This window comes from Callithrix jacchus, chromosome 9 (assembly GCF_049354715.1).
Source record: "Callithrix jacchus isolate 240 chromosome 9, calJac240_pri, whole genome shotgun sequence".
In the NCBI taxonomy this organism is placed as follows: Eukaryota; Metazoa; Chordata; class Mammalia; order Primates; family Cebidae; genus Callithrix; species Callithrix jacchus.
This window is the reverse complement of record NC_133510.1, coordinates 86303493-86375581: the sequence shown is the minus strand read 5'-3', so window position 1 is coordinate 86375581 and position 72089 is coordinate 86303493. Positions and strand designations below refer to the sequence as shown.

At 34.8% G+C, this 72089-nt stretch overlaps 1 long non-coding RNA gene across 1 annotated transcript; it reads right to left on the bottom strand.

Moving 5' to 3' along the window:
* Window positions 1-34209: 34209 nt before the first annotated feature.
* On the bottom strand, window positions 34210-66875 carry LOC118144278 (uncharacterized). Its single transcript, XR_004728917.3, has 3 exons — window positions 66662-66875; window positions 61532-61594; window positions 34210-35032 (listed from the first exon to the last, which is right to left on the bottom strand). It is a non-coding gene; the product is annotated as an uncharacterized LOC118144278 (long non-coding RNA).
* Between the last annotated feature and the right edge of the window lie 5214 nt (window positions 66876-72089).

The following is a 72089-nucleotide window of genomic DNA, read 5'->3' as shown; positions in this document are numbered from 1 at the left end:
TCTACTATCACAGATGCCAAAAAAATGAGTATATTAAAATGATGCAGGATGAGTCATTTTAATAAAACTTTGCCAATGTAGAAGTTAAAGATATGAGCATTGAAGACAATGTTGGGAAAAAAATCAGAAAATATTTGTAGCAGTAAAAACTAATTAGTTGTCAGATTTTTTTTCTGATGTAAATACACAATTTAGTAAGACCTAGTAAAATTGACTAATTTAGGAATCAGTATCAAAGTTTTAATATGAATACACAACACATTATGAAAACACTTTTCATAACCTACACATAGAAACATATTTTGGAGAAAATAATGTGGTTGTGTTTACATTAAAAGAGAAAAAGAGTAAGAAAGAATGTCAGGTAGGGGAATGGGTAAAGTAAAGGCCCCAGATTCCCAGTTCTTGAGAAAAATTTTAAAAACCAAAATTATTTTTGTCACTTTCTATAAGTTAAATTTTCAGTGCTGCTTGTAATGCAGATTGAGCAATATTTATGAAGTGAAAAGTCATAGGAAAACCGATGACATATGTAAGTGGTTTATAAGCTTAATATTATTATAGCAATACCATTTTCTTTACAGAGGCCAATGACCTCTTTCAATATTTTAATCCTATTACTTGCTGAAGATCAGGTGTTTAACTTAGCTGAACAATGATGTGCTTAAAGAGATGAAGCATCAGAAACTCTTATCCCCTGAGTATTTTTACAAGGGGAGACATACAGATGAATAATTTTGAACCTCTCATTGTATTAAATTTGTGACTAACAATATATGCCTCTTTTCGAGAATTCCACTGAGGCCCAGTGTATAAAGGTATATTATTCAACAAATGTATTTGTTTGAGAAACATGACATTTAATTTATCTTAATTCTCTCCAGGGTCTCAGTGCAGTAGTTAAGATCCATTCTCTTAATTACTTACGGCTCTCGATAAAATTGAGCATCAGTATTTAGATTCAGGTTTAAATTAGCCTCAGTTTGTCGATGTCTGCATAGCAGAACTGTCAGACAACCACTGCAACTGAAATCATCGCTTTTTCTTATCACTGAATGGGCTGGACAACAGGTATCTTTCCTTTCACAAGATTATGTTTGAAAAAAAATTGCATATTGGATGTATCACACCACATACACAGCCTCAGGTGAATTAGTTATTATCAAAGGTTACAAGCTGATACATCCTTTAATTTGAAGGCTTGCATAAAATTTCCAGAGTGGTAAAGGCTCATATGATATCATAAACTCAAGGATAAAAGATGTGCACAAAATTAAGGAATTTAAGGCTAAAACAAAACTTCAATAAGGCATTATCAAAAGAGGTGGCCAAAATCAAATTCACACTTAAGATGAAAGTTTCATAGTGACATTTGTAGTTAAGTGGGATCAGTTAGGTGGTACATGCCACATAGCCCATAAGAAAAATGTAAAATAAAAGTAATGTTTGTGAACTGGAATGGAATTCTTTAACAAAACATGCTATTTAAGGACCAAAATTGGGTCCTGACTCAGTCTATCTTTCTTATGATGTGTTTACAGTTTTTAAAATTAAAACAAATACTACATGCCTAGTCTGAAATATGGAAATCACATCATAAGCATAAACTCTCATAAGTTACTCATTTAGAAACCAAGAATGAAATACAATATGCATTGTGGCTGGAAGTTGCATGGAATGGTAGGGGATGGCAGATTCTATCTGTAATACTAAATTCTGACTGTATTTTATAAGCAATCATTCATTATGAACTCTTGTGTACAAATCATACACATTTCAAGCCTATAAAGTGGCCCAGAAACAATTCTTTCTTATATTGTTTATGAATAAGTTACCAAGTCATATAAAAAAATGGATTACAAGTCTCTCTCAGAAGAAAGAGAAGACAAAGTTGGCATAGCATACCCTATGCCAGGATGTCTGTGGTGACTTCAGAAATGTGTAGAGGCTCATGTACAAGAAAAGGATGTTTCATATAGAAAGCCTGAAGATGGCAAGAGCAGACAGTGCCATCAGAGCAGAGGTGCTCAACCCTTGCAGAAAGGCTCAAAGAGGACCATAGTTAGTGAGCAGAAGGGCTTGTCACAAGCAGATCCTCCAACTACACCATTCACTTGCTCAGCACAATCTTTCTATCCCCATCAAGGAAAGACTGACTTATATATTTGCCTTTGCATGTTCTCACTAATTACAGGTTTCCTCTACAATCTCTCAAGGTCCGCCATCAAAGAGATGAGAAAATCAGCTAAAATGGTTATTTGAAATAATGGCAACCTGAAAAAAATAAAGATATCCAATGAACACAAGTGATTGTCTTTCTTACTGAATTATGGCAAATCAATTGGCACATAGATCTGTGGCTCTAGAAAGCTATTATTCACACTACAATCTATTCTTGTTTTTTTTTTTTTACAAAAAAAATAGGTTTATAGCAATAACCTCATGATATTCTTTTGCTTCTCTATTGATTGTCCCTTTTGATTCTAGCTCTAATAAAACATTAAAAGCATAAAACTTGTTTGTATTCTTCAAAACTGTATGCCTTGAACCTGGAAGACTATGCATAAACTTGTCACATACAACTCCTTGTTAAACAGATAAAATGAAAGATGGAATATGTGCTGTTTTGCTTCCAAAGTACATTTACTAGGATTTTACAAACTCTTAATCTGCTAAGGCCTCTACAACAGAGTACCACAGACTAAGTAGCTTAAACAACAGAATTTTATTTTCTCATGTTCCTAGAGTCTAGAAATTTTAGATCAAGGTGTGGGCAAGGTTGTTTTATCTTGAATCCACTCCTTGATTTTCAGGGGGTTTATGTATTTATATGATCTTCCTTCTGTGTGTATGTCTGTGTCTGAATATTCTAACGTCCTCCCTTTATAAAGACATAAGTTAGATAAGGTCCTATTCTAGTGACCTCATTTTAGACTTATTACCTCTTTAAAGACCGTTTCACCAAGTACAGTTACATTCTGAGTTAGTAGGGCTTAGGACTTTATATGAAATTTGTGAGGACATGACTCAGCCCTAAACAAAATATATCACTAAGTAGAATTTTGTTTGTTTTTGCAATATGTAGCTGTTCTTGTGATTGATGAGGATGCATCATTTCACTACTATTACAAGTCTATGAATATTTGTAGACTAAATTTATTGGTGATTGCTTTTGTTAATCAGTTTCATAATAAAAACCATTCTGGTTCACAGGTTCTACATAATAATATCAAACATCAATTATGCTTAAAGTAAGTGACATATTTTGGCTGTGTCCCTACCCAAATCTCATCTTGAGTTGTAGTTCATAATTCCCACATGTCATGGGATAGACCTGATAGGAAGCAATTGAATCATGGGGGCAGTTATCCCCATGCTGCTGTTCTCATGTTAATGAGTTAGTTCTCACAAGATCTGATGGTTTTATAATGGGCTTATCCTTCTTTTGTTTGGCACTTCTCCTTGCTGCCACCATGCAAAGAGGGATGTGTTTGCTTCCTCTTCTGCCATGATTCTAAGTTCCCTAAGGCCTCCCCATCCCTGTAGAACTGTGAGTCAATCAAATCTCTTCCCTTTATAAGTTACCCACTCTTGGGAATGTCTTTATTAGCAGGGTCAGAACAGACTAATACCATAAGCATGAGAAGGTTTAAGAACTGGACTTTTAAAACTATATGTACAAGTTAATTAAAAGCTTCTAGTTTGTGAGTTATATACATATGTATCATACACAAATATAATCATAAGGCACAATGCCTAGAATAAAAAAGGTATAATTTTCAAATAAACTTGTGTATCAAGTAAAAACATAAAATATTTGCGGCAATAAGATATTTGAGGCGATGCTTTACTCAGAATCATATTTTGTAATGAATTTTTTTAAATTGACATATATTAAAAACTTAATAGCCCAATTTTAGATAATGTTTGATGTTATACCAAAAACAACTTACATTGGTTTTTATACGTTTTATCTTTTTTACTTTTTATTATAATTTAAGTTCTGGGTACATGTGCAGATCCTGCAGGATTGCTATATAGATATGCACATGCTGTGGTAGTTTGCTACATCCGTCCCCCAGTCACCTACATTAGGTATTTCTTCTAATGCCATCTGTCCCCAATCCACCCAACCCTACCAACTCTCCACTACCCCTCACCTCCTGCCATCCCTCCACTACCCTCCCACCCCGCAACAGGCCCTAGTGTCTGATGTTCCCCTTCCCCTGTCCATATGTCCTCATTGTTCAACTCCCACTTATGACTGAGAACATACCATGTGTGGTTTTCTGTTCTTGTATCAGTTTGCTGAGAGTGATGATTTCCAGCTTCATCCATGTCCCTGCAAGGACATAAACTCATCATTTTTTATGGCTGCATAATATTGCATGGTGTATATGTGCCACATTTTCTTTATCCACTCTATCATTGATGGGCATTTGGGTTGGCTCCAAGTTTTTGCTATCATGAACAGTGCCAGGATAAACATAAAGTGCCACAATAAAGATACATGTGCATGTGTCTTTATAATAGAACAATTTACAATCCTTTGGGTATATACCCAGTAATGAGATTGCTAGGTCACATGGTGTTTCTATTTCTAGATCCTTGAGGAATCACCACACTGTCTTCCACAATAGTTGAACTAATATACACTCCCACCAACAGTGTAAAAGTGTTGCTATTTCTCCACATCCTCTCTAGCATCCACTGCCTCCAAATTTTTTAATAATCGCCATTCTAACTGGCATGACATGGTATTTCAGTATGGTTTTGATTTGCATTTCTCTAATGACCAGTAATGATGAACATTTTTTCATATGTTTGTTGGCTTCATAAATGTCTTCTTTTGAAAAGTGTCTGTTCATATCCTTTGCCCACTTTTTGATGAGGTTTTTTTTTTTCTTGTAAATTTAAGTTCTTTCTAGATTCTGGATATTATCCCTTTGTCAGATGGGTAGATTGAAAAATGTTTTTCCCATTCTGTTAGTTGCTGGTTAACTCTAATGATAGTTTCTATTGCTGTGCACAAGTTCTTAAGTTTAATAGATCCCATTTGTTTATTTTGGATTTTGTTGCCATTGCTTTTGGTGTTTTAGTCATAAAGTCTTTGCCTGTGCCTATGTCCTGAATAGCATTGCCTAGATTTTCTTCTAGGGTTTTTATGGTGTTAGGTCTTACATTTAAATCTTTAATCCATCTGGAGTTGATTTTTGTATAGGGTGTAAGGAGGGGATTCCAGTTTTAGCTTTCTTCACATGGCTAGCCAGTTTTCTCTACACCATTTATTAAACAGGGGATCCATTCTCCATTGCTTGTTTTTGTCAGGTTTGTGAAAGATCAGATTGTTGTAGATGTGTGGCATTACTTCTGAAGTCTCTGTTCTGTTCCATTGGTCTATAACACTGTTTTGGCACCAATACCATGCTGTTTTGATTACTGTAGCATTGTAGAATAGTTTGAAGTCAGGTAGTGTGATGCCTCTTGCTTTGTTTTTATTTTTGTTTTCTGAGAATCATCTTGGCTATGTGGGCTCTTTTTTGGTACCCTATGAAGTTTAAGGTGGTTTTTGTCCAGTTATATGAAGAAGGTCAATGGTAGCTTGATGTAGATAGCATTGAATCTATAAATTACTTTGGGCCATATGTCTATTTTCACAATATTGATTCTTCCTAACCATGAGCATGTAATGTTTTTCCATCTGTTTGTGTCCTCTTTTATTCCTTGAGCAGTGGTTTGTAGTTCTCCTTGAAGAGAACTACAAGGCCTTCTCATCCCTTGTTAGTTGTATTCCTGGGTATTTTATTCTCTTTGTAGCAATTGTGAATGGGAGTTCATTCATGATACGTCTCTCTGTTGGTCTGTTATTGGTGTATTAGGAATGCTTGTGATTTTTGCAATTGATTTTGTATACTGAGACTTTACTGAAGTTGCTTATCAGTTTCAGGAGACTGGGCTGAGATGATGAGATCTTCTAAATGTACAATCATGTAGTCTGCAAATAGAGACAATTTGATTTCCTCTTTTCCTAATAGAATACCCTTTATTTCTTTTTATTGCCTGATTTCTCTGGCCAGAACTTCCAATACTATTTTGAATAGTAATGGGGAGGTAGGGCACCCTTGTTTTGTGCCAATTTTCAAAGGGAATGCTTCCAGTTTTTGTCCATTTAGTATGATATTGGCTGTGTATTAGTCTTTTTTTTTTTTTTTGAGATGGAGTTTTGCTCTTGTTACCCAGGCTGGAGTGCAATGGTGCAATCTCAGCTCACTGCAACCTCTGCCTCCTGGGTTCAAGTAATTCTCCTGCCTCAGCCTCCTGAGTAGCTGGGATTACAGGCGTGCACCACCATGCCCAGCTATTTTTTTGTATTTTTAGTAGAGATGGGGTTTCACCATGTTGACGAGGATGGTCTCGATCTCTTGACCTCATGATCCACCTGCTTTGGCCTCCCAAAGTGCTGGGATTACAGGCTTGAGCCACCGTGCCTGGCCATTAGTCTTAAATAGCTTTTATTATTTTGAAATATGTTCCATCAATACCTAGTTTATTGAGAGTTTTTAGCATAAAGAGCTGTTGAATTTTGTGGAAGGTCTTCTCTGCATCTATTGAGATCATCATGTGGTTTTTGTCTATTTCTGTTTACTTGATGGATTAAGTTTATAGTTCTGCATTTTGAACCTGTTTTTTAATCCTCAGGATGAAGCTCACTTGATCATGATTGATAAGCTTTTTGATGTGCTGTTGGATTCCTTTTGTCAGTATTTGACTGAAGATTTTCGCATCAATTTTCATCCTGGATATTGGCCCGAAATTTTCTTTTTTAGTTGTGTCTCTGCCAGATTTTGTTATCAGGATCATGTTGGTCTCATAAAATGAATTACAGAGGATTCTCTCTTTTTCTATTGTTTGGAATAGTTTCAGAAGGAATGGAACCAGTTCTTCCTTGTATGTTTGGTAGAATTTGGCTGTGGATCCTTCTTGTCCTGGACTCTTTTTGGTTGGTAAGCTATTAATTGCTGCCTCAATTTCAGACCTTGAGATTGGTCTATTCAGGGATTCCACTTCTTCCTGGTTTAGTCTTTGAAGTGGGTAAGTGTCCAGGAATTTATCCATTTCTTCTAGATTGGTGTATGTGCAAAGAGATGTTTGTAGTAATCTCTGCTGGCATTTCTGTGGAATTGGCAGTGGCAGCATTTTTTTCTTGCATCTATTCAGTTCTTCTCTCCTTTATTTTTTGTTAATCTGGCTAGCAGTCTATATATTTTGTTGATATTTTTTAAAAAAGCTCCTGGATTTATTGCTTTTTTTAAGTGTTTTTTGTGTCTCTATCTCCTTCAGTTCTGCTCTGATCTTAGTTATTTCTTATCTTCTGCTAGCTTTTGAATTTGTTTAATTTTGCTCCTCTAGTTCTTTTAATTTTGATGTTAGGGTTTCGATTTTAGATCATTCCTTGCTTCTCATGTGGGTATTTAGTGCTATAAATTTTCCTCTAGAAACTGCTTTAAATGTATCCCAGAGATTCTGGTACATTGTATCTTCATTCTCGTTGGTTTTGAAGAACAGCTTTATTTCTGCCTTCATTTCATTGTTTATCCAGTTGACATTCAGAAGCCAGTTGTTCAGTTTCCATGAAGCTGTGCGATTCTGAGTTAGTTTCTTAATTCTGAGTTTTAATTTGATTGTCGTGTGGTCTGAGAGACTGTTTATTATGATTTCCATTATTTTTCACTTGCTGAGGAGTGATTTACCTCCAATTATGTGGTCAATTTTAGAGTAGGTGTAATGCGTTGCTGAGAAGAATGTATATTCTGTGGATTCGGGGTGGAGATTTCTGTAGATGTCTATTAGATCCGCTTGGTCCAGATCTGAGTTCAAGTCCTGGATATCCTTGTTAATTTTCTGTCTCATTGATCTAATATCGATATTGGAGTGTTAAATCCTCCCACCATTATTGTGTGGGAGTCTAAGTCTCTTGGTAGGTCATTAAGAACTTGCTTTATGTATCTGAGTGCTTCTGTATTGGGTATGTATATATTTAGAATAGTTAGCTCTTCTTGCTGCATTGATCCCCTTACACATTAAGTAATGCCCTTCTTTGTCTCTTTTGATCTTGTTGGTTTAAAAGTTGTTTTATCAGAGACTAGGATTGCAACTTAGGCTTTTTTTTTCTGCTCTCCATTTCATTGGTAAATCTTTCTCCATCCCATTGTTTTAAGCCTATTTGTATCTTTGCACATGAGAAAGGTCTCGTGAATACAGCACACCAATGGGTCTTGACTTTTTATCCAATTTGCCAGGCTGTGTCTTTTGATTGGGACATTTAGCCATTTACATTTAAGGTTAATATTGTTATGTGTGAATTTGATCCTGCCATTTTGATACTAGCAGGTGGTTTTGCCCTTAATTGAAGCAGTTTCTTCATTGTGTCAATGGTCTTTACCAGTTGGTATGTTTTTGCAGTGGCTAGTACTGGTTGTTCCTTTCCATGTTTAGTGCTTCCTTCAGGAGCTGTTGTAAGGCAGGCCTGGTGGTGATGATATCTCTCAGCACTGCTTGTCCTTAAGGGATTTTATTTCTCCCTCACTTATGAAACATAGTTTGGCTAGATATGAAATTCTGGGTTGACAGTTCTTTTCTTTAAGGATGTTGAATATTGTTTTTGAGACAAAGTCTAGCTCCAGAGCCAGGCTGGAGTACAGTGGCACAATCTGGGCTCACTCCATTTCTGCCTTACTGGTTCAAGCAATTCTCCTGCCTCAATCTCTCAAGCAGCTGGAATTATAAGCATCTGACACCACACCCAGCTAATTTTTGTATTTTTAGTAGAGACAGGGTTTCACCATGTTGGCCAGGATGGTCTCAAACTCCTGACTTCATGATCCCCCCACCTTAGCCTCCCAAAATGCTGGGATTACAGGTGTGTGTCACCACACCTGACCTCTTGGGATTAGTTTTCTAAGACAGCAACAACAGCAACAATAAAACACCAGAAAAATAAAAAAGAAATCTGTATCAATTTTTTTAAGCCTCAAATTTTTAAGATGTTTGGACATTAAAAAATGTTATCTTTCTTCAAAATATATGCTTTTATTGTTGGAATAATGTAATTTGGGGAATGATGTCACCAACATTAAGAAATTCAAGGTAACCTACTCATATCCTCCCACAACAACAAGTATTTTATACACATCTACAGATTAAAGTCTCCCTGCTGGAGCCTCAGGGCTTAGGTAGGAGTTTGTAAAATGCTAGCAGGGCCCAAATATTGTATAATTGCCTTGAGAATTCAAACCAATACTCAGGTGGCTGATCCAACAAATTTGCTCTGGAGTTTAAACTCAGAAATAGCCCAGTGCCCCAAGGGGTTTGGTTACAGCCTGTTTTAGCCTTTAATCTCCAACAAAAATCATCTGTCCAGAAGAAATTGCACAAACTAGTGCCTTCGTGAACAGACTTCTCTCTATGCCAACATTGGACTTTTCACTGATCCTGAGAGTTGCCATGTTCCGGCTCCAGCCTGCCTCAGCTGAGGTGCAACTCAGAGCTGCTCATACAAGGTCACACACAGGGAGATTCACCATATTTCACAGCCCAGAAGTCTGAGCCTCCATGACAGGCTGTGCTGAGACATTCTGGGTGATGGATAGCTGTCTGGCCAATGAAATGTTCTCTTCAACCTTCATTCAAAGGAGATCCCGATGAGCCCCAGTCTGAGCTCCAGCTCCTCCTATGACAGTCAGGGAACTATATTGTCTGTGTAGGGACTTCTTGAGAGGCATGCCTATCTGGCCCACTGGGACAGTCTCCTGGACTTAAGTCCCTGGCCAATATTCCCACACAGCCCAAGTTTGCTCCTTGGATCTTCCTGAGGTTCATCTAAGTTGAAAGGCGACCTCCACCTCCTCCACCTTAAAATCCTTGAGAAATTCCCAGTATAGCTGCGCTCAGAGAATCCTCTAGTGCTAAGATGACTTCAGTGGTCACAGGTTCATGGTACTCAATAGTCTCCTTAGAAAGCCCTCTGAAAAACAGACACAAAGTCAGACTGCAAAGAATAAAATAAACACCAAATTCCTCACTGTGTTGACATCATTGCATGTTCACAAGCATCAAAAAACTTCAAGGAAATATGACTTCACCAAATAGACAAAATTATATGCTCGAGACAGACCCTAAAGTAATGGAGACGATGTGTTACCTATCAGATAGAGAATTCAAAATAGCTGTTTTAAGAAAACTCAGCGAACTTCAAGAAAACACAGAATTAATTCAGAAATGTACCAGAAAATTATAATGGCAATATTAGAAGAATAATCAACATATACCCTGGAGGTAAAAATACAATGAATGAAATTAGAAATGTAATAAAGAAAAGTTGTTCTTTAAAGATAAGCAAAATTGATTAACCTTTAGCTAGACTAAGTGAAAGAGAAAACAAAATCAAAGACTAAAAAGGAATTATTACAATTGATAACACAGAAAGACAAAGTGTCATTAGAAACTATTATGAATAGCGATACACTAACAAATTGAATAACCTAGAAGAAATTGATAAGTTCCTAAATACATACAACCCACCAGGAATGAACCATAAAGTAACAGAATATCTGAATAGACCAATAATGAGTAATGGGATCAAAGCAGTAATAAAAGGTGTGTTTTTTTCAAAAAAAAAAAAAAAAGCAAACTATTTCAAAACTTGAAGAGGAGGAAAGAATACTTCCAAACTCTTTTCAAAAAGCCAGCATTACCCTGATACCAAAACCAGACAGTCACACACAAGACAGAAAACTACAGATCAAGTTGCTGAAGAACACAGGTGCAAAATTCTCAACAAAACATTAGAAAACAAAATTCAACAACACATTAAAAAGATAATTCATCATGATTAGGTGGGATTCATCTGAGGGATGCAAAGATGGTTCAATGTATGCAAATCAAACAATATGCTATATCACATCAGGAGAATCAAGAATAAAAACTGTGATCATTTCAATAGATGCTAAAACACTTGATAAAATCTGTCATATCTTTATAATAAAAACTCTCAAGGAATTGAGTATAAAAGGAATATACCTCAACATAATAAAGGCCATATATGATAAACCCACAGCTAGTTTCATACCAAACTGACAAAATTAAAAGCTTTTCCATAAGAACCAGAATAAGACAAGGGTGCTTCCTTTTACCACATCTATTCCACATGGTAATAGAAGTCTCAGCCAGAGCAATTATGCAAGAGAAAGAAAAACAAACAGTATCCACATTAGAAAGAAAGAAGTCAAATAATCATTGTCTGAAGATGATATGATCTTACTTTTATAAAAACATGAAGATTCCACTAAATGTCTTAGAACTGACAAATTAAGTTGCTGGATACAAAATAAGCATGCAAAAATTAGTAGTGTTTATATATGCTAACAGTAATCAATCTGAAAAAAAATCAATAAAGTGACTACATTTATTATAGCTCCAGTAAAATACCCACAAAAAATGGAATCAAGGAAGTTACAGATCTATACTGGAAAATTATAACACATTGATAAAAGAAATTTATGAGTACATGTACAAAAAATAAAAAATGTGCTTATGGATTAGAAGAATTAATGTCATTAAAAGATTTGTACTATCCAAAGCAATCTACAGATCCAAAGCAATCTACAGATTAAATGCAATCTCTGTCAAAATTCCAAGGACATTCTTCATGGAAACAGAAATAATTCCCAAAATTCATGTAGAACCACAAAAGACCCAGAATAACCAAAGATATTCTGAACAAAAAGAAATAAAACAACTGGAGGCATCACACGATCTAACTTCAAATTATGCTATAAAGCTGTCCTAAACAAAACTGCATGGTACTGGAATAAAAACAGACACATAGACCCATGAAACAGATTAAAGAACCTAGGACAAAATTCAGAGAAAGGACAGTACCTTTAATAAATTGTTCTGTAAACCTGGATATTCACATGAAGAATGAAATTACATCTCTATCCTTTACCCTATATAAACATTAACTCAAAATGAATTAAAGCCTGAAATATAAGACCTGAGACTATGATACTACTAAAAGAAGTTATTAGGAAAATGCTATAAGACATTGGTCTAGACAAAGATTTTTTGGATAAAACCTCAAAAAGCACAGTAAAGACCAGCAGAAGTAAACAAATGGGATTACCTCAAGCTAAGAATCTTCTGTATAGCAAAGGATACAGTCAACAGAATGAAGAAACAACCTACAGAATGGAAAAAAATATTTACAAACTATCTGACAAGGAATTAATTATCAAAACATAAGGAACTCAACAGGTTAGTAACAAAACCACAAATAATCTTATTTAGTAATGAGCAGAAAATTTGAATCAACATTTCTCAAAGGAAAACATACAAATGGCCAACATATTTATTTAAAAATGGCTAATATTACTAACCATCAGGGAAATGCAAATCATCTCACCCCAATCAAAAAGAAAAACAACAAATCCTGGCAAGGATGTGGAGACGGGAGAACCCTCATACATTGTATGTGGGATATAAAGTAGTACAGTAATTATGGAAAATTATGGAGGCACCTCAAACTAAAAAGAACTGCCATAGGATCCAGAAATCCCACTGCTGGATTTATATTCCAAAGAAAGGAAATCAGCGTATCCAAGAATTATCTGCACTTTCATGTTTATTGCAGCACTATTAACAATAACCAAGAAATAAAATCCACCTAGATGTTCATCAACTGATGAATGAATAAAAAAAATATGGCATATACACGTAATGGATTACTATTCAGCCATAAAAAGTTTGAAATCCTGTCATTTGTAGCAACATGGATGGAATAGGGATCATTACATTAAGTGGGATAAGCCAGGCACAGAAAGACAAGTTTTGCACGTTTTCATTCAAATATGGGTGCTAAAATGTGATTTTATGGAAGTACAGAAAAAGAGCCATCTTTACCAGAGACTGGGAAGGTGGCAGGTGTAGGGGATGTGAAGAGAAGTTGCTTAAGGGGTATAAAATACAATTTGGCTGAAGGAATTTCTAGCATTTGATAGTACAGTAGGGAAAATATAGTTAATGAGTTATATTTAAAAATAGGTAGAAGAAAATTATAATATTCCCAACACACAAAAAAAAGTATTTGAGGTGAGAGCTATCCCAGTTACCCAAGATTGGATAATTAGGCATTGTATACAAATCAAAATATCACAAAAATCCCTAAAATATGTACAACTATTATATATCAATTTAAATGCTAAAATCTCTCAATAAATGAGGTATTTATGTAACATATCTCAAAATAATAAAAGCTATTACTATGACAAACCCACAGCCAATATCATACTGAATGAGCAAAAACTGGAAGCATTCTCTTTGAAAACTGCCACAAAACAAGGGTGCCCTCCCTCCCTTATTGAATATGCCCAGTTATGTCTAGAGGGAGAAAATTACAGCAATAAATGCCCACCAGATATTATTATTAAACAAGATTCCAAAATCCATAACTTGTATTGTGACTTCATACATTTTGTAGCCCTAGTAGTGAATATACCATAAAAAAACCTATAAATCCTTTAAATCACTCTGTTGATTTAATAAAATTAACAATATATAAGGTGAAAATTTCTACCTTTCTTTTGCAGAAACATCAGTACTTTATTCTAAGAGAAAAACTTAGGGTTTTTTTCTTTTTTTTTTTTGTATTCTCAATAAAATGCTTTTTTATTATCTGAATAATAAACCTAGACAAGTTACCCTCTAGGCAGAGTCCTTACTTCATTTGTAGTTAAAATTGCATTTCTCATATTGATTCATACTTGATAATATAACTCCAAGGGCTGAGTTTTCTGGGGAAAATATAGTCAAGGACAAAAAGGACTATTAATTATTAATTATGCCTCATAAATAGTTCATAGCTGATTTGGCATATTGAGAATTCCATTTTTTTCCAAGAACATGCCATTAATTATAATTAAAATTCCATCAACTGCATTTTAAAACATCACAACCATCTTTGATTTAAACTGCCTTTAACATCATGCCATTATATGTATATTTATACATATCTTTTTATCAAAATCCAGAGAAGATTTATGATTTAGCCTCTTATAACTTCAAAACCTCTCATAACCACAGAGGAGTTTTTCTCACCTGATCTAAGCACTATTTTTTCCCCTTTTGGCAAAAAAAAAAAAATCTGGGCATATTATTTTAAAAGATTCTCTTAAAAATGTGCATACCAAAAGGGGAATGCTTGTTCTTTGGTGCACATAATTAAGAGAGATGAGTTTATCAGGGGAGTGAGTAAAACTGAAACTTACAGAAGAAATGGCTGTGTGCCCATTATTATATGACTCAAAAAATCCTAAGCCTCAGTTTCTTCATCTTCAAAATGAAAGTGGCACTAAATACCTCACAAATTAATGTGATGAGGCAAGATGATCTGTGGAAGCTCTCAAGAGTGTTTAGGGCATACTCTTGAATCTAAAATATTTAGATTGAAATAGTTCACTCTTGAATCTATTTAGTGAACTATTTAGTGAAATGATTCATTCTTGAATCTAAAATAGGCAGAACAATAATGAAGCATAGCAGGTAGAAAAAAAAATGAATGCAAACCCTGATAGTATTTACAGTGCCAACTCTTAGCATTGGGAGAGCAACATAATACTTGGAGCAAAGAAGACATGTCCTGGATGACAGATGCCAAGGGAAAAAGGATGACTAGACACAGACAGGAGGTCCTCCAAAAGACATTCTCACCAAGTATAGTTTTAACTAAAAATTTTCTCTAAATAGTGTTTTAAAACTTTTCTTGATAGTCTGAAATAATATTAAAACCTATTTAGGCTGGGCGTCATAACTCACACCTATAATCCCAGCACTATGGGAGGCTGAGGGGGGTGGATCATGAGGTCAGGAGTTCAAGACCAGCCTGGCCAAGATGGTGAAACCTTGTCTCTACTAAAAACACAAAAATTATCTGGGTGTGATGGCGGCAGGTGCCTGTAATTCCAGCTACAAGGGAGGCTGAGGCAGAGAATTGCTTGAACCCGGGAGGCAGAGGTTGCAGTAAGTCAAGATTGTGCCACTGCACTCCACCAGGGGTGACAGAGCGAGACTACATCTCAAAAAAAAAAAAGCATTTAATTTTTATGACTGTTCACTGAAAGAAGGAAGAAATACACAGATCTCAGTAAGATTGTAATACACATACAGAACTCTACATTATAAACCATCTGTGTGCTTTGATTTAATGTCACCTTTTCCAGTGTTAACTGTCAAAGTGAGGAATCGAAGAGAAAAGTTCAGCTTTAACATGCATTAAATTGACAGCCAACCTCTGGAGACTGGAGACTTTATGGCTCAGATACCAAGAAAAGACATTCGGTATAGAAAACAGGAAGAAAATAATAGCTATTACTATAAGGAAGGAAGCTATAATCAAAATTGCAGCTGTAAGGGTAAAGGGGACTCACTGTTGTCATGGAAGCATAGTGTTTTTAATTTGTGTCTTTTAACAGATTAAATCAACTAATTCTCTGTAATAGCCAACATAGGAATGTAGTTGTTTACATTGTTTAATGGTTTCAATTAACATTCAGTATAAACTTTTTACAGAATAAAATACCTCAAAGCTAATAATTGATATGAGATACAAAGATGAGTTTATTTCCTGATGTTAATGTATCAATACTTTACTAAAATGCCACACTATACTGCACACATACTATGAAAATAAAAGTATTAATTAGCTAAAGTTACGCAGCAACAAACCTTACAGAAACACCCCGCCAAAAAAATTATAAAATGTGAGGCCCCATTTTTTTTTTTATTTTTATTTTTTTGGAGACGGAGATTCGCTCTTGTTACCCAGGCTGGAGTGCAATGGCACGATCTCGGCTTACCACAACCTTCGCCTCCTGGGTTCAGGCAATTCTCCTGCCTCAGCCTCCTGAGTAGCTGGGATTACAGGCACGCACCATCATGCCCAGCTAATTTTTTGTATTTTTAGTAGAGACAGGGTTTCACCATGTTGACCAGGACGGTCTCGATCTCTTGACCTTGTGATCCACCCACCTCGGCCTCCCAAAGTGCTGGGATTAAGGCTTGAGCCACTGCGCCCGGCCCCATATTTTAAGGTTAAGAAACCACATCACTTTTTCCTGAAATAGAAAGCCTAACCTATTAGACATGCTAGGGAAATCCAGATTTCTAGATACTTAAAACTGTCCCCATAAGTTCTTTGTGTAACAAATTACCTATGCTAATTATTTGTTTGGGATACATGAACATGTATATATATGACAACTGCCATACTGATTTTCCTGTTTTTAGGATTTTGGAGCTTCCAGTGTAAAATAACCTATTGTGTTTCCATTCCCTTTATGTTTCTAATACCATAAGTTTTGAAATTCCGAAACTATCTTGTAGGTCATTGGCTTACAATGCCTACTAAGTGATATTTGGCAACATCTGGAGACATTTTTGATTGTCACAACTGGGTGCTACTGGCATCTTTGAGTAAAAAGGGAAGAGATACTGCCAAATGTCCTGTAATACATAGGATCACCTCTCACAAAATAACAATTACTTGGCTCTGAATATCAATGTCAAGCTGGAGAAACTCTGCTATAGAATAAATAAGTAAATGTGAAACAAGACAGCAACAGTAACTAAAGATTTTTTCCCCCCCTGGAGAACCGAATCCACAGGTTATTTTTTAAGTTAAACAATTATGTTGCCCTAGTTTTTGAACATAACAGTGAGTCCTCTTTCTTATAATCAAGATTGAGGGATTGAAGAAGGAAATCTTCACCATCAATATGTATTAATAGAAATGAGAGACTGAGAAATAATTATGAGGATAGTATTAAATATAAAAGTACATGGCATAAAAAAAGCTTGTGATGACCTTTTTTTTCTTTGAAGAGTGCATCAAACTGTAGCGTTATTCTTCAGGTTTAGTTGGGTTCAATTTCCTACACATGTACAAGTTGAGATCTCGAGAATGCCAAAGCTGCATTAATTTAAGAAGGTTAGTTTGGCCCCATTTTTTCCCCATCTTCTGCAGACTATATAGTTACAGAATCCAGTCTTCTTTCTCAGGAGCAGTGCTTAAAACTTTTACCATATAAATACAATGTTTAGACTTGTTAGCTGCTGTAAATTATCACTTTTTTCTCAACAACTACACTGACATTTATTTAGCATTGGCTTTTAAAATTTATATAATCATGTATGCTAACCACTCACAAAGTTATAAAACCTCTTGTACAAATTTCAAAGCACGATACATTAAACATAAATATTATTTTTAGAATTATAACACTATTGCAAATATGCTGAAGTGAAAAACTGGCTGGGAATTTGCTTTCATGTATTTTGAGAATCTCAAGATACATTTTTAGAAACTATAAAAAGCAAGAGAAAAATTATTGCCAGACACATAAATAGGAAAAAAAAGAGACAAAATTTCTACTTAGAAAAGATGCCATTGATCATCATATATACAAGTTCAAAATTGGGACCTACACCTAAAAATATTGTAAGTTCAAAATATTACAAATCAAGTCTTCTCACCCTCCACCACAAGTGTGAGCATTTTCTAGCATCTGCTTTTGTGTTATTCCAGTGGTTTCATGTGCATTTAAATATGGTCACCAAAACTAAACCTTAAGTATCAGAAAGAGATATTTGACTTTATAACGTTTTAAATCTTTTGAGCAATTCACTATCTTAAAAACATGATATTCCCCCATATGTGAGTTATATAAACCGTATTAGAAATGGAGAAAAATATTTCTAACACACCAGCAAAAAATGGCCAATGCATAACACTTTTGAATGAACTTACATTAAATAAAAAGCAAAGACTAATCCGCATATATTTAAAATGCTTCCACTTTGGATAAGCAATGTACTTGGTTCTACAGAGATATGCAAAAGAAAAAAAAATTATTTATTATTTAAGAAAGCATTCAAGTGCTGCTTACATAAATCAGTATCTTCCATAGAAATAAGCTGAGGCTAAAATGGGTGGGGGTGAAATGGTTAAAGGCTATTTTTTTGCTGCCATGTGTAAATCATGGCACAAAACGTTCTTAACATGGCTTTATGCAAAGGTAATTGCAAGGATTATATTTTACTATTGATTAATGGATTGCAGTTCAGAGGCAATTTAATAGTATAAAGCAAAGAGATAAGGAAGAAATAGTTGCTAATAGGAGATAAAAAGTAATTATGATCTTAACTTTATTGTCAAAGTACTAATACTAGGGCTCTAGTAAAGTTTTCTGGAAGGTTAACATATATAATTATACACATGTAAGAAGCTTATGCCAATGCTAAATCAGCGTCAATGTTACTTTTACAATGCCAGAGGGTTTCTGTTGCAATTTCTTTTGCTGGACTCAAAAATCTGTGCAATCGTTTGACAACTTTATTGACTCAGACAGCTCTGAGAATATTGAGGTTGAACTATTACTTTTGCAGAACCAGATAGTTTTAGCTGATCTTTCATTTTTTAAGCTCAACATAAAATTGTTCACTGGAGAAACTGTCAATAGAATGTTCAACAAGGCAATGCTTCAAACTTTATCTTTCTTTCCAATTACTCAATGATATTTCTCTTGTATGTCACATGAGAGTTTCTGCTTACCTACTTCGACATTCACATCTTTTATCTCACTTTTTAGAAAATAAAAAAAGTTTTAACTGAATCAAAATGGGGCTGAGCCAACAGTCACAACTTTTAGGAAAGAAAAAAAAAATTCCTGCTGCCAGAGATTGTGTAAATGTCACAAGAATTCCACAAAACCTTTCTGTACTTCCCAGAGAAAAAGGATAGCCTTTCTTATGGTGATTGTACAGCAGAACACTGTGTATTGGTTATGAGTGCCAGAGGAGGGCTTCAACGACATGCAGGGTAGCAAAGATCATTACTGTACCAACCATCATAAGTAGAAATTCAAAAACGTCTGCCCACTGCATCTTGGTATCAGAGTTGCCAAAGAAAACACTTTATTCACAGAAAAGGCAGAGCAACATCTGCTCCAACAGTTTGTCATGATCCCTACTGGCTAGCACCCCACACTCTCATTCCTCACACCCCTCTGACCCCTGCAGCCAGGCAGCACAATTGGCTTAGGTGCACCCCTCTCCTGCCCGCAACAGAAAGATCCCGACTCTCTCCCACAGATTCTGAAATACTAAAGCTGGGAAGTGTGCATGCCTGAGGGGCATGACCATACACATTTAAGCCAAACCAAAAAACACTCACTGAGCCAGAAATAGGGAAAGATATCCCCCACACAAGGTGGTAAACCAGCACAGGCTGCATGGGCTCTATCTCTTGGCAAGGAAGTATTTTGGGCCCAAAGCCCATTTGAATGTGGCCAAGCATGGATCAAAAGACTGCTCTCATGTGAGTGCCTTTCCAATAGTGATGAATATCAGTACCTTGGAAAAATTTACTAATTGTTTTTTTCTTTTATTTATTAAGCATTAGTTGACCAGATGATCCACGCATTCAAAGTCTAGCTAAACTGTCCTAAAACCCCAGGTTTCTTGGCTCATATTAATTGGCATAGTTGCTTCCTCCAAATGTTTGATTTCTTCTGAAATGTTGATCACTTGAAATGCTCTCTAACTTCAAAGTGACTTACATCACTCAGATCATTAATGTTACTGCCCCCGTTTTGAACTGAACTTAATATGGAAGGGTGACATCCCTCACCTCATTCTATTTGGATCAGCAACATGCTTATATGTCATTTACTTTAGATTAGCTCTCTTGTTTTCTCCATTAGTTTGGCTGTACCAGATGGTATCGTGTAAGTGTGACTATTTGCTATTGGCACATTCTGCCCTCCCTTCTGATGGCCAGATGTATCTTTGGGGCTTCGGTTCTCATAGGTCTGCATGTTTTTATTCTTTTCTTCCTGTATACTGGGTAGATTAAGATATCAAAACAACAGAATTAGCAAGAGAGTTGTCCCTATTATGAAGGAAAGAGAGAGCTTCATTGAAAAACACACTTTATAGAGTAAATACTCAGATAGTTCATTTTTGTTTGTTGACATATGCCTAGATAAGTCTTCAGTACCTTATTATCATCTCCCCTATAGCATGGAAGCTGCACACTAACCTAAAACAAAAAAAAATCCTTGTCCAGGGAAAGATGTAAAATATAAAAAAAGAAAAAAAACTATATTTACCCCCAATTTAAAAATTTCAAGTAGGATTTCTAAAATAAGGACAAAATATTGAAAATGTCTCATGTTTTGATATCAATTAGTTGTATGCTCATGTTGTTTTATGATTACATTTTTAAAAGGCAAAAAGATGTCTATTTTAGAGAAAAATTGGCTTTTTCTCTTTAATAATTATTTCCATTTTGTTAAGTGTAAGTGGACCATTGTAAGTAAAAGAAATTTATCAGACATAAAGAACAGGGTCAATAGGTGACCCTGAATTGGAATGTGTCTGATACAACTTATTCCAAGTTTTTCATGCATTTTATATAAATGGGAGCAAAAAAAATGTACTGACAGAGAAGAATGTTAAATCAAGAGATGATTTATATAAGATGAAATAACAAATGGTGCACATGTTCCTGTAAATCATTGCCTAGAAAGGAAAAATTGGAAAATTCTGACGAGAGAGGGAAAATTGCTCAAAGGGTGTTCTTAAACAGGCTAGAAGGATCTGATGCATTTGTGGAGGGCATGGTCTTAGACTGAGGAACGACGAGATCATTCTGAAGGAAGAGGAGGGAAGATGAAGTGATGAGCTCCATGGAAGGAAACTGATGGACGTGGTGGTGGAAATGCAAAGAATTTCTCTTCTGATTTGCTTTTTTATTGAAAGAGAAATTTATAGTCATCATCTGGATACATGGATGGGGGGGAAATATTGGATGTTAGAAGAGAGAAACGACAGTTATTTGGAAGAATGGAAGAATGAACAAATAAGGAAATGTTACAGGACTTTTGGACAACACCCAAGGCCTGCCATGAGGTTAACAATCATGAATCTCAAATGATTAGATAATTTTCAATGGATGGCCACACTCAAAAAACAGGTGATGGGCTACAATTTAGATATAAAAACCACACAAAACTCAAATAGGCAGCTCATGCCTAGAAAGATGGCCTTTGCCTTGACTCAAAGGAGTGGCAAATCAATGCTGATGTATATGATTTAATTGAAATATTTAAACATAGCTGCATTTTCAGTACTTACTGTTTCAATTAAATTTGTCAGTCAATGATTATGTATTATTGAGAATTTCCTTGAAGAAACCTACCAGCTTCAGGAAAGTCCAAAATATAGAAGTTTAAAATGTAAAAATCAGGTGTAGCTAAGAAGGATTTTTAAATGGTTAATCAGAGATATATGTGAGTGCTCAAGAGAGGCTTCATTTACTTTAAAACTTTGTCCTGATATAACCCACTTGATACAGAGTTGTTACCAAAGATTTATGGTTATAGCATCTGAGAAATTATTATAGTGAGTAATAGCTTAAGATATTTAGACTATCCATTAGTAAGAGAAAATTATATGTAGATGCTCCTTGACTACAATGGGTTACATCTCAATAAATCTGTCATAAGTTAAAAAATTACAAAATTGGCCAGGCGTGGTGGCTCATGCCTGTAATCCCAGCACTTTGGGAGGCTGAGGCAGGTGGATCACGAGGTCAAGAGATCGAGACCATCCTGGTCAACATGGTGAAACCCCGTCTCTACTAAAAATACAAAAAAAAAAAAATAGCTGTGCATGGTGGCGCGTGCCTGTAATCCCAGCTACTCAGGAGACTGAGGCAGGAGAATTGCCTGAACCCAGGAAGCGGAGGTTGTGGTGAGCCGAGATCGCGCCATTGCATTCCAGCCTCGGTAACGAGAGTGAAACTCTGTCTCAAAAAAAAAAAATCATAAAATTTAGTTTAATATTCAATACACCTAACATACTAAACATCATAGCTTAGCCTACTCTACCTTAAATGTGCTCAGTACACTTATATTAGTCTACCATTGTGTAAAATCATCTGGCAAAGTGGTATACTCTTGGGTATTGGTTGTTCATGCTCATAACTACATGACTGGGAACTGTGGCTCACTACTGCTGTCCAGCAACCTGAGACTATAGTTCAGCATAGTGCTAGTTCAGGAAAGGCTCAGAAGTGCGGAGGGATAGCATTAGGAGAAATATCTAATGTAGATGACAGGGCGATGGATGCAGCAAACCACCACCATGGCACATATATACCTATGTAACAAACCTGCATGATCTACACATGTACCCCAGAACTTAAAGTATAATAATGAAAAAAATATGGTTTCTAATAAATATCTTCAAATTTACAAGCTTTTGCCCAAAAAAATGGAAGTTAAATCAATGTAAATCGGGGATTGTTTGTATACTTGTGGTATAGATAAAATCATAACTCTCATTTTAATTAAGCAGGCACAAGATAGCATCTACTTTTACATTTTTAAGGGACTCTTCCAAGGCTCTTTGGGGCAGTGTAATTGAGTACAGATGTCTCCTTTCAAAACTTTTACTTTACAAAACATAATTTTAACCCATATGCAAATGAAATGGCTAGCCATAAGGTCAACTGGTGGAAAAAAGGATAAATTGGTTTAGTGAACTTAAATGCATTTTTAAGTATATTAAAACCTGCCAAGGTATATATAGATGGAGTATGGATAGGTATTAGGAACCAATTATGATTCTTATATAAAAAAAAGCATGAGAACCAAAACAGAAAGAAAGTTGAACAACTTACATATATACATTAAAATTACTATAAAAATACCATAATTTTGAAGGAATATGTCATTTCAGGAAAAAAGCCAGAATAAAGAGAGCATTATTCCAATCCCTTAGAAACCCTCAAACGTTCAATTATACTATCTCCTACTAGGATGATAAAGATATAAAACAAAGAAATAATGCCTGGCCTATATAATTTACAATCAAATGTTAATAAATGTACAATGGTGAGAAAAAATTTTCAGATAAAATATGAGTACAATATAATGCCATATGGCAAATGTACTTCACTGCACAGATGGCTCATAGAAACTTAATGAAGATGGTTTGGAGATTTACTATATACACATAAGTTAGAGTCTTTAAAATTAGACAGTACAAGGGAGGAAGTTCAACGGTCAAATGAATAAATTAGGTATAGAAAAAATGTGCTATGATAAAGGAATGAGGGTAGATGTCAATCAGGAAAAGAACAATTACAATAATTAGAAATATTTTATTACAATAATTTGAAAACATCATTTTGTTCTTAAATAATGAAAACCCATATTACTATGACTTAAGGTTGAAAATATTGAGGATATTATAGTAGACAAAAGCAAATAAAAATGAGAGTAATCAATTCAGATTATTAAATCCATTACTACCCATGAGATGATCACTAAGAATGGCTTGAGGGTGATACGGATTTATTTTAATGATATTGGCTATATTGACACAGATATGTGGTAGAAGTTTTGTTGTCTTAAAGACATTTGTCTTTTAATAATTAACTGCCTTGAGAAATAAAGAAACGTGTTCTACTTAAGATGATAAAGCAATACAAAAAAGTCCATAATGAGGATCACAGATAATTTCTTAGTGATTAATGAGGCAGCTGGACCAGAGGTATCCTATTTCAGGTCCTCTGACAAAAAGTATCTTTACAATTTTTTAATTCATTAAAAATGATATGGTACACATCATTTGCATCATTTATGTCATCAACTTCAAATCATATTATATATTTAGGCATTTGTATTTTAATAGTTATTTGGCTAATAAATACAGGTTTTGTTGTTTATATACAAACCAAAATTTATTTCAAACTTATTTTGTAGTTAATGTACATAAAACCAGATATATAAAGAATTTAACTGGGTTGGAAAGGCCAATATAAAAGGTTAACATTTCATTAGCTTAAAATTGATAAATAAATTTAATGTAAATATATACTCATACAAAATTAGAAGAGTGAATAAGTGCATTAAAGGAAAAGCAATATTCACTTTCCTGATATACTCCAGTCACCCACCTAACCATTTCCATAATCAATTTTCCATAGGTAACACTGTTAACTATATTTTATGTATATTTTAAGAGTTTTTTTATTCACAGAAAAGAATTGCGTGTGTATGTGCATGCACGTGTTTTGGGGTATATACATATATACACTTTGAATAAATATATAAAATTTTTAATTGCTGTATTTTACACTACTGTTACAATTGGTTTAACCATTCTTATAAATAGGAATCTTTTTATATAACCATTTTTATAGACTGGCCCAGTTTTGTACTATTATAAGTAATGCTCTAATAGACTAGGTGTGGTGGCTCACACCTGTAATCCCAACACTTTGGGAGGCCGAGGGGGATGGATCAACTGAGGTTGGGAGTTTGAGACCAGCCTGACCAACATGGAGAAACCCCATCTCTACTAAAATACTAAGTTAGCTGGGCATGGTGGCGCATGCATCCTGGCTACTCAGGAGGCTGAGGCAGGAGAATCGCTTGCACCTGGGAGGTGGAGGTCGCAGTGAGCCAAGATTGAGCCATTGCAGTCCAACCTGGGGCAACAAGAGTGAAACTCAAAAAAAAAAATTATGTAATAAGCATCTTGGTATTAGTATCTTTTGATTCTTGTGTGGTAACATGCTTTAGATGGTATTTGTTAAATATTATGTACTTATATACAATGCTAAACTGGCTTCTAAGATGACTGTACCAATGTACATTCCAATCATTTTTCCATATCCTTACACTTCTCTCTTGTCCGCTCTCCAGTCAGTTTTCCATGAAACACAGTGATCACTTTAAAATGTAAGCCTCTTACTACTCTGCATAAAATCTTCCAGGTTTTTCTGCCACATTAATCTGCTCAGGCTGCCATACCAGAATACCACAGACTGGGTGATTTAAACAACATAAATTTATTTTCTCACATTTCTGGGGCTGAAAGTCCAAGTCCAAGGTGCTGGCAGGAATGGTTTCTGGTGAGCCCTCTCCCCTTGGCTTATAGATGAACTTTTCTCTGTGCAAGGACTGAGAGACGGTGAGAGGGAGTCAGGGACAGAATGGAAGAGATGGAAAAAGACTAGTTCTTTCTCTTATAGGGAGACCAATTCTATAGACTAGAACCCTACCCTTATGACCTCATTTAACTGTAATTACCACCTTAAAGGTGCTATCTCCAAATATAGTCACATTCAGAATTAGGAATTTAATAGAGCAACTTTGTGGGGACAAAATTCAGTCTATAAAACCTGCTGACATTCAAGTAAGATACACACTTCTTACCATGTCAGATCTGTATAATTCAGACTGAATGAACTAGCCCTTATTACCTCCCCTAACTTATGCCTTCTCTTCTTCCTCACACTTCTGAAACATTGGACTTAAGCTAGCAGAACTTCTGTACTCTCTACATGCTAGTCTTTTTATTTAATAAGGCCTTCACAAATGCTGTTCCATTACCTGGAATACCTACCTACTGGACCACCCCCACCTGCAACACACATGCCTTTCTCTGTGGTTACCTTGAGTTCATGCTTCAAGCCTCACTTTAAAAGTAGTTCCTCAGAGTAAATTTGCCTAGCCATTCTAAGCAGGTACTTCTCTTCTAAGCTCATTGTCTTTGCTTTAAAGTATTTCAGATATTTTTATTGTATAATTCTATTTAATATTTCAACCCTGCATATGCACAGGTTTTTTATTTGTGCTATAACAGATTTATACAAACTTGCAGGTAAACACAAATTTATTTTACACTTTGTCAGGTTGTGAGTCCAAAGTGTGTCTTATGGGACTAAATTTAAGGCATCTGCAGTGGAGGCTCCAGGAGAGAATATTTCATTGTTTGCAGCTTCAAGAGGCCACTGCATTCATTGGCTTGTGGCTTCTTTCATCTTCAAAGCTCATCTCTCCAACTTCTGACTCCCTCTTACAAAGGACCCTTATGATTATATTGGGTCCACTCAGATTTTCTAACATAATACCCCCATCTCTAGATCATTAACTTATTCACATCTGCAAAGTCTCTTCTATCATAGAAAGTAGACTATTCACAGGTTCCAGGGATTGGGACATGGATATTTTAGGGGGTCCATTATTCAGCTTATAACACCACTCTAGACTTAAAGTTTCATGATATAGTCTGTTAACAGCTGTATTTCTTGTGCTATTTTGTTGAATACCTGATTGACTAAGTTAATGCTTGGCAATTCTGGATCATATTTTTAATTAGTTTTTTGCCAATGTAAAGAATGATAAAAAGAGGTGTCTAATTTTTTATTTGCATTTGTGTCATTATTAAGAAAAACATATTTTTACTCTTTACTGGAAGAGACTGTAATTTGTATTTCTTCAAGCTGCTTATTCATAGTCTTTGCTTTCATATCCTTGGACTCCTTGCCATTTTTAATTATGTTAACAGCTTTTGTATATTAAGAAACTTGTCCTTGTTCAAAATGGGACAAATATTTTTTGCTAGCTTATTCTTGTCTTTTTTCTTCTTTAAGGTTATGATTTGGCCAGAAACATTGTGTACTTATAACCAAATTCCCGTTTTCTGAAAGTTATGACCTTATATTTTGGATGTTAAGGTTACCATAAATCCCTCACCTTTTTAAATCATTTTTACTTTTTATTTATTTAGTTATTTTATTTTCTATTTTCTATTTTTTTGAGATGGAGTCTCGCTCTGTCCCAGGCTGGAGTGCAGTGGGACAATCTTCACTCACTGCAACCTCCGCCTCCTGAGTTCAAGCAATTCTCCTGCCTCAGCCTCCCAACTGGCTTGGATTACAGGTGCATACCACCGTGCCTGGTTAATTTTTTTGTATTTTTAGTAGAAACGGGGTTTCACCATGTTGGTCAGGCTGGTCTCGATCTCCTGACCTCGGGTGATCCACCCTTCTTGGCCTCACAAAGTGCTGGAATTGCAGGCGCGAGCCACCGTTCGTGGCCCATTTTTACTTTTGTTTGCTGAATCAGGAGGACTTTTTTTTTTTTAAGAATGAGATAAAATTGTAAATACAATTTTTCCAAAGTCATAGTCAGTAGTCCCAACACTATTTTTTAAATCTATTTTTCCCTTTAGTTGTAAATTTTATCTTTTTATTGCAGTAATACCAATAAATACCTAAATATTGTCGAGTTTTCTATTATGTCTCACTGATCTATCTCTGAGTTAAGATTATGCATTTAATGTCTGTAAATTTATAATTTGTTTTAGTCAATGTTTGGAAGAGTCACTTCTCTAAACTCATCATTTCCAGAGACTCCTTGGTCATCAAACAAAAAATCCAGCACGCTGTTAGTCTGTTGACATTCAGTTTATAGATTTGTTTTAGGATAATTGAAATATTTAAAGTATTCCTATTCAAGAACAAGAGACATGTTTTCATTTATTAAATTCTTTAATATTATTAACATGCTAAGGTTTAATTCATATAGACCTACCCTTTTCATTTTTTTACTGGTGATTTTGTGTTTCAATGATATTTTTAATTGAGTCTATAAATGGAAGCTTATTTTCTGTTTTATATGGTTATTACTGTGTGTTTTAGAGATCTATGAATTAGATTTTCTGGAACAAAAATTATATAAGAAATAAGAAAATGTAATTTCTGTTATGTATAAATCCTGTCTCATTCTTGTTCATTTATTACCAGTGCATCTACTACTAGTACCTTCATAATGGCCTAAAATTATTAGTAATGTATTACTCCTTCTTGACTTTAATGAAAACCTTTCAGAGCTTGAATCATTAATCAAAGTCATGGAATTTTGAGACAAACACATATGCGTAGCTATATCAAGAAATATTAATCTAATACTATGTTAGGAATAATTTATTATCAAAAAGCTAATATGTTACAAATGTCCTCAGGATAGATTTCATTGTATTTCTTCCTTGACATGCATATATAGATTTTTGAAAATATAATTATCTGATTTTGGTTCCAGTGTAATGCTAGTTTCTTAGGAAGAATTCCAAAGGTTTCTTCTTAATTTCTTCTCAGAAGTGAGCCTACCACAATCCAAGTATGGTGAAGAGTATAAAACTTCTTCAGTATCTTACATGCTATTTTGCCAACTGATACATTCTTTTTCATACCAATTCAATTATGTGTTCTGTTTTCAACTAGAAAATCATCGACTTTAATGAAGTTATGCAATGTATTATTACAGGGTAATTCAAAGTTTTCTGCTATAATATATGACTTTCCTAAGTATCTGTAGTCATTTCAAAAATTATAGTTCATGTTGCTGGCCATCCCTTTTGTTGATTTAGACTGCTTAGAGAAGTACATACTCATAGTATGCTAGTTTGGGGGTCCTCTAACCCTAATGAAGAAACTTTGGGATTTCTTATAAATTTAATTTTTTTAATTTATTAATATATACTTTCTTCCAGTTTTTCTTTTCTAATATTTGCAAATTAAATGTATATGTATTCTTGATATTAATGTCTATGACTTTTACTCAGTACATATTTTTAGCTAAATCTCCCAGATTTTAGGACATAAATATTTCATCACATTGGAGATGTCGTTTGCTTGTAAATACATACATGTATTAAATCGGAGATGAGAAAGGTTCTATACATAGTCATATGTTATATAAATAAGCCATAGACTCTCTATATATAGTAACTCAGTATCTTGATATACTTTTTCCTTTAAGGACCATGTAGAACAATTTTTATCTGACCTTTTTTTTTACACCCTCAAAATGTATTCAGAGTCTTGAAGAACTTTGGTGTATATGGGTTATCTGTATAAGTATTTACTCAAAATTAAGATAAAGTATTTTCAAATATATATTTAACAAGTAATTTTAAAAGACCTGTTACATGTTAGTATAAATAACATTTTTATGAAAATCCATATTTTTCAAAACAGTGACTGATATTGTTTACATTCTTGTGAATATATTTAATGTCTAGCTTAATAGAATATGAGTCAACTCTCATATCTGCTTCCTCAATCTCTTGAAATACCACAAATCATATATTCTCTAGAAAACTTCCATAGAAAATGAAAGATTGAAGGGTAAATTATATTTTAGTGTAATGGGTTTTCACCTTGTGAACTAAGTAAAATTTGTGAAGATCCCTCAGAAACCCAGGTCAAACTTTTAAAACGCTTTTTGTGATAGATATTTTAAATTGTTTCCTGACAGTTTATTGCTTGAGGAGAGGGCTGTGGCCACAATATTTCTTTTTCTTTCTCTTCTTATTTTATCTAATTAAATGTTAGTAAGATTCTTTCCATATCCTTGAATTTTGGTAACTTCACCCGGATATGCTTTGCTGTTTTTTTGTTCTTTATCAGTTCATTATTGATGAAGCTTTGCCCTTCTAGGTTACAACTGAAAATTTTATTTCATTCAAAGGAACTATTTTATCTTTAAATATCATTCATGTCTCATTTGTACTTTTCTATTTAATAATGTAATTATGTATATATTGGTCCTTCTTCATCATAGTTATTCTTATTTAATCTAGTTTCTCTTGATTTTTAAAATTTTTTGTGTGACACTTTTCCCTCAAATCTGTCATCATAGTTGATTTTATAGGTAATCAAATTCTCCTTGCTTCTAATGTGTATTTCATTTCAGCAATGATCTTGTAATCTATAATTTCTGTGAGCATTGCTGTATACAATTATTTTATGTCATTCTTTTATCTTTTCTGTGAATATATTTTTAATTTTAATGATTTGGTATTTTTTCCCTGAGATTTCTTTTTTATGGAGCAATTTCCCTATATTTTTCCCCAGGGGACTTTGACTTTTATTTCCTCTTTTTTGTTACACATGGGAATAGATACATTAAATTCTTTATGATTGTTACTCACATACAAATGGGAGCAGTTTTATTCATCCCCATTTTTAAGACATAAGCTGAGTCAGCTTCAATTTAAAAATGTAGTTTAGAAAATATTCCCCTCTGATCTTATCCACCCTAGGGAGGATTTACTACTCAGTTTTTAATGTTCACATTTTCTAATGATTCATTTTCTATGTAGGAGGTCATTTTGCCTATGGTAAGCTTATAAGGAATTCCCAACCCTGATCCCTAAAACCAGTGAATGTTTCAGAAAAACGACTTTGCAGATGAAATAAAGGATGTTTAGATTAGGACACCTTACTTGACTATGAAGGCACTTAGGTGGGTATGAAGTGCCTTCCTACAGCCTGATAAAGGGAATGCCAAGGGAAATTTTACATACACACACATGAAGGTGTATGACAATCAAAGCAGAGACTGGTGTTGTGCAGCTACATGCCAAGGAATGCTTGCAGCACCTGAAGCTGAAAGAGGAAAGGAGTAGATTTTCTCCTAAAACCTCTAGAGGGAGTACGATTTTGTTAATACTTGGATTTCAGGGTTCTGGACTTCAGAACTGTGAGAAAACTTTTGTTGTCTTAAGTTACACATTTTGTGGCAACTTATTGTACCACCCACAAGAAACTAACACAATTCTCTACCTAGAAATTACTTCTTTTGGTGACTTAATGCTCATATTTCTCTGATCAGCTGACTTGGAAGGCTGATGGCAAGTGTCTTTCTCTTCTGCCCCTCTTACCTTTAGCTTTCTTCTTGTGGATAATAGATAAAAGATAGTGTATGTGTAGAAGTCCCATTTCTTGACTTTGGCTACGGTGATTTTACCTGCTTCACCTATAATTAACTTTCTTTGTGGCTCTTAAAAAAATAGAATGTTCATAACTCAATTACTTTTATGAAAACTTCTAGTTTGCTAGAGATCAAGGTAAACTAATTTAAAAATCTTTTTTTATACTTTAAGTTCTGGGGTACATGTGCAGATCTTTCGGGAAAAATTTTTTATACTGGTAAAATTTAGTAAATTATATGCATATTGTTTACACCAAAAAAAAGGTCTCACAATGCCCTGTTTGTCTTGGAGGCAGAAATTATGAATATAGATATTTGAAATCTATAACTACTGCAAGTATTGTAGCTGCATTCCCTAATATCTCCTATCTAAACTGCCATTGAAAAAAACTAGCTATCTACAACAGGGGTTGGAAGACTGCAGCTGGTGGGCCAAATTTGGACCACTGCCTGCTTTGGCAAATGTTTGATTGGAACACAGCTCCACTCAGTAATTTACATACTGTCTATGGCTGCTTTTCTTCAACAGCAGAAGTGAGTAACTGTGAAAGAGACCCTCTACCCTATGAAGCCTGTAGTATTCATTATCTGATCCTTTACAAAAAAAAGTTTGCTGACCCCTGATCTACAAAAAGAAAACAAAAGGAAATGTGATAGAAAGTGTACAAAGATTCTTTTCTTGGTCCTTTGAGCTCCCATATTTTTGTCCAGGTTTGCAGAAAGTTTATTATTTATTAATTTTTAATGGAATATTACAGACAGTTTCTAAATATCTTGGATGGAAATATATTTGTATTGAATTAAATTATGAGAAAAAATGAGTGTAGCTGAAATGTGCAAATGTATCTGGGATCCTAATGAATAAATTCTGAAATATCAGTCACAAAATATTTCTCTACCAAAAATATAAATGACTCAAATACAAGCATGTATCTGAGACTTTCTTTACGTGACTGTCTTTTTAACAAAAAAAGAAAAAAGTCCTATTTCAGTTGGAAGATATTACTTTCCTAAAATAAATTATAGAATTGTTTATAAAAATATCAATGGGATGACAAAATTAATTTGTTGTTTTAGGAAGCAGTGCATTCATTTTTTACTCTTAATAAATTTGTAATTTATTTTTCGGCATGCAAAAAAAAAAAAAAAAGCAAAATCCATATATTACTAGAGAGCCATGAATCACATGCAAAGTTTATGAGAGCAAAACAAAACACCAAAACAATCCCAAAACATAGGTATCAGATTTATGTCTCTAGCACTGAAATAAAAGGCAACTTCAGGTTGCGTGGATGGATTTCTATGTCAATCTCGTATCAAAACTCAGAAATGCCTAGGTTGCTAATATATACTTGGATATATTTAACATAGCTGAAGATGTTATCACAAATTACAATTAGAGAAAAATATAAGAATTGAGTGTTTAAAATATGTGTAATGTCTGATAAATGAGACTATTTACCTATGTGTTAGTAAGAATACATCATTCTTTGAAAAGTTGCAAAAGTCCAACTCAAACTGCTTTATCAATAACAATAAAAGGAATTTACTGATGTGTACTAACTATAAAATACTAGAATTTAGATGATGTTATCAGAATTTGGATTTCCTCCAAACCTGTCTTGTCTTTTCTCTGTGTTAGCTTCATTATGCCCAGTTAGGGTCCTTGGTCACTGTGGCCTCCTAGCTCCACAGTATAAGAAAGTTTATCTTCCCCAGTACTTCCAAAAAAGGTTGCCAGATAACTATAATTCTATCTAATTCCCAAATTAAAACAATTAAAATGCTTAGTATGGTTAAAGCCCAATAAATTGTATTGCTCATAGAGTATAAAATAATAAAACTATATAAGAGGGCAATTTGTTGATATTTAGAGGCAGGCATTAACTATGAGAGACATGAATAAACAATTTGAGGTCAAATAGTACATTTAAATTTAAGAATCTGTGGCCAAAATACTTATTTCTGGAATATAACAGAAGGAAATAATGAGAATAGGAACATTTTATCAAGAAGTTAAAACCTTATTTATAATTTCAAAACCTGGAAACCAGTAAAACATTCAGCAATATTAACACTTAAAACTGGGTGTACTGGTGCGTGCCTGTAGTCCCAGCTACGCAGGAGGCAGAAGGATTGCTTGAGCCCAGGATTCTGAGGCCAGGCTGGGCAACATAGCAAGACACTGCCTCTACTGAACAATAAATACCACTCAAAGGTGTGGCATATGCTTTGAAAATTAGTATGTCATTAAATAATTTAGCTAATTCTTATTTTACCATGACACATATATCCTTACTTTTTTACCAAGTTCTCTGGCATCTTTCATCATTCCCCCTTCCTTGCTTATAATTACTGTATTAAGTTGATCAAATAGTTTTTTGGAGATTGTTTTGTATTTAATAGTAGAGTATGTTAAAAGAGACTTTCCCCTTTAAGTTTATGAAGTGCTTTTCCAACATCTTTCCCCTTGCCCAGAGCACTTTTCACCGGTGAGCTCTGTGATGTTTGTATTGCTTTTTCTCTTCACTGATCATCAGTTAAGAAAACAACTGTCTAGAAGCAGTGTTTGCCAGCAGAAGTAGCCCATAAATTTTTCTTGATCTCAATCTCACTTCATTTGTATGGTGTTCTTTTTGTAGATAAAATACCAATTAAATTCCCTCATCCAAATCTTCATCTTTAACTAGATTTCATCAGTTTTGTCCCTACTCAGGTGGCATTTTACTTCTGTCATGATTTTCTTCTGTTATAGACAGATACAGTATGCAAGAGACTACAATTCCTAGCACACTCTGCTCTCAAAGTCTTCATGGGGCAGCACTTATCTAAAGAAAGTCATGTGTTGCTGGTGTCTACGTTTCTTAGATTTTCCTGAACTACACACCAGGTCCTCTCACCAATTCAAACTTCTGAGTAATTCTGTTTTTGTTTTAATCTGAAGTCTCTGCCTGCAGCATTTCTTTCAGGGAAGGCTGAGAAAAAAATAGTGTAAAGAACATACCATCTTTTTCACCAAATAGCTATTGAGAGCTAAGAAGAAATACTTAGTGTCCCTAAATCAGAATTTGCTTCCCAGTCTTGCACACTATTTCTAGGTCATCTCTGTGAATTATTCTGTTTTTACTGTGAAATAAGCCCCTCAATATATCAGTGACTTAGAGCAGTATCATTCATTTTTCTTCCTCCTTGAGCTGTTGGTCATCTGGAGAGAATTTGCTTCCGTGTCCTCCATGTGTCTCCTCCCCTTTGTAGACATGCCACCCTTGGGTAGAGCGGTATGAGTGAAAAAGGAGAAACTGTAAACACTGTATGTGCTGTAGTTTGAATGTTCATCCCCTCAAACATTATGCTGAAATTTGATTCCTAGTGTTGGAGGTGAGGCCTAATGGGAGGTGTTTGAGTCATGGGGGCAGATCCTTCATGAATGGCTTGGCGTTGTACTCACAATAATGAGTTCTCACTATATTGTTTCCATGAGATCTGTTTTTTTAGAAAAAGTTTGGCACCTCCCCTCTCACTGTTTTGCTTCCTCTTTCCCCATGTAATCTCTCCCATTTGGGCTTTGCTTCACCTTTCACCATGAGTAGAAGCCCTCACCAGAAGCAGATATAGTCCCATGATTCTTGTACAGCCAAATAAACTTCTTATTCTTTATTGATTACTCAGCTTTAGGAATTCCTTTAGAGCAACACAAATGGATGAAGACAATGTGCTTCTTAAAATCTTGGTTTGGAAGTACTACAGTGTCCCATCTGTTCATATTCCTTTGGCCAAAGCAAGTTACATTGCCAAGTTTGAGTTAAATCGGGCAAGAAAACATATTTGTTCACTCTCATAAGAACTACCTACTGCAAAGTCAAACAAGACAGTGTCTCACTTAACTTTATTATAGAAAAGTAGTTAAGAATTGGCTTTAAAAATGGTAACATCTACACATTCATGAGGCAAACTCAAGGTTCATCTTTTGTTGAAATATAAACAGATTTTAGTAACAAGTTTGATCTGCTTTATAATTCATGTCAATTCCTTCTATACTCTCATTATGTCAATCTGCACTTTTTGTGCTGTAAGTTTTGATTTTCTTTGTGTCTTCAATAACATGTTACTGAAAAATTGAATGAGATTGTGTTGGAGCTTGTTAAACAGTCATCAGCTTGAACCAATAACCTGTATGCTGCTTTGTTTTTTAAACTAGAACTGATATAGACCTCTGTATAAGAAGATAAAAATGATTTTCAAGTTAGGTGTTAAAATCCATAATGTCTAACCCTACTGACAGTACAAATAAATTGTGTGAACTGAGATAAGCTTGAATCTTCTTTCAGCTTCAGTAGTCTTATCTGTAAAGAGAAAGAATTGCAGTTATTGTATTCAAACAACATAGACTGGCATATTCCTCAATAGTGTAGTTCACAAAATACTTTTATATTCTCCAATTATTTTAATCACACAAAAAACATTTTCTTCTTTCCAGACTACAGCTTGAAAAAAAATTTCATTGGTCACTTTAGTAATTAAAATGTAGTTCAGTACATTTTAAAATTCTAATCTCTAATCTGATTTAATATCATCCTCTCTGACTAGGAGAGGCAGAATGGAATTTTCTCAGATACGTCTTGAAAAAGGTATGGGTTTAACAAAGTTTGCATTTGTCAAAATCCAGCAAATGGACATTTATAATTTGAGCCTTTTTCTATATGTAAATTTTACCTTAAAAGGGCTACAGTTTTGGATTAGGAGATTTGCTTTTGAAGGATGGCAAAATATGCCACCCGAAAAAATGTCACTTTGACATAGTTACTACAAAGTAAAGGCAACCTGAAAAACAGCAGATGCAAGGAGAGCATTCTAATTGTCCCTTTTCTTCCTAAAACAGAAGATAAAAATTCCTTTGTGAAAGATGCCTTCCTTGTTCCAGGAGAAAGGAAACATTCTTCTATCAGAACTTATAGCAGAGAAAATTCTGTACAGACAGACCTTGTTAAAATAATTATCTTCCTTTGGCTCCAGTATAATTTATTTACTTTTCCATAACTACCTTTCTTTTTACAACATAACACAAAGCACATAGATTTAGCAACTTCTTTGGGTCCCCATTTTCCTGTGAAGGCTCCAGTGTCTCAAAAGGACATTAAATTTGTATTATTTTCTCCTGTTAATCAGTCAAGTGTCAGTTTACTTCTCTAGGCCAGCCAGGACTCTAAGAGGGTGAATGTGATTTTGAAAACTGGAGGGAGCCAAAGTGGCATGATATATCAATTTTCCAAACTACATTTGTATTATATTCAGCAAATAAATATACTAAAACTAAGGAGAGATGGGGAGAACATATTTGAATACTTCATAGCTTTGTCCACTGAAGGGGCATATCAGTAATGATAAGCCCAGAATCCAAATCTGGGTTTCTAAAAGACATTCCCCACTAAGGGGAAAAAAGGACTCTTGGAAAAAAGACTCATTGTAAGTATAGGGAAAGCAGCCAAAGAATGTTAAGAACACATAAAAAGTACAGGGATGTCAGCCTGAAGTTACTCAGATTACCAAAGATCTTTTGAACATCAAAACGGTACCAGTAAAGAGGTAAACTCATTGAATGAAACAAGGACCTCAAAGCCATGCAGATACATATAAATAAGAGTTGTTCCTTGCATTAGAATGCCTAACAACAACCATAGAAGAAATGGAGTTATCAATGAATGTTAAAGTGACTGAAGGCACAAATGGGATATGGAATACCATATTTACAGAGTTTCAAAGTTTCTCTACACACATTATTTAGTAGTAATTTCACGGGAGGAAAATGTTGTAGATAACATTTAACCACCTAATCAAATTAATATCACCAATATTATGACAAATTATCACGTGCTTCTTCTATGATGCCTTCCACAGGACACATGATCTCTTCTGTGATCTTCATGCCAAAATATGTAATAGTTGAAAGTATTTATGAGTAAACATCAAATCTATATTAAGGGGTATTCTACAATATATCTAATTGAAATTTATAGTAAATATAGATATATATATTTAAAGAATTCTGACAAACTATTCCAGATTAAAGGAATACAACAAATAAATGCAGTGTGTGATCTTATATTAGATCCTCTATTGGGAAAATGAAAATAAAACTAAGGGCATTATTAAGACAAACAATGACACTGTAATATGGACAGTGAATGATAATATTGTACCAATGTTAATTGCCTGATTTTGGTAACTATACAGTTACACAAGAGAATATTTTTGTTCTGATTGTTACTGAAACACGAGGGGTTTGGTCTTGGTCCTGTTGCTCTCCACACAGAAAGCCAGTCACTGAGATGACAAGTATTGCCAAGGAAAAGGCTTTAATCAGGTGCTGTAGCGAAGGAGATGGGAGCTCAAATCTTAAATCCAACTCCCTGACAGTCTAAAACTAGGGTTTATATAGCAGGGAAGAAATGTAATAGTGTAAGAAAACAGGAACTTAGGAAGAGCAAGGAAGCATTCATGACGAATGAGGGGTAAAGCATTTCACTCTCATGATGTGGTGAACTGGTGAGTTTCAATTCTTTCATACTTTTTTGAGAGGCCTGAAAGTTCTTTCCTGAGGAACTTATAGAAAACAAATGTAACTTTCAACCTTTAACAACAGAAGGGTCGATTTCTATCTTTATCCAAAAACTGTCTATGAGACTCTTGGGTCCATTTCATTAAAAAATACAAACTGAAGGATTTAGTAACAAAAGAGGAAATCTCCAATTCACCCACACACACACACACACACACACACACACACACACACACACACACACAGATCTATACATTTATTCCTTTCTCCATCTTCAGCAAAATCTCTCTGCCTTAAGGGACCTGAAGTAGGAACAAAAGCATGATCTATACTTTCGTTCGTTCTTTTCTCTGCAACTGGCAAGAAATAGTCAGAATGAAGGATAGGGTTAATGGTTGAGTGTGGCAACTCTCACTGTACAGCCTCTTAATAAATCCTGAAGGAAAAAAATGTCTCTAATTATTTGTTGTGGTATTTAGAATAACTCTGTTTCCACCTGGAGACTTACTAAGAAAAATCCTATTTAGGACTCTGTGATATTAGCTTTTATCTCTAACATTCAAACATGAAATTGTATTGTGGTGGGTAAAATGCAGAATCTTTAAAATGTAAAATTGACTATATGCCCTGACCCTAATGTAAATGTCATTCCACACTCTTAAATGTGGATGATAAAACTGTAATCCTTGGAACTAGAAATTTGTCATGACATCTAAGTTATATAACTTTAAAAACACTAAATCACTTGAAAATTATTTAAACTCTATCAATATATATCTAAGCTTTATTTTTAAAAACATACGTAGGTCTGATATCTCTGAGCCAATTCACTTTGCTGCTAGAAATCTTCAAGGGTATAAATCCAAGTTTGTGCTGCTCTACAGACCAGTTAAATTTCCCAGATACTCTTATGTTCCTTGGAGAGCTATTCTCTAGAAAGTATTGCCAAGGAGGAAGAAAACTTAAGGAGTTGCTGAAGTGTGGTGTCAGAGACCTCTAGATAAACAAGAAAAACACAGATTTATAGAGTAACTGTGGAAAGAGAATATGTGGGTGTGAAAAACAAAATTGGCTCCTGAGGTTTTACTACAAATACATGCCACTGATTTTTCTAGAGAGGAGGCAGAAAATTGACTGATGACAGTAAAATGAGTGCAGATTGAAAGAAGAGAACGTGTAAGAGACCAAAATGACCCCCACATTTAACTTAATCTCATTCATAATGTTTATATAGCTGTGAACCAGCCAACCACTTACCAACTTCATTTTCCTTTTGTAACCAGATAATATGTGTCATATACACATAGAATTAGAATAGGTGACTTTAAGGAGAAACAAACATTACAGTCATTAAGTTTGGCTTATTTATCAAGAATACAAAGTAATGTTTCTCTGAAATTGTTATGCAATCATCCCGTACATAATAAACAACAGCTACCATTAAGACAAAATATCCTAGAGAAACACATTAAGCATTGAGCCAACCAAACTATATTTTACTTTGAACTCTGCCATCCATAAATCCAAGACCACAGTTCTGTGTTTTGATATCCTTATTTGTAAAATGAGAAAATTTTTAGGATTATTGCTATAATTTTCAACAATTCTGGTTGATTCCAAATTCTGATTCCAAATTTATCTTTTAAAATATATTTTATATATTTGATATCTAAACTATGGATTCCAAATATATATAGAAAAGTATCTTTAAAAGGATTATATCAATGTTACAATTTTTATTTTGATAATTTTTCTATGATTAAGATAATGTCCTTGTTAAGAGTTATGAAACATCAGAGTTGAAGAAACATGTTAGCTCCAACTTACTTTCAAGTTCTTCAGAAATATATATATACACACACACACACACACATATATGTATACATATATATACACATAAGCACACAATGAGAAAGAGCAAAACATGAGCAACTGGGAAATCTGAGTAAGGAGTACACCACAGTGCTTTGTACTGCTATTTTTCTAAGTTTAAAGTATATCAAAACTAAAAATTACATGTTGGTGTTGATTGTATAATTATTTACAGTAGCCAAAGTATCAAAATAATGTAACAAATAGATAAAATGTAGTGTGTCTGTACACATACTCACTCACACACACAATGGACCATTATTCAGCCTTAAACAAAAAGGAAATTCTGCTATTTGTTACCACTTATATTAACTTGGAGGACATTATGATAGGTAAAATAAACCACAGAAAAGCTGCATGATTTTACTTCTATGTGGAATTTAAGATAGTCAAACTTATAGAAGCAAATAATAGAATGGTGATTGCCAGAAGAAGGGGAGATGTTGGTCAAAGGTAAAGGAGTTAAAAATATTTCACTATGACATACTATTGTGAATTAAAGGCACTTGAAAAATAGCAGAAGATAGGTTATTCTGCTCTTCCTTCTGTTTCTTAAAAGCAAATAAGAAAGGGATTCCCTCTATACTAGAAGAAAAGTGATATTTTTATCATCAAGGATGGAAAGTTGAGACCAAGAGTATTCTGTACAGATCTTAAAATAACTCATCTTTTAAGCCTCCCCACATAATTTATTTGCTCTTTCACAACTTACTATTCTTTGTTCAATTTAATATGTAAGTGACTACATCTTAATTTATTTTATGAAGGCTCTTGTGTCACATAAAACTTGCAAATACATTTGAATGCTTTTCTTCTTTTGATCTGTCATGTCAATTTAATTCTCAAGCTAAGCTAAAATGAAACTGTAAAAGGAAAGATGTAAAATTCTGCCTTGCTCTCCTACAAATGTTGCCAAATTTCAGCTGTGTAAGGTGAAGAATTCCTGAGACCTAATGTACGGCATGGTGACTGCAGTTAACCATATTGTATTGTATACTTGAAATTTTATAACTACATCCTGTGTTTTTACTATGAAGAAAAAAAATGAAACTATGTCACTTGATAGATATGTTAACTGGCTTCACTCTGGTGCTTATTTCATAATGTACACATATCAAAACATTAACTTGTACACTTTAAATGTATACAATTCCTATTTGTCAATTATACCTCAAAGTTAAAAAATATATACTAGATACAGATAAAAAATAAAGAGCAGAGTGAATGATAGCTACTGTGATAGAAAATTATGAAACTCTTCCTAGAGTTACAGCTGTCTTTGTTCTCAATCTAGGAGCAAGCCCCCCCCCTTTTTTTTTTTGAGACAAAGTTTCTCACTTGTTGCTCAACCTTGGGTGCAATGGCACTATATCTGCTCACTGCAACCTCTGCCTCCCAGGTACAAGCAATTCTCCTGCCTCAGCCTCCCAAGTAGCTTGGATTACAGGCATGAGCCACCACACCCAGCTAATTTTTTTTGTATTTAGTAGAGACAGGGTTTCCCCATGTTAGTCAGGCTGGTCAGGAACTCCTGACCTCAGTTGATCTACCCACCTCAGTCTCCTAAAGTGCTGGGATTACAGGCATGTGCCACTGTGCCCAGCTGGAGCTGGCCATTTAAAGGAGTGTCTGAGTCCTCCTTAAGAAAGAAACCTGCAACATCTATTAAGTGTATATAGTAGTAATTACTCTATCATTTCAACAAAGAGACCTATAGCAATTTACCAGACTGTCTCTATGGAAAAGGGAATGACCAGTTTTTCAAGAGCTACTGCTATAGGGTGTAAGCTGAAGCTGCTATATTAGAGAACTCACATGCCACCATGGCTCCCTAATAGATTCAAGCTGTATGAAGGCCCAGTCTCTTTCTCTCAGTTCAATTCATCTGTAGACTTTTCCTGTGATTATTTCCTATTTCTGAGTGCTAAATTGAGACAGATGTACTAAGCAGCTGTTGGCACTGTCTTATTAATTGCCTGAACTGTAGATTAAGAGCTATCATGATAGCAAAGGCTGAGTGGAAAAGCCTAAAATGCATAGATCTCCCTTGCCAAAATGTGAGTGGTAAGTACTACCATATTCCAGATGGAATAGCAGAGATTACTGTCATCCTACAGGTTGATAAAATTAAAGTATGCTTCAGTGGTTTTCTCTAGCATGTCCCTGCAAAAACTAAGATAATAGTGGTAATTGTGAATGTGTTCACAATCTATTTCTTCAGAGCAAATCAGCACAGACTTAGTGGCTGAAAACAACACAATTATTATTGTTTCTGTAAGTCATAAGCACAGTTTAACTGGGTCTTCTGCTTCAGGATTTCAGGAGGCTGCAATCCACATGTAGGCTGGGACTCAGGTCTCATCAGAAGGTCAATTAGGGAATCATCTGCTTCCAAGCCCCCTTAGATTGCTGACACAGTCATTTCCTTATGTCTGCATGATTGAGGTTTCCATTTCTAGCTGAAGAAAGCTATTACAGTTTGCCTGCTGTTCCTTACCACATGGGCTTCTCTAACATGGCCTTTATTTCCTGGCAGCTTGCTTCATCAAGGCTAGTGAAGGGAATTCACTCTAGCATATCAGCTGGTAAGATGGAATTCACATATATCATATGCCATGTTCAGGGTTTTCAGATAGTCCTGGTAAATCAGCTTCCCCAGAGGTGATTATTTTCCTTTCGTATGATTTGTGTCAAAAGTGAGTCCTGTCTGATGTTCAAGAAGTTTATTTTGGTGGCACTCTTACAAAAAAGCTGGTACAGGCCAGCAACATAGGCCAGGTCTAGTCAGAGGTCAGATGATCACTACCAGGAGGATCTCCATCCAGAGACCATTTTCAGAGTGTGGGGGATTATTCCCCCTTTCTTGTAACTGTATTCAGTTCAGGTCAGTTACCAGGTGAGTCTTTGATAAGGGAGTTTTTTAAGTGATTCTTGTAAGGGTACATTTTGTTTTAATGTTCGTAAAAGTCACATCTGTGCTGAGGTGGCCTTTTCTCCTGGAAAGCTTTAGGCCAGATTGCATCATATTGTGAAGCAATATGTAGTGTTGGCTTTGAGAGATATTGGAGTGAGCCTATGGCTATTATTAATCTTATAGCTGTGATTGGTCTCCTGTTGTATACTACATCATAACATAGTTAGGGTACTGACATCCCAATATGTTTGTCATATCCATTAGTTAGAAGGAAGTCAAGGGAAGGTATTATACAAGGTCATGGATAGAAGAAGACAGAAATCAAAGGAGGCTACCTCAGTGCCTGTCTACCAGAGTGGATTTCTGTAAAATTTCCTAATCACAGCTGCTGCTGTACTAGGCATTGTATATTTACCTGAAGAGAGCGAGAGAATTCATAGTGATAAAGGGTTTTTCTTTTAGGAGGATAATACAGCTTCAAATTGTAAACTATCCAAATTCTTATAAACAATAGGATGGATAAATAAATTACAGTATAATCACCCAATAAAATATTACAGTGCAAAAAGAATGGACAAAGTTCAACATGTTAGGTTTTTCAGGAATTTGTTTTGAAATCTGTATAAGATTTTTACATATTCATATGCTTAACAGAGAGAACAAAAATGCTGAACTTACGTAACACAGAATTCTAGACAAAAATTAGTTTATTTTTATTGCTAAAAATAGTTTATTATTTATAAAATTATTTTTATTGCAAAAAATACACAGTACCATAACTTTTTGTCTTGTGTGATTCCAAACAGCTTCAAACGTAACAACTCAAAAGTACACAAAAAGACAAATTAAAAATTTACTAATTATTGAAACTTTAACACAATTTTTAAACTTTTGCTTTAACAAGTAGAACAAACACAAATGTTCTTTACATATTGAAAACAAAACACAGAGAAAAGGATATTGTAGAGTATAATAATTATAAAACAAGATTTCATGTCCAAAAACGTAAAACATTGCCAACACTCCTAAAAGTCCCCGGCTAATTAGGAAATAAATATTTAACTTTATATTCTAGATATATATATATACATATATAATTTTACAATTTCCATTAAAAATATTAGATTTTTTTCTGTAAGTTATTGGGATGCAGGTGGTATTTGGTTACATAAGTTCTTTAGCAGGGATTTGTGAGATTTTGGTGAACCCATTGCCCAAGCAATATACACTGCACCCTATTTGTAAGTCTTTTATCCCTTTCCCCCCATCACTCTTCCCTGCAAGTCCCTAAAGTCCACTGTATCATTCTTATGCCTCTGTGTTCCTCATAGCTTAGCTCCAAAATATTAGTTAGAACATAAGATGTTTGGAGACCATTATTCTAAGTAACTCAGGAATGGAAAACCAATCTCATACAGTTTTCTGCAAATGCTGTTAATTCATTCCTTTTTATGACTGTGTAGTATTCCAACATATATATATATATAGAAATATATATGGAGATAGATAAATATATATCAACACTGTTTTGGTGACTATGGTCTTACAGTATAATTTGAAACCCGATAGTTTAATGCCTCCAGATTTGTTCTCTTTGCTTAGTCTTGCTTTGGCTATGTGGGCTGTTTTTTTGGTTCCGTATGAATTTTAGAATTTTTTTTTAACTCCATGAAGAAAGGTGATGGTGTTTTGATGGGAATTGCATTGAATTTGTAGATTGCTTTTGGCAGTATGGTAATTTTCACAATATTGATTTTACCTATCTATGAGTATGGGATGTGTTTCCATTTGTCTCATCTATGATTTCTTTCAACAGTGTTTTATAGTTTTCCTTGTAGAGGTCTTTCAACTCCTTGGTTAGGTATACTCCTAAGTATTTTGTTTTGCAGCTGTTATAAAAGGGGTTGAATTTTTTACTTGATTCTCTGCTTGGTCACTGTTGGTGCATAGAAGAGCTATAGATTTGTGTACATTAATTTTGTATACGGAAACTTTGCTGAATTATTTTACCAGTACTATTAGCTTCCTGGAGGAGTCCTTAGGGTTTTCAAGATAAACGATCATATCATTAACAAAAGCGGACAGTTTGACTTCCTCTTTACCAATTTGGATGCCCTTTATTCTTTCTCTTGTCTGACTGCTCTCACTAGGACTTTCAGTACTCTGTTGAAGAGGAGTGGTGAGAGTGGGCATCCTTTTGTTCCAGTTCTCAGAATTGGTACCATTCCTTTTGACACTATTGCACAAGATAGAGAGAGAAGTAACCCAGCATTTCACTATGTTGGCCAGGGCAGTTTTGCATTCCTGACCTCAGGTGTTTCACCCACCTCAGCCTCCGAAAGTGCTGGGATTGCAGGCATGACCCACTGCACCTGCCCTTGTTTATTCTGTAATTACAGTTTCAATCTCACTGCTTGTTATTGGTCTGTTCAGGGTATCTAATTCTTCCTGATTTTAGGTGGGTTATATTTTTCCAGGAATTTATCCATGTCTTACAAGTTTTCTAGTTTATGTTCCATAAGGATGTTCATAGTAGCCTTGAATGATCATTTATATATCAGTGGTGACAGTTGTAATATCTCCTGTTTCATTTCTTAGCGAGATTAGATTTTTCTCTTAATCTTGCTAATAATCCATCAATTTCATTTATCTTTTCAAAGAACCAGGTTTTTGTTTCATTTATCTTTTGTAATTTTTTTGGTTTAAATATCATTTAGTTACACTCTGATCTTGGTTCTTTCCTTTCTTCTGCTGGGTTTGTTGTTGTTTCTGTAGTTCTTTGAGGTGTGACCTTAGATTGTCTGTCTGTGCTCTTTCAGACTCTTTGATACAGGCATTTACGGCTATGAACTTTCCTCTTAGCACAGCCTTAGCTGTATGCCAGAGATTTTGATAGATTGTGTCATTATTTTCACTCAGTTTGAATAACTTTTTTATTTCCATCTTATTTCATTTTTGACCAAATGCTCATTCATGAGTGGGTTATTTAATTTCCATGTATTTGTATGGTTTGAAGATTCCTTTTGGAGTTGATTTCCACTTTTATTTCACTGTAGTCTAAGAGAATGCATAATATAATTTCCATTTTCTTAAACTTATTGAGGCTTATTTTATGGCCTATCATATGGTCTACCTTGGAGAAAATTCCATGTGCCATTGAATAGAATGTGTATTCTGCAGTTGTTGGATGAAATGTTATCTGTGTATCTATTAAGTCCATTTGTTCCAAGTTATAGTTTTAATCCACTGTTCCTTTGTTGACTCTGTCTTGATGACCTGTCTAGTGCTGTCAGCAGAGTCTTAAAGTCCCCCACTATTATTGTGTTGTTGTCTATGATCTCATTTCTTAAGTCTATTAGCAATTGTTTTACAAATTTGGGAGCTCCAGTGTTAGGTAACTGTAGGTTTAGGATTGTGATATTTTCCAGTTGGACAAGGCCTTTGACCATTATATAATGTCCCTCTTTGTCTCTTTTAACTGCTGTGGCTTTAAAGTTTCTTTTGTCTGATACAGGAATGGCTACCCCTGCATGCTTTTGGTGTCCATTTGCGTGAAATGTCTTTTTCCACTCCCTTTAAGTTTATGGGAGTCCTTATGTGTTAGGTGAGTCTCCTGAAGGCAGCAGACGGTTGGTGATTTCCTATCCATTCTTTGGTTTTGTATCTTTTAAGTGGAGCATTTAGGCCATTTACATTCAATGTAAGTATTGAAATGTATGGTGCCATTGCATTCATCATGCTCTTTGTTGCCTATGTATTTTGTTTTTTATGTTTGTTTTGTTTTTTTGTTTGTGCTTTTTAACCTGTATTTTTGTTTTATAGGTCCTGGGTGATTTTTGCTTTCAAGATGTTTGCTTTGATGTGTTTCCAGGATTTGTCTGAAAATGACTGTATCTCTCCTTCATACATGATACTTAGTTTTGCTGAATACAAAATTCTTGGCTGTTAATTGTTCTGTTTGAGGAAGGTGAAGATAAGGCCCCAATCCCTTATACCCTCTGTAGGGTTTCTGCTGAGGGATCTGCTATTTACCTGATAGGATTTCCTTTATAGGTTACCTGGTACTTCTGTCTCACGGATCTTAACATTCTTTCCTTCACCTTCACTTTGGCCAACCTTATGATAATGTTTCTAGGCAAAGATCTTTTTGTGATGAATTTCCCAGGTGTTCTTTGTGCTTCTTATATTTGCATATCTAGGTCTCTAGCAAGGCTGGAGAAGTTTTCCTTGATTATTCCCCCAAGTATATTTTCTAAGTTTTTGTTATCTTCCTCAGGAACGCTGATTATTCTTAGGTTTGGTCATTTAACATAATCCCAGACTTGTTGGAGGTTTTGTTCATATTTTCCTATTCTTTTTTGTCTTTGTTGGATTGGGTTAATTCAAAGACTTTGTCTTCAAGTCCTGAATTTTTTTCTTCTACTTATTCAATTCTATTGTTGAGACTTTCCAGAGCATTTCTCAATTCTAAAAGTATACCCAAAGTTTCCTCAGTTTTTTATTGTTTTTTTCTTTGAGCTATCTATTTCCTTGAATATTTCTCTCTTCAGTTTTTGTATCACTTTTTGGATTTTCTTGCATTGGGTTTGCCTTTCTCTGGTGCCTCCCTGACTAGTTTAATAACTAACCTTCTAAATTATTTTTCAGAGAAATCAGAGTTTTCTTCTTGGTTTGGATCCATTGCTGGTGAACTAGTGTGATTTGGGAAGGGGTGTATTGAAGAGCTTTGTTTTGTCTTATTGCCAGTGTTGGTTTTCTGATTCCTTCTCATTTGTGTCAGCTATGTCAGAAGGAAAGCATAGGGCTGAAGGCTGTTGTTTAGATTTTCTTGGCCCATGGGGTGTTTCCTTGATATAGTATTCTTCCCCTTTTTCTATGGATGTGGCTTCCAGTGACCTGAACTGCAGTGATTTTTGTGTCTCTGCTGGGTGTAACCACTCAGTGAGTCTGCCTGGCTCCAGGCTAGTATTTGGGGTTGTCTGCACAGAGTCCCATTATGTGAGCCATCTATGGATCTCTCAGCCATGGATACCAGCATATGTTCCAGAGAAGGTGGCACAGGGTACAATGGACATCATGAGGATCCTTAGTTTTTGTGGTTTAATCTCTATTCTTTTGCTCATTGGCCTCCTGCTAGGAGGTGGTACTTTCCAGAAAGTGTTAGCTATAGTAGTGTGGAGAGAGACTGGCAGTGGGTGGGGCCCTTGAACTCCTAAGATTATATGCCCTTTGTCTTCTGCTACTAGTGTGAGTAGGGAAAGACCATCAGGTGGGCATGTCTGAGCTCAGACTCTCCTGGGTAGGTCTTGCTATGGCTGCTGTGGGGAATGGGAGTGAGATACTTAGGTTATTGGAGTTGTATACATAGGATTATGGCTGAGTCTTCTGAGTCATAGAGGTTGTCAGGGAAGTAGGGGAAAGTTACAGGCCAAAGCAGCTGTTACAGGCCAAGTCTCACTCCCACCATGCTCCCCTGCAATAGTTCCAAGTCTGTTTCCAGGCAGAGGGTGAGATGGGCTGGAAAACTTGCCCAAGGCTTTCTGCCTCCCAGCTGTAAAAAGAAAGGGCTTTAGTTCTTACCCAGCCTGTGAAGTCTGCAACCCGGATTCAGGCCTTCTCACAAGTTCTGGCCAGGTGGCTTCTCTCCCCCTTTAAACTTTTACAAAATTCAGCTAGAGAATTCCTTCTCCCTGTTGAGTTTTACCCCTTGCTCCTCTGGCCACCCTCCTGATGGATCTTTGTGGTACCAGGCCAGAATGGGCTGCTTGGGGATTCAACAAGCTCCCAGGGCCTTTCCACTGCTTCCTCTGCCCCTGTATTTCCCTCAGCGCAGCTCTCTAACTTGATTCAGCTCCAGAAAAAGTCAAAAACTTTTCCCACAAACAGACCTTCAGTTTCTCCAGTGGGGGTATATATTTAGGAGAGGAGGGTATCACTTTCCTACTTCTGCAGCTGGGAAACTCGCAGTATTTGGGCTGTCTCTCAGGTCCTACAGGAGCAGTCTGCTTTCTTCAGAGGTATTGTGGTTGCTCTCAGGATTGCTGGTTTGTTCTTGCAATCTGGACCTAAAATTTACAATGCAAGCCTCTGCATGCTGTTCTGTCCAGAGCTGCAATCTAGTCCTGCCTCACATCTGCCATGATCTCCCATATATGATATTTGATTTTATGGTAAAGCCACAGACTATCTCTGTGCATACCAACTTTTGAAAATTATTGAATAGAAAACCAAGAGAAATGTTTAAGAATTTACATCCATAGACAATTATAATATTGATTCAATAGTACCTTGAAGGGCTAAAATTACACTTCTGCATTAGTAGTAGCCATGATGTTATAAAATGAGAAATTACATTATTTAGCTTTTGTATGGCTGAAAACAATAAAGAGTAATTTTAAATTTATTACTTACTCGATTTAATAATAGTAGTAGGAGGAAGAAGAAGAAACAGGAGGAAAAATGAAAGGAGTATGACAACAATTAATTCAAATAAATGCTATCTTCTCAGGTATCATTCAAAGCAACTTACATATGTTAAAGTAATTATGATCTCTCTGAAACTGGAGGGTGATGTTATAAGACCATAAAATATAAATATGTAAAATTGTTAAATACCACTAGCAATATAAAACACTAATTTACCTATCAATTAGAAAAAGTTAAATAATAAATTTAGTGTAGTGAGCATGGAGAGGAATAGGTACTTTCAGATATTGTTAGTGATAAATTATTATATTTCTAGAAAAAAATTATAAATGTCATTGATCCTCTTAAGTCTCATCATTCTACTCACCATTTTCACTTACAAAAATTGTATACATATAATAATGTTACCATAGTGGTTTTTGTAGTAGCAAAAAATTATAAGCAATCCACATGTCCAAACATAGAGAAACAAAATAAATTATGCCTGTGGAAGTAATGCTAAATTGCCAATTTTTGAACTATTTCAAATCACAGAAATGTTAAAAAAAAAAAAGGGGGGGGGATATAAAAGTATATTGTTAAGTTGAGCAACATGGTGTGGTCAATACTTGGTCATGTTTTTACCTACAAAAGTAGCTATTTTATATTATTTAATCTAATATACCTGTGATATTTTATATGCTGAGATAAGGGGTAATCTTTATTTCTTTCAATTTATCTTTTAAACTCTTATAGGCAGATATTAATTTAAATGAAGCATCAATCCTTCAGGAAACAATTCTTTCAATACACCAAATAAAAGGTACACCATAAAACAGGTTCACATGCATTTTTTGCCATCTTAATCTCACTAACATTTATCTCTATTTATGTAGAGATAATTTATTGATTCAAGTACCAGTCTATTATAAATGACTGCATACCACCTAACTTCTTTAATTAACAGAATTTTGTTCACAAAACAAAGTCAATTATTTGAAAAGTCCAAATTAGGCATTTAAAAAGTATAATCTTGTATAATAGGAATACAAATATTTCAAAGTCAAAATCATGAGATAGCAAGCCTTGTTATTTGTATTGAAATGAGGAAGTTGCATTTCAGTAGGTAATCTATAAAAGACCCTATTTGCTTCAGTTCTACTTAAGAAATATTAGCATCTTCAATAGATTCTTAATGTAGTCTAAAATAAAAATCTTTATTGTGTATTTGTACAGTTACTATAGTATCTGAAGAATTTTTCATAGAATACCTTTAGAGTATTAATCAGAAAATTAGGGTGTGCTGCTGAATTTCATGTCGTAAAAGTGTCAAGTCAGCAGGATTAAATTTACTTCAGCTAGGATGTGCCTTTATGCTTCCGTGGGGATCAGAAATAAAGTTACAAGAGCTAGCATTCTCTTCTTTTCACATGTCTTAAATAGCTATTAGAACAGAGTTTCTTCTAACATGTTGAGTGTCTGCTTAGAGGAAAAAAAAGCTGATCTCTTTAGTAGCTCAAAAACTAATGAATTAGCCATGTTCTTCTCCTGTTCCAATACCTCACATTGAAAGACGGGAAAAATAATATTTTAATTAAATCGACTGCAAAAACTTCAAAAGAAAGAATACGACTTCTGTACTGCAAGCAATATTATTTATTCTGGAACAGATCAGGCCTGCTTGCCAAAATAACAATATTGATAACAGCTCATATTTGAGTGCCTAGTGTCTCTTCTACATGATTATAAATCTAGCTTCATATTACCTACTTAATCCGTGCAAAAAACAATGAAGAGATCAAGGCACAGGAAAGTTATATAACTTGTAAAAAGACTTACACTGATTCAAACTTGAGCAGGCTGACATCAAAGTTGTGACTGAAAATGGGAATCCTGCAAGCATTCAAATATATGAAGATGGTAAATGTTGTGAAATAAGATGCAGTGATCCTTCCTGGCTTTTTCTTATTTATAAGGACTTTTTATAGGACAATAAGAGAGAGAGGGATAAAAAATTTGGTTAGTTAAGTCCAAATTATGAACTAATTATGGATTATTGAAAACACTGGGACCCTGGAGAGGAAAATCAACATGATGGCTAAAGGGAAAGATGATTAATGGTCGGTGTTCACTTTAACACTGCTTTAAAGTTATAACCTTTGGAAATGGTAGTATTGAGTTTACTTTTGAAAAAAATAACATTGTGCCATGATTCTGTTCATAAGTTTATAATGAAGAGCTCATTTTCTGGCATTTGTTACATATTTAACGAATGATCTGGGACTGTATAAATATTTGTCCATACAAGTTTTTGTGGATACAAAGAATATAAATCTCAACTAATATTACCAATACACTTATATTTTTAGTATTTTTCTATTTTACAAAAGTTAAATAACCTAAAACTCCTATCATTTTCTAATTCAAGCCACTACTATCTCATGCCAACAACAATGTAGTACCTCACCAAATGCTCTTTAAACTTTGGTCCATCCCATCTAATCTACGGTCTTTACAACTCTAATCAGGTGTCACTCTTCTCAATATTATTTCAATGACTCTCAATCTACAAAAATAATTTCAGACATCTTATTCTGGTATTTAAAGCATTCCAAAATTTCCCTCAACATGTCTGTTCAGTTTATCTCCCATTGCTATGTCATTATGAAGTTACTCAGTGAGATGATTATCTCATTCCTTGTTTCTGTGGAGAGGAAGCCTGGCATAACAGAGGAGGACTAAAATGTGAGGACAGACTTGAGTTTAATTTTTGATTACTTAACTTCTTGAGCTAGAATTTGCTATTATGTTAAAACAGGATGTCTTTATACCTTACTCACTAAGCTATCCTAAAGATTCAAAAGAAATGTTACTGTATTCCCAGACCCATACTAAGGACCATAAATATTATGGAGAACAGGACAGAATCACATTTGGACTAATTTTAAAATTTGAGAAGGTATGATAAATTGTGCTCAGTGTCCCCTCCTAATCTAAAAACCAACACAAAGAGAGGAAGACAGAGGCAAATAAACTCTAAGACAAAGGTGGTGTGGTTTTAAAGTCCAATGGGTCCCAAAAGCCAGCTCTGTGTCCTCCTCTTCACCTATCAGAGAAGAATAAACATTGGGATACCAATACTCTGAAGAATGGGGTCTAAAAAGCAGAAACACTTGCTTAAGAATGCAGCCTCTCATTCTTTTGCAATAAACAGTCCATTTCTAGTGGGTATCATCCACAATCTGGGTCTTCAGGAAGGGCCATTTTATTACCTTGTGTTTTAATTTGTGGTAGAATCCAGTAAAAGCAGAAGCAGTGCTAGACAGATCACAGATGGCCTAAGCAGTGACCTAATTAACTTAGCCTTGTCTTGATCTATTCTTTTTGCTCCAGGAGAGAGTTCATTCCAAAGGATTACTTGCTTCTTCCCTATTTGTTTCCAAATTCATTAAGCCAGTCTTGTTTCTTTACATTTATCCTCTCTTGTGGCCATTCATCAAATAATTCTATCATTAGCTTATCCACTGAAGTTTCCTTATATGTACTAGAAAATTTAGAAAATAAGAATTATGTCTATCATGTAGCTTCTACCAAAACGCTTTATCTCTTTCAGGATTATAGACCAAAATGTATCTGATAAATGTAGGTTCTTTTCTCAGGCTCTCATATTTTATAGAAATCTCTATGGCTACCATGGAAGTAATTGAGTTTGATAATTGCTTAAGGTGATGACTGTACAATTTGTTTTTTAAAAGATACCTTTTAATCCTGACAAACTGGGAGATAAGATTACCCTACCTGAACTTGACCATACATTTTTCAAGTCCATTTGGGTATGTGGTACAGAAGAAAGGCATATCAGTCCTCTTTATGTATATCCACTTGAGTTCAGTTACTGCATCTTAGGGTATACTATATTATTTACAGTTTGTGAAAGAACCTCCTAGGAGTTTGACATATATAAGGATTTATCACCTGCCTAAATATGGGCCCCAACTTTTTTATTTTTTTGAGATAGAGCCTCCCTCTATTACCCAGGCTGATGTGTAATGGCACAACCTCAGCTCCCTGTAGCCTCTACCTCCCGGGTCTAAGTAATTCTCCTACCTCAGCCTCCCAAGTAGCTGGGACTACAGACATGTGCCACTATGCTCAATTAATTTTTGGAGTTTTAGTAGAGACTGATTTTTGGCCAGGCTGGTCTCGAACTCCTGACCTCAAATGATCCACCTGCCTCAGCCTCCCAAAGTGCTGACACTACAGGAATGAGCCACTACACCTGGCCCAATACATTTATTTCTCTACATTGTATTCATCTGAAATCATTCTTATAACTTCCCAGGGATTTAGCAACTGTAGATGTGTAAGATATGTGTATGACATGCCTCTACCCCTATAAATTTGTCTGTTGTTAAATCTTTGATAATTCTTAATCCAGTAAGAATTCTAACACTTTCTAGGCTAAGAGAATTTTATAAATGTCCTTCCTCTCTATTCAACTTTAAACTGGACTTTAAAAATGAAATAGCCTCAGAATTCATAACCTCCAAATCTTTGTTTTAGAAAGGATAGCTTCAATCTTGGGTAGTAAAGCCCCAGCATTAATAATGAAGTCTCATGGACTGAACTTGTCCACTATCCCCTGAGAATAAGATAGACACCCTAGTCCTAGCAAAGTGCCAGCACATGGAACTGTTCTGCCCTCTGTCTCATTATGTTTTTAATCAGTTATTCCAGTTGGACTTTTGACCAGTTCCAAACCTCTGACTTCTCCTTAGACTGGGGTAATTTATATTTATAGCAGATAATTCTGTTGGCAACATTTGTAGCTATGTAATGTGGATTACTATAGTCATTTGTTAAATGGTGCTCTAACCTCATCCAGTCATTTACGGCTGTCCTCAGTTTCCCGAGGTCCCTGAATTCCATCAATTTTATTCTATTTATGCCTCCTCTTTGGAAACAATGCTCACCTTTGGGGTCCTGTTGATCTACATTTCTGCTATTTAGAAACTGGCACATCTTAGTATTCTTAATTTCTATGTATCATCCCACAAATGTATCTCCAAATCCAACCATATAAAGTTGGCTAAAGTAAATGTTTTTAAATTTAAGAGTTCTTTATTATCTGGGAGCATTCATTTTAAACACGATTAGAAATACTGGCAACTCAAAATTGGCTTAGGTTACTTTCGCTGAAAGTGAAAGTTAACTACTGAAGCATCAACAAGCAAAGCACAGCATATATACAATGTGAACAAGCCCTCTAATATCTTCCAGGTTCTTATAAAAATATGCACAAAGTTCTACAGTAAATGTAATCTGCTATGAGTGAGTAAACAGCCAGATCATAAATACATAGAAAAACACAGGCCACTATTTTTACACCATTAAACTGGGTATAAAATGTTTCAGCATTGAAGAGTTATTTTTAAATCTCAGTTATAGTTGCTGTGTTATATTTTTCATGCATTGTCAGGCCAACAGCTGGCCTGGCCATGAAATATCACTAGTTGAAAAATATCTTCTCTCTCCTGCGTAGAGTTATTTCATCTAGAGGAAATCCCCTCATTCCAATATCTAGCCCAGGATTTGTTTCTTCTAATTGTAGTCTTGTTTCCCCTTTAGTTTTACATCATGTCCCTATAATGTCTGTTAGATTTTTAATTCCATAAATTTATTGAGAATTTTCCCCCAGGGCACAAGAAACATCTGCATCTCAATAAATGAGTCACCTTGAAATCACCCAATGTTTTCAGTATTTTAGGCTGTCCAAATTTTATGTAATCATATTCTAGAGCTGTCCCAATCTTCAAATAATGGCTCCCCAACTGGCTTTTTAAATAAATATTTCTATCTGCAACTTGACAGTCTAAATGTCAATATTTTTTTGCACCTTAGTTTTCTCCAGAGTATTTATCTTAGGTTTTATATAGTATCTCACCCTTTCCTGTTTGAGCCTCTTTAAGTTGGTATTGCTTTCCCTAACATAGTAACCATTAAAACATCTTTCTTGATAGCATTATTTTTAAAGCATGTGCCTTTTAACTATTTTTTATTTTAGATTCAGGGGGTACCTGCACAGGTTTGTTATATGGGTATGTTACGTTAAGTGATACTGACGTTTGGGGTACCAATCCCATCATTTAGATAGTGAGCACAGGACCCGATAGGTAGGTTTTCAGCTCTTGCCCCCCTCCTAGTTTTTTCTCCCCCAGTAGTAGTCCCCAGTGTCTATTGTTCACATCTTTATGGCCGTAGTACTTAATGTTTAGCTCCCACTTGTAAGTGAGCACACGTAGTATTTGGTTTTCTGTTTCTGTGTTAATCTGCTTAGGATATTGGCCTCCAGCTGCACCCTCAACTCTTCCCAAATGTATTCTTTCTTATTTCTAGAACAAAAGCTTTTTCAAAAAATATCCTGGAAAACATCCTATTTCATTAATTAAAAGGAGTGGTCCTTAACATAAAGGGTATATCGAAAGTGAAAGCGGACTCTTTGGCTTATTACGATATCTGAGGGCATATTTCGCATTTGTGAGGTTAACAGTGAAATGTCAAATACACTGTCATGATCAGGCTTATCTCCAATACTGTTCTCCTTAAAATACCAATAGCACATCCAAGAAAAAATACTAATATAAACAATAATCATATTTTTTTATTTTCAAATTTATGTCTTTTCCATCTATGACAATCTAAATTTCTAGATTGAGACATCTCAGATACAGGCCCATTTTAGTTATTTTTCATTTTTGTAATGATTTAACTTTCTTCTTACCACTGTTCTAGTAAGAAAATATTCACAATAAAGTTTTATTTTTTGCCAGTAAATCTCCCCCTCTATTTAGATGAATGGTGCATCTGTTCTCCAAGTTTCACAAGGACAATTTGAAGAGTAAAATATCAGAGAGACGAGATGGCCTAGTCTAATTTTTGTGCTAGTTCATTGGTTCTATTTGAAGATTATTATTTAACCAAAAAATATTTTGTAGTTTGCTAGAGACATGGCTGAGAAACACAACCATAGAGACAAAATGATTCTGTCAACAAATTCCTAGATATCTTATGCACAGAAGGTATTTTTAAATGGGTCTTAACTACTAAGAAACTGTACCCATCTATGTAAATTTACTTGCTGTGGCTCTCAACAAAGCATCAACCTCCAGGTGTTCATTGGTTTCCAAATTTTGTTTCTTATCTATTTCTCAAATATTATAAATGCCTCCAATGTTGGAAATAAAATCCCTTTTCAGAACCAATTGAAACAAATATGTAAATCAGCATATTTCCTTTTTACTATAAAGTTGTTTGAAAACTATTAATCGTGTGAGATTCACAGTTTAGCTGGCTCTTTTGCAGCCCCTGTTGATCTTAAAACAGCTTACCCCATGAAATTTTGGTTTTGCAAGGCAGACATGCCTACCCAGAATGACTGCTGACACTGATTTGAAGCTCTCTCATGACATCGACATACAAGCCATTCTGCCCTAAAACCTGTTGAAAAGCAATACATATAGAAAAGTCGTAAGACAAAGTTGCAGATGATCAATTTTTCTTGAAAAAAAAACATGTCAGAGGAGGTTGTAAAAATACATGCTTTTGAAACTTAAGGTACCATAAGTGCATCAGGTGGACTGAGTATAAAGAGCCCTCCATGAGAAGTTGACGTGTGCAAATATAGAAGCATAAGATGACATGTTGCATGCATGTGGGCTACTGTTGGTAATTTGGCATGAGTGGCGAATTAAATGCAGAGTTGGAAGAAGTATTTAGCAGAAATGCATTAAAGCAGAAAGAGGTCAGAACATTTAAGATCTTATATGACAGATACAGAATCTCAGCATTATTCCAAAGCCTACAGGAAACAACTGTTGCTGTTAAGCTAACTTAGTAAATAATCTTAGAAAGGTCATTTGGTTCCATCATGATCAAGGGAAAATTTGAGAGGCATTAAAGGCTTATTATTAAAGAACCACTGTTCAAATGAGAGATGATCAGAGACTAGACCAAGTCAATGATCCTGTTAATAAAAAGTTAAATTGTGGTGGTGACAGAGGATTTAATGATCATTTGAATGAGGTAAGTAAGAGGAAGAAGTCTTGGCTAACTTCTAGATTTCACTATTTAGTAATGGGTTGGATAGTAATGCCTATAAGTGTAAAGAAAAGTGGACAACTTTGAGAAAAATAATAAATTTATGAATAAAGTTATTGATTTTTGAATGCTTAATACCCAAAAAGAAGCTCAGTATATGTTTGAATATCATTTTGGATCTCAGGAAATGGGATCCAGATGAAAATAGAGATTTATGAGTTATCAATACATGGAGTTTATGTATAGCTAATTTGGGGAGAAATGCAGAATGCGAACAGAAGTGAACCAAGAAAAGGTCAACATTTAAAACTGTGCTTAGCAAATAAAAGAATACCTAATTAGTAATAATTATTTTTATAAAGACTCAGTTTTCTCACATAACTAGAAATCCAGAAGTTATCACTCTGGGTCTTTGCACCTATTCATGCTGCCTTCAGGATCCTAGGTTGTTTTTGTATTTCTATTTTGAATCTACTGTTGGTTTTCATGTTCATATTTACCACTTCATGATAACAAGAAGATGCTGCATCTCTACCTCATATCCACATTCTAGACAGGAAAACAGCAAAGTAGAAAGAGGCAATTTCAATATAAGAAAAGCAAAACTTGACTTGTTTACCCTAGAAACCTTGATTATATCTCATTAGCAAAAATTGTCACATGACTATAACTATCTGAAAGAGTGTGCAAAAGTATTATTCCAGCATACTGTAATCTCAAGCAAGCCTATTTCTGTTAGTAAGAAAAAGAGTTGAAAGTGCTAATGGTAGGTAATTACCAGAATCTCCCCGCAAACATGTAAGAAGTTTGCTCTATAGGTTATCAGAAGACTCAGGTCTTCTGAAGGATCTTGAGAAGGAACAATCCAAGAGGCCATAGATACTTGGAGAGAAGAGTGTCTTGTACTTCACACAACTAGGAGGTAGCAGAAGCAGCAAACATTTGACATTCACATAGAAAAGAAGTGAGTAGAACATATGTTGAAAAAGTTCTGAAAATAGATGGCTGTCTTCCTAATTGCTCTATTTCATTTGTACATGAACTTGTCCCTACTTGAACACCTGCTCTTTTAAAATCCTAAATATTTTTCAGGTTCTGCTCTACTTACTTTTTTGACTTCTATGATAATCTCTAATGTTTCAGTGATTAAGATGGATTTTTATTCATCATGTGAGTCATTATAATCTCTTCATACAGTTTGGAAACATTTTGTTCATTTCTGTGAATCATCTAATCTTGAAAAAAATAACAGTGGATATTGTGTAGTCTCTTGGTACTAAAACACTTGTTCCTTCAGATACTGTGCAAATAGGAAGCTAATATCATATAGCTGAGACTCAGGCAGAGATCACCTTTATTTCAACATTGCCTCTTTCTCCAAAAGAACTTGCTTCAAATGTCTCCTTGATGCAAGTTATAAATATTTCACTTATCCTGGCCCCAATTCTGGACAATTCTACAGTGCCTTATCTTGAGATCACAGACTAACTTGTGTTGTGATCTAATCCTGCTTTTTTTATTCACCTCACAGGAGTTTATCCTGAGAGTATTCCCCAATAATATTTTATGCCATTAATCTTTATCTCAGGCTATGCGTCCTGGGAACTCAATCTGAAAAATAGACATTTAATCAATTTTAAGAATATATACTCAAAGCACTGAAAATTAAATAAAGAATATATACTATTGACTGACTCTTCAGTATGTTATATGTGTGAAGTACTGCCATCTTCTAGGTACTATTCTTTTGCAATAAGAGGAAAATGAAACAGGCAGCATCTCCACCTCACAATGCTTATATTTGAGTAGTAAAATATAAAGAGTAAGCAAATAAAATGTAGTTGTACTGTATATCTAAGTATAAAAGTTGTCTAGGTAGTTGGATAGACAAACCTGGAGTTCAGGGTAAGATCTTGATCAGAGATCCATACATGAGTGTCACCAGGACACAGATGGTATTTAAACCCCCAAATCAACTGAGGTCACCTAAAAATTAAACAGTAATAAAGAACTGGAGATTGAGTCTTGTGCCACCACTATATGTAGAGGTCAAGAAAATAAAGAGCCAGCAAAAAAGACTCCAAGGAGGTAACTTGTAAAATAGAAAAAGGGAAGAGTGAGTCTTGCTCCAGAGATATGAGTGGAATGCAAAACAGGGTAAAGGAAGGAATTAAGAAGCAAAATCGATTTTTTAAAATTACCAAATCCTTACTCTCAAGCATTAGGCAGTTAGTTTAGAGAAAGTAAAGAATAATGCAAACTGATATAGCTTAAATTTGATGATTGGATTTTGGGTAAAAGTGAGAGTGAGAAAAAGATGGCTGTAAGTGTTTTGTGACAAATTATTAAGTGAAATAGGAAGATTAGTGATGGATCTGTTTAAAGAAAGCAATTTGGCCAGGTGCAGTGGCTCACGCCTGTAATCCCAGCACTTTGGGAGCCCGAGGTGGGCAAATCACCTGAGGTCAGGAGTTCGAGACCAGCCTGACCAACATGGAGAAATCTTGTCTCTATTAAAAATACAAAATTAGCCAGGAATAGTAGTGTATGCCTGTAATCCCAGCTACTCAGGAAGATGAGGCAGGAGAATGGCTTGAACCAGGGAGTTGAAGGTTGTGGTAAGCAGAGATTGTGCCACTGTGCTACAGCCTAGGCAACAAGAGCTAAATTCCATCTTGAAAGAAAGCAATTTAACAAGGAAGTATGGATGAAGTACTGGGATGTACAGAACACTATGGTAAGCACAAGAACATGTAATTAAGGCACCACTCTTCTGATGAGAGTATATCAAGTTGAGGATGTGTATTTTTAATATATTTTCATCCTTATATCAGAGATTTCTTAATCAAAAAATTATAAAAATCTCTGATGAAAGGGTGAACAAATCAAATGGCTTTTAATAGTGACAAATCCAAAGTCTGTTTATGTTTTAAGGATAAGATGAATAAGGCAAAGTTAAGTTATCAATAGAATTCTTACCTACATGGAAAAGGGAGAAATTTTATTTATGATGATCATGACAATGCCATGATGATAACATTATGAATATATCCAACTAGCATGCACACTGGCTTTATACCATACACTGTGTCCCTCCCTGTTCTCACAATAGCATGACATGTAGGATTTCTATCTCCATTTATGGGCAAAAGAAATAAGGACTAGAAGTTAAGTTACTATCCAAGATGTTAAATAACGGTATGAAGATTTGGACCCAGACCCAGACCTGTCTGACCTCAACACATATTCTTTCACTCTGTTTATATCTTTCTTTAATCAGAATGTGATTATGTGGATTTTCGAAAGGAACATAGGTATTCTGCTGGGTTAACTTACGAAGGATTTGTCAATAGTGTTTGTCAGCTACTATAGCCATGTTTACACTTACCTTTATATCTTAATAACAAATATTAAGATATGTCTACTAAAAACATTGATTTAACTATAGAATTTCATTTTTATTAATAAAACATACTCAAGCAACTTATATGACACTTTTGGGGTCTCGTTCCCTACATACTCCCTCTTAATCAAGAATTAAATTTTCCCTATTGGGAAACAGCCAGAATGCCTTGCAAAATTCAGGATGTTAGGAACTATAAGTTTACTGTTGTCATCCCACTACAAACTATATTATTTGATTAGAGAGGATATCAAATAAATAATCTGAAAATTACCAATGCCATTTAGATAACATATTTTAAAAGCTGAATTGAAGTTTGAATGAAAGTATCTGTGACTTTGGTCTCACCATGTGTGAGACTAAAAGTTCTGCCTATGAATCTTATATCTCCTTTTAGGCCTCATTACAAAAATAAACTCCTTAGATGAATAATTTTTTACTTTCTGTCTGAGTTTGAGAGAGATGTCTAGTTGTGTTTATTTTTTCTAAAGATTTTGGCAAGACAAAATATTTTTCATTATAAAAACCATAGGGGAAAATTTAAATTAATAAAAAGAGAATGAGAACAATTTCAGGCCATTTCTTTGAAGCTAGCTAAGCAATTCAAAATCAAAGGGAAGGGCATCAAAGAGCCATTGTCTAGGAAGGCCTCCCTTCACCAGATCAGACATAAATATGTTTGGAAGAAATCATGTATTTAGTTCAATGTGCTTAATTATTTTTAATTGGCTGGAGTTGGAGTTATTGTCTTTTTCATTACTTTGACATCATCTGTTTTTCTCATTCCCAGTTGCCCTACTTGGTCTTTTCCAAGTCCTTTGTACATTAATATATCCTTCCCAAAATATCTTCCCTCTTATAACTACTGCTTCTGACTTAACCTGTAAAACGGTATTTAAAAATCTGAATACATTACCTTTAAGCATGAATATATACACACAATTGTATATGCACACAAAGTTCCCCTCCCCAGTATTCACACAAATCTTTGTGATTAAAATTTGGACAGAATTTTATTCAAAAAAAGAAGACAGACAGACTTTGGATAAAAGCCTTTTTTTAGGTTTAAAATATTTGAGAAAACTGAACCTGTAAATCCAGTTTTGATTTACAGATCAAATCTACTCCCATTTTGCATTAATGTGTCAATTAGAGAACTAAAATTTCAACAAAGAATGATCTTTCCTTAAAGCAGTGCTATCCAGTGCAGCTTCCTATGATGATGATTACATTCTATATCTATTCTGTTTGATGTAGCCACTAGCCGTATATAGTTATTGAGCCCATAAAATGTAGCTAGTGCATCTGAGGACCTGCACTTGTATTCTTATGTAATTTAATACTCACATGTTATTAGAGACTTCTGAACAGTCCAGCTCTTAGGCATTGAAATTTCTGCAAATTATTGGGAAGTTTAAACATAAAGAGACTTGCTTCTCTATAAAACTAAAATTGGGTATTCACAGAAGGATAAGTTTAGAGAGGTTATCCTTCTACGTGCTAGAGTAATATTGTTTTCATGTGTACAATGAACACTTATTACAAGGATTATATCAGATTATCATAAAAAATGAGTAAGTTAATTGAATACTTACCAAGTGTCGAGCAATATAAGAGTCTCAGGAAACAATGGTGACCAGACCAGGATCCAGTTTCCACTGTAGATAAGAATGGGGGATATACATAAGAAGGGGTATAGGTATTGATCAATTGATGGTTGCAAAAATATAAAATTACAGTAGTAAAAAGCTAATGGAGAAAATGTTATAAGGCTTTGGCATAAGAAGGTCAGAGAAACATTACTAGAGGAAGTGATGTGGAAACTGAAAACTGTAATATGAGTTCTAGTAAAGAGAAAAAAAGAGTGTTCCAAGAAAAAGGAGCAATATATACAAATAGTGAATATGAAGGATAGAGAGAAGGACGATGGGACTGGATAAGAGAGTAAGAGAAGAACAGTAGAAGCAGAAGGTAGAGGTTACATAATGCAGTGTGCTGAAGGCCATGATAAGAATTCTGCAACCTATCAGCAATTTGCATCACGTTCAATGGCATTAAGTAGAAGAGAAACATGATCCAAAATGTTTTTGACAAATCACTCCACAATGTAATATGGAGAATAAGTTAAAGGAAAGTTTAGGGAACATTGGGGAAACCTGTTTACAGGCCACGGAGAATCCCATGCTAGCAATGAATACAGCAGGGAATATTGTATTGGCCATGGACTTAAAACAAACTGACTTGAGAAATACTTAGCAAATATAATTGACAAGAATTGCTAGTGGTTTAGATTCAGTAGGTAGAGAAGAATACTGTATCCAAGATGACTGTTAAGTTCCTTACTTATAGAAATAAACAGAATGCAGGGTCATTCACAGAGAGTGAAAAGTGAAAAAGGACTAGAAGTGAGGGATAATGTTAGGAGTTTATTTTTTTAGATCTCCTGTATTTGAGATGGCATTGAGATTGCCAAGAATAAATATCACAGAAGAGGCCTGGGTAATTGTGTCTGTTACCTCTCTATAGGTAATAATTGAAGTCATGAAGGTGAAAGAAAATATCAGATTAGAAGAGGGGACGTTCTGTAATTAAGTTTAAGTAACTTCACTATTTAATGCTTCAGACTGAAACCTGAACAAGATACAAAAGGGTTGTGAGAAAATCAAATGGTATTGTTGCAAAAAAATTCAAATATAAGACTGTTTTAATGCAAGAAAGTAGAAAATAGTGCGAAGTGTTACTAAGAAAAGTATTAAAAGTATTCTTTGAATTTAGATACAGAAGATAATTGCTGATCCCATGAAGAGCTGTTATGGTAGAGTTGAGGAGCCTGATGCCAGATCAGAGTTTGAAAACTGATGTACAATAAATGAATAGAGCAATTATAAATATCTCTTTTGAGAAGATTTCATTCAAACTTGCCTCGGTTTTCTTTTAAGGATTTTTAAGGTAGTACAATTCAGGACACAGGTATGGACAAGGACTTCATGACAAAAACTCCAAAAGCAATTGCAACAAAAGTCAGAATTGACTAATGAGACCTGATTAAGCTAAGGAGCTTCTGGGCAGCAAAATAAATTATCATCAAAGTGAACAGCCACCTACAAAATGGGAGAAAATGTTTGCAGTCTAACCATCTGACGAGAAACTTAAACAAATTAAACAAGAAAAAAAAATCAAAAAGTGGGCAAAAGGTATGAACAGACACTTCTCAAAAGAAGACATTTACCCAGCCACAAACATACAAGAAAAAGCTCAACATAACCGATTATTACAGAAATGCAAATCAAAACCACAATGAGAAGCCATCTCACACCAGTCAGAAAGGCAATTACTATAAAGTCAAGAAACAATAGATGTTGGCAAGGCTGTGGAGAAATAGGGATGCTTTTACAGTGTTGGTGGGAATGTAAATTAGTTCAACTATTGTGGAAGATCTATTCCTCACAGATCTAGAACCAGTATACCATTTGACCCAGCAATCTCATTACTGGGTATATAACCAAAGGAATAGAAATTGTTCTACTATAGACAATGCACACATATGTTTACTGGATCACTATTTAAAATAGCAAATACATGGAAAAAACCCAAATGTCCATCAATGATAGACTGGGTAAAGAAAATGTGGTACATATACATCATGGAATACTATGCAGCCATAAAAAAGAAATGAGATCATGTCCTTTGCAGGGACATGGATGAAGCTGGAAGCCATCATTCTCAGCAAAGTAACACAGGAACAAAAAACCAAATACCACATGTTCTTACTCATAAGTGGAAGTTCAACAATGAGAACACATGGACACAGGAGAACAACACACACCAGGGACGGGTCGGGGGTGAGGAAAGGGAACTTAGAGGATGGGTCAATAGGTGCAGCAAACTACCATGGCCCATGTATACCTATGTAATGAACCTTCACATTCTTCACATGTATGCTGTTTTTTTTTTTTCTTTTTGAGAAAGAATTTACCTTCTCCATATTTTGGTGAATGACATCATAATTCACATGGATATGAGAAACATGAAAGTTAATCTAGTTTTATTTTTCTAATTTAGCATTCTTCTACCAGGTGTCCTTAAAGACTCTCATGACTAGCAACATCACTAAATCCATCATTGACTGGCTATATGAATCTTCAGAAGGCAACTTAACCTCTCTCAGCCCTTATTTACCTCATTATAAAACATCAAAAATGAAATCTCTCTCATAGAAGTACTTGGGATTAAGTGAGTACTTATGTAAAGTGCCAAGTAAAATGCATATGGAAAGTTCATATTAACTGATAGCCATTTTAAATATGAAAGGTACTCAACCTATGCCTTTGTCTCCTTTTCTTTACCATATCAATATTTTTGTTTGCATTTATATTAATTGCCTTGCCTGGTTTATATTAATTGTCTCCTAACTAGCACTTGAATTCATCTAGCAAAATGACCTTTCCAAAAGGCAATATGATCATATTGCTGCCTTTCTTAAAGCCCTTAAAATATTTCAGTAGTTCCCCACAGCTTCCAGAATAAAGTTCAAATTTCTTAGATTAGCACCTAAAGTCCATTGCATTTTGATGCTCTCCCTAAAATCCCAGCTCTATTTCCCACATGAACACTTCTAATCAGCCCCACAGAACTTCTTGCTGTCCTCAAACAAATGGACCTTATTCCTCATGCTATTATGCAGGTGGTTTCCATCAGTCCAAGAGCTTTTCCTCCTCTCCCTTCACCAAAACACACAGCTGACATGGATTTTCTCTGTGTCCTAACTGTATCCTGTGCATTTTCTTACTTATGTATTTAATTAGAGGACAAATATTGGAGCTAGACTTCCTGGGCTCACATACTGGCTCTGATATTTATTAGTTGTGTGCCATTAAGCTCATTACTCTATGACTCACTGTTATCAGCTGCCCAGTAAGAATCATAATAAAAAGGTCCACATTTTTTGGGTTGTTATAAGGAATAAATGAGTTAATACACATAACTGTTTAACGCTCAATAAATGTTAGCTGTTAATATAATGTGATAGCTGCTATCTTGTAACACAGTGATAACTCACTTCACTGTGCTATATACTCCTTGGAACCTTCTATTATTTGTTTTAAAGTTCTAATATCTAAAAATTGCTCCAATGCCTATTATTGCTCAATATATATTGCATAACGAAATAAATGGATGTACTCAAGAATAAATTTCACCATGTTGCATCTGAGTTCTGAAAGTACCAACATGAAACAAGTAGTAGTAGCTTGGGGACTGGGGAAAAAATCTCACTACATATATTAATAAGTTAAGAAAAAGTATCTTTCTAGGATTGCTGTGTCCCATTATTTGCTATTATCTGAAGAAATAAACTTGTAAAAACAAGTTCATATGAGTTCACTATTAATGAACAGTCCATGAAGAAATGTAAATTATATCTTATGGGAATTTGAATATATAATTGAAAATTTATTAAGAGTGGAACTAAGTCATTTTTAAGGCATTGGTTATCACATAAATTAGAGATATATTTTCAATTAAAAAGTCTAGCTTACTTTTTTTTAATTTCAATTAATACTTTTCTAGTAGTGCTCCCATGAAAGATCCATGACTACAGAATACATAATATTTTAGATTATTCATAGTATGCTTAATAACTAAATAATCTAAAATATTATGTATTCTGTAGTCACGAAAAATAGCAGCATGCTTACTGAATGAGGTCAGGCACAGTGGCTCATGACTGTAATCCCAGCACATCAGGAGGCCGAGGTGGGTGGATCACCTAAGGTCAGAAGTTTGAGACCAGCCTAGCTGACATAGTGAAACCCCATCTCTACTAAAAATAGAAAAATTAGCTGGGGGTGCTGGTGGTCGCCTGTAATCGTAGATACTTGGGAGTCTAAGGTACGAGAATTACTTGAACCCAGGAGGCGAAGGTTGCAGTGAGGTGAGATCTCATCACTGCACTCCAGCCCTGGGCAACAGAATGAGACTTTTTCTCAAAAAAAAAAAAAAAAAAAAAAAAAAAAGTCAAAATTACATTAGTTTTGTTTGGTTATTTATTTTACATAATCTGAATTGGGCTGAACAGGTCAGAAGTACTCTCTAATTCCCAATGAATCAACTTCTCCAGTACCCTGTGATCCTCACATTAGAGTCAATTCTTGGTGATCTCAGAATTACTCACTCTACAGATGACAAAGATAATTTATATGTGGTGATCTTAGAAGATTTTGAGGTATCATAGCAAACAAACTAAACTGATTAGTGACCATTAGTCAGTTATCTAACTCAGATAACTTCAAATAGTTGGGCACAAAGTAATAAGGCTAATGTGTGTGATGCATAGTAGCTAATCTTAGTTCCTACTGTATAGCCTTCTGTCATTCAGAGATTTTTTGCAAGGGAAGAAGTGTAATTCTAAAACTTCAGTAATTAGGGAAAAAATGTATGAGCATGATATACAAAGCCAAAATAGTAAAATAAATGTTTTAAAAGAATAGTCACTTATCAATTCAGAATTTGAAGCTTTAGGTAACATTTTGAAGATTTCTATCCCAGACTTGCCTATGACCTTATTGACATAGACCTCAGAATTAGAACTCATTGAAAATGATCTTGGTCTCCTTACCACATTCATGGCTAAGATTTGATGCTTCCTTACTCATTTGAGCTCTCTAATATGATCAACTTGATTCCCTCTCACATGCTTCATGTACTGTTGATGGCCTTATACTCACCTCTCACAGTTGATGTTAGACATTACTCCCTTGTTCTGATCTTGTTTTCTCACATCTGACTCACTTCTGCTCCCTTGACTATACCTACTATGCCCCTCACCCTGCAGTGAGTCATGGAAGAACTCCAGTCCTACAAATAAAAATGGGACAATGTTTTAAAGCCAGGGAATAGAGAGTTTTCAGCTTGCACAATTTTAGAAATATAGTATGTATATTTTCCTCCCAGTTTAGAACATACTAAGTTAAGCATTAATACTAAAAGGCAATGTCAGATTTTAATATTTGCCACAAGCTGAAAAATGCAAGTTGTAAAAAATAACTTGCAGCAGGTTGAAAATTTGATAATTGTCTTAATAGATAGGCTCTAAGGCTGCATAAATGTGAAAAGGATATTCTACATATTTATTCATTAAATGCAGAACTTCAACGAAGGAAATATTAAGACTGAAGGATTATGTGCCAAAAAGAGCATTAAATCAGCCTTTTTGAATACTTTCATTCAGGTTATTTTGCATAATTACCACCAAATGTTTAATATTTCTGAATAGGAACAGAAAAATAATCACATAAGCCATTTCCAAATTTTCTTCTTATAAAATAAGAGTTCTTTACCAAACAAACTGTTCAAACTAAAAGCATGAATATCAAAAATATATTTAAAAAATTCTGTTTAATATGAAATTATCATTATAAAAAAATAAGTATAAGAAAATCTATCTTGGCTTCAGTTTTCAAAATGTCAATCTCTGAAATTATTTTGCTAGTAATAAAAACATTAACTGCTCACTTATATCTTTGTATTTTTCTCCCAAGGAAAAGCTATACTATCTTACAATATTTTGAACTTTACTCAAGCATAGATAAAATTTAACAGTCCAAATATGCTATCAACACATAACTGTGTCTACAGTCAAAAATAAGAGCTGACATGAAACATGGCTGAGACAATGTGATATTTCAGCTATTTTTGTCCTTCATGCTAATAGTTGCATTTTGCCTGAGCTAATCACATGACTGTCATATTGAGCACATTCATGATTTCTAACTCAAAATCACCTGTGATTTTGATAGTCATTACAAATATTTCATTATTTTCCTGAATTAACTAAATTCTGACATCAGTAGAAAGCAAGACCACATTACCCAACATGGATTGATTACCTGCTTAATTTTTACTGACAGAACTATATTCTGGTTTAGACAAATAATGTGTTCTTTAAATTTGGGTACTAGAATATACATAAGAACCAGATTACTTCTGTAAAATAATAGAGGCAATCATACATTTTTCACTTCTGTCAAGGAGAAACTAATAAGCCATTTGGATACTAATAATGATGGGATTTTCATAAGCAGAGACAACTTACCATTTTTCTTAAGACTAATTTATAGGCAAGAGAAGTTCGAGAACAAGCAAATAAAGAACAAGGAAACATATGTAATCATAGTGACCAAAACTGAAAAACCATGAATACTACAGAGGAGGAAACTCAGTGAAATAACACACCTCCCCCTATAGCCATTTGATGTAAATAATTTAGTTTGGGCAATATGGAAAATGTCCAAGTGAGAATGAACTATGATATGAGGAACTAAAGTCTCAGACTGATACAGGTTCTCACACCAATATTGACTATATTATCTCAAATAATTAAACATTAATGTCTGTTTTCCTGTCTGACCAATCAGCAAAAAGCTGTCTGAAGATTATAGAAGATCAGTATGAAAGTATTCAGCATATCTGTTACAAATATGGTATTTACTAGGGTTAGAACATTTGTCCCCTTCAAAACTCATGTTGGAATTTAATTGCCATTATAGCAGCATTAAGACATGGAAACTTTAAGATGTAATTAGGCCATAAGGGTTCCCCCTTCACAGGTGGGATTGCTGCCTTTCTAAAAGGAAGAGTTATTCGCCCCCTCACTTTCTCTTGCCCCCTTTTTGCCCTTCCACTTTATGCCATAGAAAAATGTAGCAAGAAGTCCTTTGCAGATGCCAGCACCTCCATCTTAGACATCCCAGCCTCCATAACTGTCTGTTTATTACAAATTACTCAGTCTCAGGTATTCTGTTATAGGAGAAAACACACGCACACACACACACCAGACTAAGATGGTTTTTCATAACTGTGACCCTTTATCAGTGGTCATGTATCAGTAGGATGAAAAAAGGACCTTGGGCAAACTCACATTAATTGTAACCTCCATGTCAACCCCTTCCATAGGAAATACCAGCTGTGTGGTCAAAATAGTTCACAAAATCAGATATGTAAAATATGACTATAACTGAAAATAATGTTCTTGAGTTCCCAACTTCATGGATTTTAATAATGCTTAATTGTACCAATTCACAGTAATTAAATTAATTCTGTTTTAAAAATGAATCTCTCAGAATTCCACCTCCCTCACACATACATATATACATAATTATTATTTTAATTCTTAGCTTCTGCGTTCATCTAAAACCTAAAGTCGAAAATTGGGTTGTATGTCATCCTGGCATTAGAAGAAGGGCATTTAGATTTTTATGCCATCTCTTGCTCCTCTGGTCTGTACCAAAATGAAGCTCATCTGTCAGGTCGATAATACTCTCATTGCCTTCACTGACCTAGTTGATGGCCCCGCCCTGGGTTTTAATTGCCAGAATCAAACAATCTGCATTCTCTCTTTCTGAACCAAAGCCTTCTTTTGGTACCTTGGTTCTCATGATAACTTTGGTGGTGTTGGCTGCTCAGGAATGTTGTTTATTTTCCCTCACTGCTTTGGGAGTTCCTGACTTTGTGAGACTGTCCTGATGTTGATCTAAGAATCTCCTTTAGCCACTGCTATTCTCTAATCATAGGTGCCCTTTTTGGACTTGGGTTTTCCTTGTAAGACTTGCCACTATTTACACTGTGGGAAGCCAAACCTTGGTGTTGACATCATTTCTCTCCTTTAACCAAAGGCTTAGCTACACTCCTGAGTCCTCTGTTTGACTAGATCTAATTTTGGGTTTCCCTTCTTATCCTTACAGAATGTAGTCTGAGCAAGAATTCTGCCAATTCAGTTTATGAAAAATCCCCCACTCTTTGTATCCAACCCCCTCTCAATATCTTATCATCCTGACATGCCTTCAGCAATAATCCTACTGAGTCTGTTTATTTAGAAACCTCCTTATGCTTGATGTTCCTCTTTGTAATTTTTCATCCACTGACCACCCCCACACACACCTCAAACCTTGTTCTTGGTTTTAAATCTTCAACTGCCCTTGTTAGAGTCAGAGTTGAATCCCATCTCTCTCCGCTGCATGACCCATGCTGCAATGTCTGCTGCATTGGCCCCCCTTAGAATAAGGTCTACTTTATTATCTTTAGCAAGTGTTTGTATAATATTTTCTTGAACAAAGTTTGCATCATCTCCTCCACTCTTTGAGGTTTGATCCAAAAACAGGAGACAGGGCACTTCCCAGAGACCACAGTGTCCAGTCTAGTCACATTCCTTTGTGATTTCTCTTCCCATATACAAATCAGTCTAAACCTCACTTTCCTACTCGAAGGAATCAATTATTGGCTCAAATTTCAAAAAGGTTCAGCTCTTAATATTTAAATGGAAGCCTCTGGCAATTAATAGAAGTGTACTTTTGTCTCAAGCCTGCGTTTCTTACAATTGAAACCCTGCTTTTTCAAAACACTGTCACTACCATAGGTTTACAGACTTTCAGAAGTAAAGATTTCAACTTTTTGTTGTTTTTTTCCCTACTTCTCTTTACTGTGCCTGAGTCCTTTTTTCTCACTAGTGGTTAGCAAAGTGTCTTAGCCTTAAAGACTGAAATAAATAAACATATGATTGTATCTCAGTCAGATATATCTTTCTAATTCATAAATTTATCAAACCATTTAGCTTTTGTTTCAAAGCCTATCAGAATACATAACAGCTATATTAGTTTCTTAATATCCTGATGCCATAACACAGTACTACAAACTAGGTGGCTAAAAACAACAAAAATTTATCTTCACACAATTCTGGAGGTTAAAAGTTCAAGGCAGGTTCATGCTTCCTCTGAAACCCAAAGGGGAAGAATTCTTCTTTACCTCTCACTGGCTACTAATGGTGGCTGTCGATCCTGGGCATTCATTGGCTTCCAGTTGCATCACTGCAAGCTCCACTTTGTTATCACAAGGCATTCTTTCTTATACGTTTCTGTTTTACATATGGATGTCTTCCTCACTGTGTGTGTCTATGTCCAGATTTCCCTATTAGAAGAACATCAACCATATTGGATTAGGGCTCATCCTAACTATGTAAATGAAGAATTACACATGAATTCATTTCACAACAACTATGATTGCATCTGTAAAACTTGATTGCATCTGTAAAAATACGATTTTCAAATATAATCACCTTCATGGGTATTCTGGGTAGAGACTTCAACATATCTTTTTTGGTTGTGGGGGGAGGTTCACAATTCAACTCATAACAGCATGTCATATAGTAGTTATTCACATATTTGAAGACATAGAAAAACAGTCTACATGTGAGGTATTTCCATAATTTAATGGTACCTACTTTGTGCATATGTTTATCAACATGTAGCAGCATGCTAAAGTTTTTCCCTGCATTTAATTATTTGAATTTAAAGGAGTCTCCTGCTGTATCACTGTCTAGTTTCCCTTCGCCCTGAATAGTCTTTCATTTGTATTTTAAAGCTTTTGATGTGAAACCAACTGCTATTATGACTTTCCTGTTAAAGGCCTGAGCCAAGTCCATTTAATCAGTATTAGAATCGGCCCATTAATCCATTTTATTACAAATCATGGAGAAAAATCAAACCCAAAAGAAATAAAAATATAATGTTGTACAATACATTTACTTGTGTCTCTTAACCTAAGACCTTGGGTCGGCTGTTCCATTTCATAGCAAATAAATTTAAGAAAATTCATATTTATCAACCTTACATGTATCTTACTTTCCGAAGTATCTTTATGAGATATGCCACTGTATTGAAAAGGATATTGAAAATGTAACTGTGAAAACTGAAGCAGCACTGTATCACATAAATGGTATGTGTATTTATTGATAATGACATAAAAATTTGAGAGTTAAGTCATTAATACTGTGCCCCAAATGGCATCTGATTTGTGATCTCAATCAAAATTGCTTTCAACAGAAGAATGAATGATTAGAGTATTACACTCCAGCTGGAAAATACTAAACTCCCACAATATTTAATTCTATCCAGTCATATCACTTATATCAGGCATTACTTTAAAAATGACATTCCAAATACTTTATGGCCACTGCAAGATATCCATAATGGCATTTACAACATAAGCAATTCATGTGAAAGCAGCACAGAGATAGTATTTGATATAAATAATTTTGAAAGCATTTCCATCTGCAAGTGTAACGTAAGCTTAAAAAATCCACAAATATAAGCTTCTTGGACT